Consider the following 72,089-nt stretch of genomic DNA (forward strand, 5'->3'; position numbering starts at 1 on the left):
AAATCACGGATTCCTTTGGTGCAAAGAAGGGGAAGAAGTGGATCTATCACTTGGGTGGACAACTTCTCTCAAATGCTCTCAAATCCCTTAGGGATCTAAGATTTGGTGTTGGAGTGTGTGTGAGAGAGAGTGAAGGTGTGTTCTAGAGGATGTTTGAAGTGAATGGTCAACCCTCTCATGGAATAGGAGAGGGATATTTATAGTGTGCTCCCATAAGTGGCCATTGGTCCTCAAAACAACACAGAAACATCGGACTTCCGATGCACAACAGACGTCCGAGAGCATAACAGACACCGGATGTCCGATGTTTTGCTACGGTCTACTGGTTATCAGATGACCGGAGGTTCCGGGCGTTCGATGTTTAGGTTCTGTGGAGAGGGTACTGGATGTCCGAGGCGTATCGGATGACCGAGGGCTCTTCAGACAACGGACATCCGACAAGGACAGGACGACCGCTGTTTTGGTTCTGTATGGAAGTGGTCGGACGTCCGGTGCACACCGGACGACCAATGTTTTGGTTCTGTATGAGAATGGTCGGACGTCCGGTGCACACCGGACGACCGATGTTTTGGTGCTGTATAGGAATGGTCGGTTGTCCAGTCCACACCGGACGCCCGATGTTTTGGTTCTGGACAAGGATGAAGATCAGATACTGACATTAAAGAAGTTGTTTGAGCAAGACTTTAGTGATACCCCATGTTCCCCTCTTAATAGTGCGGGGTCCTATACTCAAGAGTAAACATAAGATAGTCGTGTTTCTTCGTTCTTGATGAGGTTAAACATTTCCGAAGTCATAATCCACACACACAATTGATTCCGAGGGGATAGAAACCTGAGATATACTTGACAAACTTTGTTAGTCCCCTACGAGTATATTGTCATCAACATCAAAATAATATTTAGGGCATGATTGCACTTTCACCTATAGTGATGGCGGCGACGATACTCGACACCCCACCGTAGCTTATGAGTGGGACGTTGTCAAACTCTACACGGGCCTAAACAAGACTTCATACAAGGCCTACACCAACGAGATCGATGCTTTGATGATTATGCAGGTATATGAACTCGCTCACCATCTTTATCTTTGATTTCACTTTTGATCGAGAGTGGGGACTTACACATGTATATGTAATAGGTAAACTGGTGGCCGTATCATGATCGAGAGTGGGACTTCGATCTGAACGTGATGTGCGATGCGGACCATGCTCTTTGGCGGTGCATCGTGCCCATGATATGTGTGTACACCGTCGAGTGGCACTTGCCACACCGCATGGCCGCGCAGTTTGGGATGTATCAGCATACCCCACCGTGCCAACCGACCGATACTGGCGGCCACGCGCTCCACTTGTGAGTGCCCGCGCTTGTTCTTCGTGCCCATGATTTCATTGTGTTCGACTTTATTATGATGTTTCTTGTTGCTAATGCCTTGCAGGATGAGCCGGCAGAAGAATCAGTTGATCACAGACTGGGGAGAGGAGCATAAATCTCATGTGACGGTGTGGAACCAACGGAACTCCCGTAAAGATGTGGAGAGGAGAGTGATTGACTGGAATGCTTACGAGGACCAACACATGAGGTGGTACGATGATGGTCGTAAGCAACATATTCGTCTTACGCCTCGGTGGACGGCGGAAGACATCGCGGAGCTGGAGAGGGATGACTCGAGGAAGAGGCCTACCAGACCGGCATCAGAGACATGCATAGTGGATTTAGGGCGTTTGCACCCCTCATCAATAGAGTGGTAAGTTTGAACTGGCAGTTGTATTTAAATTATTTTATTCGTCATCGTGACTGACTTATGCCTCTACAGTCCGATGAGATGAATAGATGCATCTTTGACGCCTCTGGTGCACTAGGTGATATCCACGGGAGCGTACAATCTAAGAACAAATTGAGGGGGATGATGAAGGTACAATTTCAGCCTCCTCGGAACAGATGCATCTTGTTCACTTGCAATCATAAATCTGATACTTATTATGCCCTTGTTTCATTGTGAGTGCAGAAGTTTGTGAAGCATTGTCGCAAGCTGGTAGGCCTGCTTGGGTGTGCTGGAGCTGGGTCGGTTGAAGCTTACCATCCCGGAGCCACACAGGGTCACATCGCCTCATCGAGCCATGGTCCCTTGTCGCCTAGCTTGGTTGAGGAGGAGGAGGATGAGGAGGATGAGGATGAGGAGGCCACAAATGAAGGAGAGGAGGAGGAGGCCTATCATGAGGAAGAGGAGAATGAGAGCGATGGTGAGGAGGAGTACGATGAAGATTACAGACCTGCACCAACTCAATCATCTCAACCATCTCAGCTGCCGAGGAGGAATCCGAAGAAGAAGGATTTGCTGAGTCCGGACCCTTTCCAGAGACCGGTTCCTCGATGGTCCAAGAAGAACACTAAAGAGACTCGTTCAAAGAGGAATGAGGACTGTGCCTCCAAGAGCAAGAGGGGAAGGATGTATTAAATTCTGTTATTCGATACTTGGCTGTAGTTGAGAATTCTAGTGGTTGTGAAACTGTGTGTTTGCTATTTGAACTATGTGTTTGATATATGTGAAACTCCGTTTGCTATGTGGAACTAAGTAGTTGAACTTCATTAGCTTATTATGCACAAGTTTATGTGGAACTCCGTATGACATGTGTATGTGATGCCCAAGTTTAATTGTTTGAGATCTGTTATTTTGACTCTATATCATTGCTGTTTTTGACTCTATATCATTGTTTGAGATCTGTTGTTTTTGAAAAAAAGAAAGAAACTGAACTTGGATATAGGCAAGACCCTACCGCCAAGGACCCTGGCGGTAGGATCAAACAGCCTACCGCCAGCCCCCATGGCGGTAGGTTGACCCTATCGCTAGGGCGATAGCAAATTTCGTTATAGAGAATTTTTGAGGCAAAAACCCTGGCACACCCAAGAGCTGGCGGTAGGGTTATACAGCCTACCACCAGGGACCTTGGCAGTAGGGTGTTGCACCCTACCACCAGGGTCCCTGGCGGTAGCGGAAGGGTCAAATCCCAAAAAAAATCGAACCGGGGTCAGATCCTGAAATGTTATGCGAAAAGGGTCAAAACACAAAATTTTGCCAGCAGACGAGGGAGAGGGAGAGGATTGCATCAGGGCTGGGGGTGAGGTGCGGGTTAGGTTGCCCTTCTTACTTTTGGTCAATTTTGCGCACGTACGGTCAATTTTGGCACTACTAAACTAGCATCTACCTAAAAAGAGAAAAAAATCATTGTACGTCACCAAACTTGAGCCGGGTGACAAATTTGTACCACTAATTCAAAATACCCAAACAACGGTCCAAGTACTTGCGCAAGGGGTTCACTTTGGTCCATTTATACGATTTTGTCTATGTATTTGCTGACTTAGCCGAGTCAGCGGCCGCCAGCTCGCTTTGACCGCCACGTAGTCGATCCTAGGGTGAATACTAGTCGATCCCGGGAGGGTTGCAAAAACGCCACGACCATTAAACCAGCCCACCCTGTCAGACCACACCAGCTCTCTATCTCCCTCTCCTCCTGCACCCGCTCGCTATCTCCCTCTTCTCCCGCACCCTCTCTGCTCGTCATCGCTGCCGAGGTCCTCCGAGCTCGTCGGCGTCGACGACGGCTCAATGAGCACGTCGTCGAACGCTGAGCCGCTGCTGTCTGCGCCGTTCGGGAGGGGCCTGCGCGACGTCCCTCTTGCTCCTACGTGTCGTTGTGATGATGCCTTGCCGCCCCTGTACGGTACGTCGCCAGCAGCTCCGGTGCTCGATCTGTATAATTTAGCTTCGGTAAGGAGTTCCTGGTGGGATCAATTGCACGTACGAGCTAGGGTTTGGGCTTTTGTTGTACTTTCTAACGGATTGGGTGTGGGTGGTAGGGTTTTAGAAGTTCTTGATGAACTTAGTGGCAGGCCAAAAATAGGGATGCGTCCTGTGTTAGGATGGGGGGTCCGCAGTTGTGATAGTGTTTGCAGAGACCTGGAGTGGTTAGGGTTCTTTCTCCCCCAAATTTTCATGGGTCCAGGGGCCTAGGGTTTAAGCAGTAAAGGTTGATTTTAGTGTCAGAGTTGACTTGGTGTGTAGAATTATTTTAATTTGTAATTACATTAGCTCTGATTTACCAAAAATGGTTGCTTTATGAACTGTAAGATCATACATTTGTTAATTGGAGGCCAGGAATCTCTGCTTTTCTTTCTGAAAAATTCTGAATTCTGTACTGTCTGAACCTCTCTGTACTTGCCTTTGTCTGAATGTTTGAACTTTTTTCACTTTGATTGTTTTGCAAGACCCTTAAGCAACCACTTCTCTATTGAGGTCATACATGATGGCTATTTCCTTTGTGCTGGCAAGCATAGGGATTATCACAAAGGTCACTCCATTTGGTATGATTACCGTGACATAGATAATTGGACACCTAATGTTGCTGCCAGTCTAGTGGAGGAAATTGGATATGAGTTTGAGGGCAGGATCAGGGCTTATTGGTGTGTTGCTGGGTTGACAGTCTACAAGAATGGATTAAGAGAGATTAAGATAGGGGATAACACTATGACAGAAAACATGAAGGATTGTGCTCTGAATAGCAACCACTTCCAACAGATTTTCCTTGATCATGATGAGAGCATGAGATCATTTATTTCTCCTGTTCCTGTTCACTTTGATGATGAGGATCCTCCAATTGCCAGGTTTAGTGGCATTAGGCCTAAGAAGGAGAAGGCACACCAGCAACAAAAGGATCAAGCACAACAACAACAAGAGGAGCAGGCTGAGCTCACTCTAGTGGAACAGGAGCAGGTTGAGGTCCCTGAAGTGGAACATGAGCTTCCTCAGCATGATCAAGAGCATGAGCAAGATGAAACAAAGTCAGAAATTGGAGCAGAGTCAGAGGAAGATGATTTCATACCAAGTCCACCCCAGCTAGGAACTACTTACCTTTCATCTCAGTTTGGGTTTAGGGCCAGAAAATCCTGTAGCTTTTTGAACATGGATGCAACAGATGCAGTTGGTGATTTAGTAATGCATGGTTGAGATGAAGAATACAATCCTCACCTTGTTGATCTTGAAGATGATGATGAATTATTTGCTAGAAATGTTGATTGTGAGAAAGGTAAAGGTGAAGCAGTGCAAGAAGAACATGATGGTCCTACTGAAGATGTGGATATGTGTCTGCCTTCTTCTGATGAAGATAAGGTGAAGCTAAATTTCAAAAATTTAGAGAGGAAGACCTGACTAAACCACAATTTCAAGTTGTCCAGACCTTTGGATCTGTTGAGTTCCTGAGGAAAGCTATCCAAGAGTACAGTTGTCAGGAGAGAGTTGACATTAAATGCCCCAGAAATGATAGGAAAAGACTCAATGCCATTTGTGAAGATGGGTGCCCTTGGACCTTGTCTGCATCATTTGATGAGAGAATCAACTACTTCATGATCAAGAAATACAACTCAAAGCATACATGCATAAAGAAATGGTGTGTTAAGTCATTCACTGCTCCTTTTATGGCTAGAAAATATGTTGATTCTTTCAGAGCAGATGAAAACATGAATATGAATTTTTTTGCAAGGGTGGTTCAGAAAGATTGGAACATGATAGCAACAAGGAGCAAGCTCAGAAGGCTTAAGAGGCTAGTGAAGAAAGTCATTGAAGGAGATGAGTTGGAGCAGTACAACAACATGTGGGATTATGCATAAGAATTCAGAAGATCAAACCCAGGCAGTTCTTTCTATGTGGGTGTTAGTGATGGCATATTTGTAAGTTGTTATCTCTCTCTAGATGCCTGCAAAAGGGGCGTCAGTGCCAAAACGGGCGGATCTCAGGTAGGGGGTCCCAAGCAGTGCATCTTAGGATCAATGGTAACAGGAGGCAAGGGACACAATGTTTACCCAGGTTCGGGCCCTCTCGATGGAGGTAAAACCCTACTCCTGCTTGATTAATATTGATGATATGGGTAGTACAAGAGTTGATCTACCACGAGATCAGAGAGGCTAAACCCTAGAAGGTAGCCTATGGTATGATTGTTGTATATCTATCGACTAGCCTGGCCCCGGTTTATATAATGCACCAGAGGCCTAGGATAACAAGAGTCCTAGCCGAATACGCCGGTGGGGGAGGAGTCCTTGTCTTGATCGCCAAGTCTTGTGGATTCTTCCTTGTATGCGGCAGCCGTTCGGACTGGCCCATGAGTATACGGCCATGGGGGTCCTCGGCCCAATCTAACAGACCGGGAGATGACGCGTTGAGTACCCCCTAGTCCAGGACACCGTCAGTAGCCCCCTGAATCGGTCTTCAAGTTAGGGATGCTCCTCGATTCTTCCGAACTGTTCTTCATCTTCGGTTGCCGGTCTTGAAAACTGGTTCAACAAATCTTCTCATCTTCTATCTCGAGGATCGCCGAAATGCATTCGACGAGTTTACACGTCGGGTATCCGAGGAGCCCCTTTAAGTTTCCGGCCTTTATCAATGCCTTGTTATGCCACACCTCGGGTTTGAAGTTGTTCCCGGGAGGCAGTGTCCTCTTGCTCCGAGCTCCAACGCCGGACTGCATTTGAGGTATCTTTTGCAGCCGAGCACCAATGCCGGACTGCTTCCCAGCTCTAACGTCGGACTATGTATCCGAGCTCCAACGCCGGACTATGTATCCGAGCTCCAACGCCGGACTATGTATCCGAGCTCCAACGCCGGACTGTATCCGAGGTGTCGTAAATCACCTTGATTCAAAGAAGTTTGAAGGAGTTTAGCCGAGCTTAATGCCGGAAATGCCCTCTATGGAGCCAGCCACTAGCGCCCGAGCTTTATGCCGGACTGCTTCCGAGGTGGTGCACCACCCCGAATGTGGGCCGATTTTTGTCAATATTTTTGATTGGTGCAATTTATTCTCTGCCGAGATACATAGGCAGTAGCCCTCAAGGTGGGTATCGGTCTAAAACCCGAGATGCACATGAAGGATGACATAAGACCGCTAATCCCCGTAGATGCTGAGACTCAGGTTGATTTGCAAAATCGGTCTGAGGATCAAGTCCTAGCTCGGTAGAATACTTCGGGACACAAAAAGCGGCGTGCTCAGTCCTCGAGACTCAGGTTGGGTGCGGCCGACCAACCTGAGGATCAAAATCTCATCGGAAACTGTATTGCACTTAAAGTTTTCTGCATAAAACATGCAATGCAGTAGCCCCCGAGACACTGGTCGGGTGGCAACACCAGATTAGGGGATCGATGTGCCCCTTTAATATTTGTAAATAATAAGCCCGAAGCCTAGTAGCCCCCGAGCCTTAATGCAGGCACGGGAGGCCGAATTAAGGATCGATATCCATAGTAAAATCACAAATTATGTGTAATGACTCTATGTATCCAAGTACTTTACATCATTAATGCTCGGATCCGCATTGTACAAAACTTTGTTGACCGACCATCGGCTTCCACCTCCTCGGCCAATAGCCGAGGAGTGTTTGTCCTACTTTATAAAGCCTTTATGAGGGGAAAGATTTACAACAAACAAGGCAATCTGGCCATATGGTTTTATAAACAAAGGTACACGGAGAGATATGTTATATTACTGTTTAACAGAAGAAATGTCTGCCAAAGAAAATAGTCCCGCTATCGGTTCCTTTCTTTGGGTTGTCATGCTAAGCATGATCATGAAACCTCAGCTCCAATGTAAGAGCAAAATATCGAGGATTTAGTTTGGGAGGCCAGTTAATAGCCCCCGGTAGTGTTCGGTGACAGTCGAGGTCAAGCCATAAACACTTCGGCCATTGTTATGAATGGCCCGTCGTTTAACACCGTCATCGGATCGCTGACCAGTTTACGCTTATTGTGCTAGTCAGTTTTCGGCTTTCGGGCAACCCAACTATTGACCGAAGACACAATTCGAAACCGATGCATATATAGCAATATCCGAGAATGTTTTTGCCGAATCTCTAAAGGTGTCCGGCGTTGCACTGTGAGACTTGTGCTGAAAACACACAAATAGTTTAAAAGTCACATAAGCTTGGAAAACCAAGAAAAACGTCAGTAAAAACTTGACGTCCGAACAAGATCAAGTGTCCGGTGCCAATCCGAAAATTGGCCTTAGCAAAAGAAGTGCTTATGTCGTGCTTTAACATGATACATCTTATCTCAAGACTTCAAGCGGGTCAGCCAACGGCTTCAACCTCCTATCCTGAGGGTGGAGTACTTCTCATTAGGCCAGTTTAGCAAACTAAACTCTAGCGACTTTGAGAGAGAAATTAGGCTCCCCGGCTAGTGACCACACGCTCGTGTCGAAAAAAGGAGTGATAGATAATAATAGTAATAATAAAACTTTGCAACGACTAAGAAGAAGAACACTTATCCTAAAATGGCTCATATAAATTTAAGAGCCCCCAAGTGACTTGGGTAAAAGAATGATTGCATGTACTGAAGTACTTATATCATATCTATGTTCAACCGAACTTTAAACACGTCTTAACCGACCGTCGGCTTCTCCCTCTTCGGTCAAGGACCGAAAAGTGTTATGTACTCCATCTGTCGAGAATATCGACGGTGTTTCCAATAACCAGGCAATCATGCCATAAGGCTGTAACAGACAAAGCGCGCTCAGGGAACTTATGCTATATTACTGCAAAGTGTAAGAAGCATCTTCAAAGAAAATAGTACCCCCACCGATACCTTTCTTCGTTGCTCATTGTTATTATGAGACTTGTGCAATATATTTTTTGTACTCATGAGTTCCGTTGTGTGCCGACCATCATTGAAAACTATAAGAGCGCTAGCTTTCGACTTCACCCAGTCTGAGGTCCGGCTCGGATGACCCGATCGTGACAATCACAGAGGTGCTCCCTTTACTCCCTAGCCGAACAATCGAGAACATAGGGGTAAACACAGGAGCGAGGCAACCCAGCTTGCAAATCGCTTAAGTCAATATGGTGCATATTATGGCGTAATACATGAACAAGGAATGAAGCCGTACAAGTATAATCATATGCAAGAGGAAAAGCTTCATGAAGGAAGCCCCCAAATGAATTGGGTATTTGAATTTATGCGTCACAAACAAAGTTTGGACAAGGAAATTTTTTACAAGCAACATTTTTCCAAAAAAGTATAATGCTTGGTCGAGCCGAACACAAGTTAAAAATTTAAAACTTTGAGCATGAAGGCAACTTAGCTGGTTAATGTGTTCGGTATTGATGACGCGGTCCGAGCTTGATGCGGGACAAGGTTCCATCCCCCAAGCCGGTCACGAGGTGGCGGAGCAAAGAGCTTGGCACTCCGAAGTGGTGACATAGCACGGTCAATGCAGGACGACAGGGTGATGCCGAAGTCCCTGACATGGGGTAATGAAGTGTTGACGAAGCCCGCCGTCCAACCGAGGTGACGCCAAAGTATATAGTCCGGCTGGATCATTTTCCTGTGCACAAAAAATAGTGCAAACCGGAGATAATAGTAAAAAAAAATTCATTGCATAACAAATAATTTATGCAAAGTGAGTAATAAAAGAAATATGGCCTGGCGCTGAAGTCAATGTCGATGCAGGGCGGCGGCGTGATGCGGTAAAGGCATGGGGAGGCCTGAATTCACAGGTCGGTTCGAGTTCCGGATGCGGCGTTCGCCGGACTATGTAGGAAAACTGACCGAACCACCATGCGACCGTCGTTAATGCGGCCACCATTTGATAGACCTGGCTTATTTGTTGTAGCAATCCGAAGAAAGGTGATTCCCAAAATTGGTACTCGATCCTCACACCTATCGCCTGATGGGCGATAAAGTAAGGGCATGGCGATGCTAGCAAAGGTTGGCTCGCCGAGGCAAAGCCCTTTGTCCAGCTAACGTGACGGAGCTGGTCGGCCAGCGATGCCGAAGTCTCTGGAGTAGGTTGATGAAGAGATGATGAAGCCCCGGTCCAGCTAACGTGATGAAGCCTCGGTGTCAGCCGATGAGTCGAATTAGGTCGGCGTGATGGACACCAGCTTGAAAAAACAACAGTGCGGCCCTGCCGATGCAAGTCGTGACGTGGTCGATGTCGGCTTGATGAAGTGACCGTGCGGCGATGCAGGTCTGCCCGCTCCGTGTAATCCATGGGGCGGCGATGTTGGTGATGATTTATCTTTCGCGATGCTGAACTATTGTTCGGCTGGACGAGATGATGATCCAAAGAAATTGAGCTTGGTTCAACAAAGCGGCGACGTGTCTAACGCAGGTCGGCCGCCGTGGAGTGATGTTGTCGGGCTGGTTTGACACCGGCGCGACGGTGAAGTTCGTATTGCAAGAATACTTTTAATACTACTGGAATGTGTTTGAGAATAAAAGACAACACCCCATACGAAAACTTCCTTCAAAAAGGATGTCCGAGATCCCGTTCATAAAGAAGATGAATTCGGGTCGGATTCGTTCTCGCGCAGAAAGTAGATCCAAAAAGTGACGCACTAATCGGAAGTTTCCCGGAGTTTGGACGGTCGGATCTAGCTGAATTTTTGGTAGGTGGTAGATATGGGAATTACGCAGCAAATCAACGGTTGGATCTTCCAAAGGACATCCGAGCTAGATGCTGGATACCACGCCCTAAACTTGTCCGGATTCTTGTCCTGATTCAACAGGGCTCCGGTATATCGGAGATTGCCGGAGATTCCTCCATCGGAACTCGATGAAATTTTTGCAGGGTTGTTGTAGACTTAATTCTGCATAATTCCACAGAAGTAATCCTTTAGGCGACACTCGAGGAGGCGGTGGCGACGGATACAAGTTTGCTGTCCAGAAAAACAGCACAGTCGTCTGAGGGCAATGTTGACGTTGAGCCCCCGAGCTCCATGGAGGACTCCTCCATGATCTTGATAGAGATCGGAGTTGGTGTTGATGAAGGACCTCATCCGAACATGACGATCGGAGGTAGGGCGCAGTCCTCGGTCAAGCCAAGGTGACCAGTCGAGCTGGTGACGAAGAAGCCGACGTCGCATTTGACCTGCAGTCGAGCCATTGATCCTTTCGCCGATCACACAGTGGAACTCTCAATGAAAGCACCAATGTCGATGTCAAAACCGGCGGATCTCGGATAGGGGGTCCCAAGCAGTGCGTCTTAGGATCAATGATAACAGGAGGCAAGGGACACAATGTTTACCCAGGTTCGGGCCCTCTCGATGGAGGTAAAACCCTACTCCTGCTTGATTAATATTGATGATATGGGTAGTACAAGAGTTGATCTACCACGAGATTAGAGAGACTAAACCATAGAAGCTAGCCTATGGTATGATTGTTGTATATCTATCGACTAGCCTGGCCCCGGTTTATATAATGCACCAGAGGCCTAGGATAACAAGAGTCCTAGCCGAATACGCCGGTGGGGAGGAGTCCTTGTCTTGATCGCCAAGTCTTGTGGATTCTTCCTTGTATGCGGCAGCCGTCCGGACTGGCCCATGAGTATACGGCCATGGGGGTCCTCGGTCCAATCTAACAGATCGGGAGATGACGCGTTGAGTACCCCCTAGTCCAGGACACCGTCAAGGGGTTTCATGCAAGCTTGTAGGCCTGTCATTTGTTTGGATGGATGCCACCTGAAGACGAAGTATGGAGGTGTTATGCTGTGTGTTGTTGGCATGGATCCTAATGACTACATTTACCCTCTAGCTTTTGAAGTTGTTGAGGTAGAGAACACTGGCACATGGAAATGGTTTTTGTCAAATTTGAAGAGTGACTTGGGAATTCTAAACACATAGCCATGAACTATAATGTCATACAAGCAAAAGGGGCTGATCAAGTGAGTGAGGCAACACTTTCCTGATGTAAAGCACAGATACCGTGTTATGCATATATGGCAGAATTTTCAGCAAACTCATAGAAGAGATGTTCTTAAGAACCAGTTGTGGAAGTGTGCAAGGAGCACAACACCAGAACTGTGGGCTAAAAGCATGGAGGAAATGAAGGCAATCAGCCTAGAAGCATAAAAATGGCTTGAGCAGCTACCACCCAACACTTGGGTTAGGGGCTTCCAAAGAGAATCGATCAAGTGTGATATCCTTCTGAACAACAACTATGAGGTTTTCAACAAATATATTCTTGAGTCTAGGGAGAGGCATCTCAGATCAATGATTTACAAGATCAAAACACAGCTCATGGTCAGATTCTACAACAAAAGAAAGGAGGCAGAGACATGGCCTGGCTCAATATGCCCAAAAATTAGGAAAAGAATTGAGAAGAATATAGAGCTGTCAGCTACATGCATGGTTTCAGGGGCTGGTGATGGCATCTTTCAGGTTGACAACAGGAACAAGACATACATTGTTGACATTAAGGAAGAAAGCTGTACATGCAAAAGGTGGGATCTTAGTGGAGTTCCATGTCACCATGCAATTGCATGCTGCAGGCATGAGAGGATTGATCCTAAGAGTTTGGTGCACTCCTGTTATAGTATAGAAGCATTCAAGCTAGTAGACAAACCCATTATCAAGCCTTGCATAGATAGGAGTGAGTGACAGAGGATGAATGGTTGTGAAATCAAGCCACCTGTAGGGAGGCCTTCAAACAAGAGTAGGAGAAAGGAGCCTTATGAGATTGAAAAGAAAGATGGAACCAAGGTGATGAGCAGACATGGAATCACGATAACATGTTCATACTGCAATGAATCTGGCCACAACATCAAAGGATGTAATCAAAGAAAGGCTGGCATTTTGCCAAATCTAGCATAGAGAACAACAAGAAGGGGTCCAAGGGCCATTCCTGAAGATGGGTCAGATGATGAACTTGTTCTGCCACAACAAGATGATGGCCAAGGTATGCAGGAGGAGGTTCATGTCACACAAGATGATGGTCAAGTTACATAGGAGGAGGTCCATGTTGATGGCTAATATACACATGAGGAGGTCATTGTCACACAAGATGATGGAGCAGATACACCGATTGTTTTTCAGGCAAATTCTCCACTTTTGTCCCTTCCTTTTTAGTTGTATTTTTCAGGCCCATTCCTTTTTTGTTGTACTGATGCTAGCATGTGATGATTGTTTTTGTACACGTGTAGGACTTTGGATTTACAATGCTTCATAGGATGTAACAATCCAGACCTGTTCCTAGAGAAGATACTAAAAGCATTTTGCTAGATTCATCATTCATCTCACTGGCAGCAAGTTCTCACACTTCAGCATAGACAACAACAACTACAAATGAAGGCAACCAGACCATGAAGTTGATGAAGATGAAAAGAGAGAAAGAAAGACAGATGGCAGCCAGGAGAGATGCAGCACTTGAGGCCATGAATGAGATGGCGAAGAAGAAAGTGGAGTAGGCAACAGCAAAAAGGAAAGAAATTGCAAGGAGGAAAGCAGAGAAGTTGGAAAGAAGAAGAAGAGCAGCACAAGAGAAGAAAGTTGTGGAATCTGCAGAAAGGCTGGAAGCTGTAGCAGCAAGAAAAGCTGCATTGCAAGAAGAGAAGGAGGCCAGAGCCCTTGAAGAAATGGCAGCTAAAGCAGAGGCAACACTGAAGAGAAAAGAAGATCAAGAAGCAAAGAGAACTATGGCAACACTGAAGAGAAAAGAAGATCAAGAAGCAAGGAAGAAACAACAAGAAGACGCCAAGAGAATAAGAGCTGAGCAGAGGAAGCAAGCAGGGCCAAGTGGACATGTGCCCAAGAAGCTGAAGAGAGTGAACATGTTTGATGAGTTCAGATGAATGAAACTGAATTCAGTGTTGTTGCACTTGTAATTTTTTGGCAAAAACTACAATGAGACTCTTTGAAACGGTTAGAGTTCAGATGATTCAGTAATGTTGCCAACATGAAAATTACAATGCACTTGTAATATTTGTATTCATTCAATGGCTTGATTCACTAAATTCAAAATAAAAACTGTTAGAGTTCAGTGCAGAATCAGTGGCTTTATTCACTGAATTCAAAATGAAAGCTGCAATGAATCAGTGGTTCATTTATCTCTTCATTGGTTTTGTACTTAACTGCATAAAATAAAAAAATAAAAACAAAAAAGGGTGGCCTGGGTCTTGAACCCAGGACTTGTGGTATTGAACCTTGGGGGCAGTGCCAGTGGCGTGAGTACTAGTGCTTTGATCAAGGGCAGGTACTAAACTAACTATTTAGTAGTTGCTAGTGGCCCAATGACCCATGCCTTTTCGGTTTCCTTCTCTACTATTTAAGCCCACCCACCCACCGCTCCACTCTCCACTCACCTCTAGTCCACAGTCCACTCACGTCGCCTCGGTTACCCCGCTACCAAACTCCCACTCCACCATCAAGAAACCCCCGCCACCGAGCACCACACCGCCGTCGACACCATGGAGAACAGCCCCGCCGGGCAGAGGCTCATCGATGACCTGGCAGGCAATGACAGGGCCATGCGCGCCGACCTGAGGGAGATCGGGCGGTGGTTCCCGAGCATCGGAATGATGTGTCACCACGCGCGTGGCCTCCTCAAGGTCATGACCGAGGACGAGCTGGACCGCGCCATCACCAACCCCAAAGGTATCTCTCCAGGTGTGGTCCTCCGTTTCGGGATGCAGGAGACGCGCTCTGACGACCCATGGCAGCGCGCGCGGTGGTGTATGTACCGGTCCACCACCACTCCGCGGCAGCTCGATGTACATCGCGTTTCCTCCAGGATGGAGTGCGTCAAGGATGTCGAACTAGTCTTCCCCGCGCCTGTCAACATGGCGTACTGGGACCGCTTCCAGCCTGACCTGCTGCTGCGCGACGATGTCTTCGACACCGGCTCGTCCTAGTTAGAGTACGACTCCGACGACACCTATGGCTACGATGTCGACTCGTCCTGTTCGACTGGCTGGGAGGAGCCGGAGGTGATTGTCCTCTCTGACAATGAGCCGGAGGTCAAGGTGGCGGTGCCTGTCGTCCACGAGCCGGAGGTCTAGATGGTGGCGTGCCTCACCAGGGAGGGTGATAAGCACCGCTCCATTGACGTCGGGCTGCTTCCTTATGTTCCTGACATCGTCAAGCAGGAGGTGGAGGTGGTCTTGGGCCTGGAAGCACAAGTTGACGTCACAGTACAGCCAGAGAGGAAGAAGAAGAGGAAGGTGACAGTTGCCATGGAGGTTCGCTGCTCGGAGCGCCTCTAGAAGATGAAGAACTGAAGATGCAGTAGCCAACATGAAGAAGATGCAGTTAGTTAGGTATGCTAAAATACACAAATTTTCAGCATATAAGTTATAAAAGAGTGTAGTTTGTTAGGTGTGCTTGTATATTAAGCACATAAGTTATTTGTAATTTCTGTTGGCAATGTTGAAGTACTATGTGTTGGCAATGTTGATGCTGTCTTGCTGAACTAAGTAAGCTGAACTAAGTAAGTGGTTGTCCCTTTTTGATGTTGATGTTGATGCTGATGAAGTGCTACAAAATAGTGTAGTTTTTGCTGTTAATGATGTCTTGTCCTCTTTGTCTAGTTGATGCTGCTATCTAGTTGATGCTGTCTTGTTGCTATATAAGGCAACAATCCAAAAGTGTCTTGTTGCTATATAAGGCAACAATCCAAAAGAAGAATCTTTGACTTAACTGAATTTTGTCTTAACTGAACTTTGTCTTAACTGAACTTTTTCAGATAACTAAATTCAATCAACTATTAAAATTCAGTTAACTGTAAAAATTCAGTTATCCTAACTGAACTTTGTCTTAACTTAACTTTGTCAGATAACTACAGTTAATTTTTTTCTTCAATCATAATTTGGTACATATGTTCAGTTTGCAGCAAATTCAGCAATACAATTTAGTTAATTGACAAATAACTTCAATTTGAGTTAACAAAAATGGCAACAACTGCAGCAACTACATTTATCTAATTTTATTAGATATATTTACTTAACTAAATTTGGTAACTAGCCCTTCTTAACAACAAAAATGTCCTGATAGCAAAAATGCCCTAGGTTAACTACACATGTCACGAAAGATAGAAATTGAGTTAACAAAAATGGCTTGATAACAAAAATTCCTTTGGTTAACTACACTGACACAAATTCAATCAAATTAAGTTAAAAATAAGAGGAAAAGAGATACAAATCTAGGAGGAGGTTCATGTTCATTTGACAGACAATACACATTCTAGGAAAGATACAAAGTCATTTTTTACATGACACAAATTCAATCAAATTCATTCAGCATGCCCTTCAACTTCCTTATCTTCTCCTTAGTGGCCTCTTTGTGTTTGAATAGGTCACCAGTCATGTACTCAAGCTTCCTTTTCTCATGCTTCAAATCATCCCTCTCTTGAATCACTTGGCCCCTCTCCTGCACTGCTTGGTCCCTCTGTTTCTCTGCTTTAACCCTGAAGACCTAATGAATGTTGGTTACTGATACGTCTCCAACGTATCTATAATTTTTGATTGTTCCATGCTATTATATTACCCCTTTTAGATGTTTATGGGGTTTATTTTACACATTTATATCTTTTCTGGGACTAACCTACTAGCCGGAGGCCCAGCCCGTATTGCTGTTTTTTTGCCTATTTCAGTATTTCGAAGAAAAGGAATATCAAATGGAGTCCAAACGGAATGAAACCTTCGGGAGCGTGATTTTTGGAACGAACGTGATCCAGAGGACTTGGAGTGTAAGCCAAGAAGCAGCCGAGGTGGCCACGATATAGGAGGGCGCGCCCACCCCCTCTAGGCGCGCCCCCTGTCTTGTGGGCCCCTCGGGCGGCCATCGACGTACTTCTTCCTCCTATATAAGCCTATGTACCCCGAAAACATCCAGGGAGCCAACGAAACACAATTTCCACCACCGTAACCTTATGTATCCACGAGATCCCATCTTGGAGCCTTCGTCGGCGCTCCGTCGGAGGGGGAATCGACCACGGAGGGCTTCTACATCAACACCATAGCCCTTCCGATGGGTTGTGAGTAGTTTACCACAGACCTTCGGGTCCATAGTTATTAGCTAGATGGCTTCTTCTCTCTTTTTGGATCTCAATACAATGTTCTCCCCCTCTCTTGTGGAGATCTATTCGATGTAAACTCTTTTTGCGGTGTGTTTGTCGAGATCCGATGAATTGTGGGTTTAAGATCAAGTTTATCTATGAGAAATATTTGAATCTCCTCTGAATTCTTTTATGTATGATTTTAGTTATCTTTGCAAGTCTCTTCGAATTATCAGTTTGCTTTGGCCTACTAGATTGATCTTTCTTGCCATGGGAGAAGTGCTTAGCTTTGGGTTCAATCTTGCGGTGTCCTTACCCAGTGACAGAAAGGGTTGCAAGGCATGTATTGTATTGTTGCCATCGAGGATAAAAAGATGGGGTTTATATCATATTGCATGAGTTTATCCCTCTACATCATGTCATCTTTCTTAATGCGTCACTCTGTTCTTTATGAACTTAATACTCTAGATGCAGGCAGGAGTCGGTCGATGTGTGGAGTAATAGTAGTAGATGCAGGCAGGAGTCGGTCTACTTGTTGGACGTGATGCCTATATACATGATCATGCCAAGATAATCTCATAACTATTTGCTTTTCTATCAATTTCTCGACAGTAATTTGTTCACCCACCGTAATACTTATGCTATATTGAGAGAAGCCTCTAGTGAAACCTATGGCCCCCGGGTCTATCTTTTATCATATTTGCTTTCAATCTTCTTTTATTTGCATCTTTACTTTTTGCATCTATAATATAAAATACCAAAAATATATTTATCTTCTCATACTATCTCTATGAGATCTCACTTTCGCAAGTGGCCGTGAAGGGATTGACAACCCCTTTATTGCGTTGGTTGCGAGTTCTTTGTTTGTTTGTGTAGGTGCATGGGACTTTTGAGGAGCCTCCTACTGGATTGATACCTTGGTTCTCAAAAACTGAGGGAAATACTTACGCTACTATTGCTGCATCACCCTTTCCTCTTCATGGAAAACCAACGCAACCTCAAGACGAAGCAAAAAGGATTTCTGGCGCCGTTGCCGGGGAGGTCTTCGCTCAAGTCAAGACATACCAAGTACCCATCACAAACCCATCTCCCTTGCATTTACATTATTTGCCATTTGCCTCTCGTTTTCCTCTCCCCCACTTCACCCTTGCCGTTTTATTTGCCCTCTCTTTCCCAACCTCTCTCTCTCTCTCTCTCTTTTCGCTTGCCTTTTTCTGTTTGCTTGTGTGTTAGATTACTTGTTGCCATGGCACAAGATAATACCAAATTGTGTGATTTCTCCAATACCAATAATAATGATTTCCTTAGTACTCCAATTGCTCCTCTTAATGATGTTGAGTCTTGTGAAATCAATACTGCTTTGCTGAATCTTGTTATGAAAGATCAATTCGCCGGCCTTCCTAGTGAAGATGCCGCTACTCATCTAAACAACTTTGTTGATTTGTGTGATATGCAAAAGAAGAAATCTATGGATAATCATATTGTTAAATTGAAGTTATTTCTGTTTTCACTTAGAGATCGTGCTAAAGTTTGGTTCTCGTCTTTGCCTAAAAATAGTATTGATTCTTGGAACAAGTGCAAAGATGCTTTTATCTCTAAGTATTTTCCTCCTGCTAAGATCATCAGTCGTAGGAACGATATTATGAATTTTAAACAACTTGATCATGAGCATGTTGCCCAATCTTGGGAAAGAATGAAATTGATGATTCGCAATTTCCCTACTCATGGTTTGAATTTATGGATGATCATACAAATTTTTTATGCCGGTTTGAATTTTGCTTCTAGAAATCTTTTAGATTCGGCCAAGGGAGGCACGTTTATGGAAATCACGTTAGGAGATGCTACAAAACTTCTTGATAATATTATGGCTAATTATTCTCAATGGCACACCGAAAGATCTTCTAGTAAAAAAGTGCATGCTATAGAAGAAATCAATGTTTTGAGTGGAAAGATGGATGAACTTATGAATTTGTTTGCTACTAGAAATACTCCTCTTGATCCCAATGATATGCCTTTGTATACTTTGATTGAGAATAATAATGAATCTATGGATGTGAATTTTGTTGGTAGGAATATTTTCGGTAACAATGCTTATTGAGGAAACTTTAATTCTAGACCGTTCCCTAGTAATTCGTCTAATAATTATGGAAATTCCTACAATAGTTCTTATGGTAATTTTAATAATATGCCCCCTGATTTTGAGAATAGTGTGAAAGAATTTATGATTTCTCAAAAGATTTTTAATGCCTTGCTTGAAGAAAAATTGCTAAAGTTGATGATTTGGCTAGGAACGTTGATAAACTTTCACTTGATGTTGATTCTCTTAAACTTAGATCTTCTCCTCCTAAGCATGATATCAATGAGTCTCTCAAAGCAATGAGAATTTACATTGATGAGTGCAAGGAAAAAACCGCTAGATTGCGTGCTAAGAAAGATTGCTTTGTAAAGGCGTGTTCTTCTAGTTTCCATGAAAATAATGATGAAGATCTTAAAGTTATTGAAGTGTCTCCTATTAGATCTTTGTGTTGCAATATGAATCTTGATAATAATGGGACTGGATCTGAGTCAACTTTAGTTAGAAGGCATCACAATAATTCAGAGTTTTTAGATCTTGATGCTAAAATTGGTAAAAGTGGGATTGGAGAGGTCATGACTTTAAATAGCATTGAACTCACTATTTCGGATTTCAAGGAATTTGATTATGATAATTGTTCTATAGAAGGTTGTATTTCCTTGTTGCAATCCATTGTTAATTCTCCACATGCTTATAGTCAAAATAAAACTTTTACCAAACATATCGTTGATGCCTTGATGCAATCTTATGATAAAAAACTTAATTTGGAAGTTTCTATACCTAGAAAACTTAATGATGAGTGGGAACCTACTATAAAGATTAGAATTAAAGATCATGAGTGGGAACCTAATATAAAGATTAGAATTAAAGATCATGAGTGTTTTGCTTTGTGTGATTTGGGTGCTAGTGTTTCCACGATTCCGAAAACTTTATGTGATATTCTAGTTTTTCCAAGATCTTGATGATTGCTCTTTAAATTTGCACCTTGCGGATTCCACCATTAAAAAGCCAATGGGAAGGATCAATGATGTTCTCATTGTTGCAAATAGAAATCTGGTGCCCGTAGATTTTATCGTTCTTGATATAGATTGCAATCTTTCTTGCCCTATTATTCTTGGTAGACCTTTCCTTAGAACGATTGATGCGATTATTGATATGAAGGAAGGGAATATTAGATTCCAGTTTCCATTAAATAAAGGCAAGGAGCACTTTCCAAGAAAGAAAGTCAAACTATCTTATGAATCTATCATGCGAGCTACATATGAATTAAGTGCCAAAGATGGCACTAGTTAGATCTATCTTCGCTTTTATGCCTAGCTAGGGGCGTTAAACGATAGCGCTAGTTGGGAGGCAACCCAATTTTCTTTGTGTTTTTTTGTTTTTGTTCCTGTTTAGTAATAATTTTTGCATCTACTTTCTGTTTAGATGTGTTTTTATCTTTTATTTAGTGTTTGTGCCAAGTAGAACCTATAGGATAACCTATGATGATAGTTGATTTGATTCTGCTGAAAAACAGAAACTTTGCGCTCATTAGAAAAAATTCAATAAATCACAGAAACGTGATTTTGCATTGATTCTTTTTTGTGCTGATCAATATACAAATTTTCCAGTACGTCTTATTTTGGTGGGAGTTTTAGAGTTCCAGAAGTTTGCGTTAGTTACAGATTACTACAGACTGTTCTGTTTTTGACAGATTCTGTTTTTCGTGTGTTGTTTGCTTATTTTGATGCATCTATGGCTAGTACGTAAGGGTATGAACCATAGAGAACTTGGAATACAGTAGGTTTAACACCAAAATAAATAAAGAATGAGTTCATTACAATACCTTATGTGGTGGTTTTGTTTTCTTTCACTAACAGAGCTTGTAAGATTTCCTGTTGAGTTTTGTGTTCTGAAGTTTTCAAGTTTTGGGTAAAGCTTTGATGGACTATGGAATAAAGAGTGGCAAGAGCCTAAGCTTGGGGATGCCCATTGAGGGAGTCCTGGATTAGGGGGTGTCCGGATGACCGGACTATAACCTTTGGCCGGACTCCTGGACTATGTAGATACAAGATTGAAGACTTCGTCCCGTGTCCGGATGGGACTTTCCTTGGCGTGGAAGGCAAGCTTGGCAATACGGATATGTAGATCTCCTCCCATTGTAACCGACTCTGTGTAACCCTAGCCCTCTCCGGTGTCTATATAAACCGGAGGGTTTTAGTCCGTAGGACGAACAACAATCATACCATAGGCTAGCTTCTAGGGTTTAGCCTCTCTGATCTCGTGGTAGATCTACTCTTGTACCACCCATATCATCAATATTAATCAAGCAGGAGTAGGGTTTTACCTCCATCGAGAGGGCCCGAACCTGGGTAAAAACATCGTGTCCCTTGTCTCCTGTTACCATCCGCCTAGACACACAGTTCGGGACCCCCTACCCGAGATCCGCCGGTTTTGACACCGACATTGGTGCTTTCATTGAGAGTTCCTCTGTGTCGTCATCTTTAGGCCCGATGGCTCCTCCGATCATCAACAACAATGCGGTCTAGGGTGAGACTTTTCTCCCCGGACAGATCTTCGTATTCGGCGGCTTTGCACTGCGGGCCAATTCGCTTGGCCATCTAGAGCAGATCAAAAGCTACGCCCCTGGCCATTAGGTCAGATTTGGAAGTTTGAACTACACGGCTGATGTCCGCGGAGACTTGATCTTCGACGGGTTCGAGCCACAGCCGAGCGTGCCGCATTGTCACGATGGGCATGATCTAGCACTGCCGCCGAACAGTGCCCAGGAGGCCGCACCAGTGTCCGCTCCGACCCCTAGCTCAGAGCCGACTGCGCCAATCGAGGATGGGTGGTTGGACACCGCCTCGGGGGCTGCGATCTCTACGGCGATCGAGCTGAACACCAGCCTTGTCCTCTGCGAAGCCCGTGACTCCAAGGTGCCGGACTCCTCCCCAGACTCCGAACCTTCTGCGCCCCTGCCGATCGAATCCGATTGGGCGCTGATCATGGAGTTCGCCGCCGCGGACATCTCTCAACACTCGCCCTTCGGCGACATTCTGAATTCACTAAAGTCTCTCTCTTTATCAGGAGAGCCCTGGCCAGACTATGGTCAGCAAGGATGGGATGCGGATGACGAAGAAATTCAAAGCCCACCCACCACCCACTTTGTAGCCACTGTTGATGATTTAACCGACATGCTCGACTTAGACCCCGAAGACATCGACGGTATGGACGACGATGTAGGAGGTGAACAGGAACCAGCACCTATAGGGAACTGGACAACCACCTCATCTCACGATGTATACATGGTGGACACACCTAAAAGAAACGATGACGAGTAACAAAGGGACGCAATGAGGGATTGTTCCCTCGAAAAGCAGTCAAAGCAGTGGCGTAAGCGCCGCTCCAAACCCCACCTCGACAGAGACAAGAGCCATACAGACCCAGCCACAGAGCAGGGCGAACCGGCGGACGACGAACATGCCATCGAGCAACCGTCCGAACAGGGCAACTTGGGTAAACAAACCGAACAACCCGTCCCAGACGAAGATAATAGTACGGACGACCTCACGCCGGACAAGTTGATGGAGCAGAAGAACCTCCACAAAAGGCTCATCGCCACTGCGCGTAGCCTGAAAAAGCAGAAGCGGAAGCTCAAAACAGCGGAAGATGCACTCAGAATTAGATGGGGAAAAGTACTCAACACCGCAGACAAATAGGGTGACAGTCGCCACACAAAGAGCTATCCGAAGCGAAAATTACTGCTGGAATTTGATGAGGAGGCCTTAGAGCCCCCGCAATCAAAAAATAAGGAAGCCACCCGGTCGGATAAACAAACCCATGGCCAACATAGAGCGGCAAATGGCGCCGCACACAAGCCGGCACGCGATTCGCACAAGGATTTGCATCAAAAAAACGGCCCAGCCAGATCTATCTACGGGCCAAGAAAGCAAGCTCTAGTAAGCAATGCAACACAACAAGTATCCGAACATCATGACACACCCAAATATAGGGGTGCCGCACACCCCCTATGTTTCACCGATGAGGTGCTAGACCATGAATTTCCAGCGGGATTCAAGCCCATAATCATAAAGGCATACGACGGAACAACAAACCCTGGAGTCTGGATTGAGGATTATATCCTCCACATACACATGGCTAGAGGAGATGACCTCCACGCCATAAAATACTTACCCCTCAAGCTCAAAGGGCCAGCCCGGCATTGGCTTAAAAGCCTTCCCGAAAACACCATCGGAAGTTGGGAAGAGCTCGAGGATGCTTTTCGGGCAAATTTTCAAGGGACCTATGTCCGACCTCCGGATGCAGACGATCTAAGTCATATAACTCAACAACCCATAGAGTCAGCCCGGAAACTCTGGAACAGATTTCTTACTAAAAAGAACCAGATAGTCGACTGTCCAGACGCCGAAGCCTTAGCAGCTTTCAAACACAGCGTTCGAGACGAATGGCTCGCCAGACACCTCGGCCAAGAAAAGCCAAGAACAATGGGCGCATTAACAAGCCTCATGACCTGCTTTTGCGCAGGAAAGGATAGCTTGTTGGCAAGAAGCAGTACCAGCGACCCAAGTACATCCGAAGTTAGGGATGGAAACGGGAAACCACGACATAGCAAGGACCGGCACCGGACCAAGGGAAACAGCCCGAAGAGCATAGCAGTCAACGCCGGATTCAAAAGCTCTCAGCAGAATCCGAAAAAGCTGCCCCTCAAGGATAACAGGGACGAGCTATCTAACCTAAACAAAATCTTGGACAAAATATGCCAAATCCATAGTACTCCCGGGAAGCCTGCAAACCATACTCACAGAGATTGTTGGGTCTTCAAGCAATCCAGCAAACTCAACGCCGAACACAAGGGGCTCGACATACCAAGCGAGGACGATGACGAACCCCACAAGCAGAGCACCGGAGAACAAAAGAAGTTCCCACAAGAAGTCAAAATAGTAAACTCACTTCAGTGACAAATGGGAAAAACAGAGTGGTGCCTATAGAGATACGCGCCATACGGCCTGTCCCAGAGGAGTCCCGCCACTGGTTGTTAAAACCAATCACCTTCGACCATCAGGATTACTCTAGAAGTATTCGGAACGCAGGCTGGACTGCCTTGATATTAGATCCGATAATTGACGGACTCCACTTTACACAAGTCCTAATGGACGGCGGCAGTGGTCTAAACCTGCTATATCAGGACACAATCCGCAAAATGGGGATAAACTCAACAAAAATTCTCCATGGCAACACTTCCTTTCAAGGGGTAACGCCAGGCCCAGATACCCATTGTACGGGTTCTCTCCTATTAGAAGTTATGTTTGGCTCCCCCGACAACTTCCGCCACGAAAAGCTAACCTTCCACATCGCCCCATTTACAAGTAGCTATCAAGCACTACTGGGACGCGAAGCTTTCGCCCGCTTTAACGCAATACCGCATTATGCATCCCTTACACTTAAAATGCCGAGTCCGCGAGGCATCATCTCATTAAAGGGAAATATCGAGTGTTCCTCGAGCGCGGAAGACTGTGCGGCTGCCTTGACAGCCACACACTAAACCGGCTTCACTAATCAAAGCACCTAAACAGGTCGTTTAGACCCCGGACATGGCTAGACGAGTCCGGCGTAAACATACAAGGTCTTACTAGCCGCATACCCCCGTACAAGGGGCTTCGCGCGTGTACAACAAGAGACAATAAAGCTCAATTCTACCCATTTTTTGAATTATACTTTGTTTACTTAATATAACATAGATTTTCGCACGATCTTTTTCAACTAAGTTCCTCTCTTTTACAGATGAACACCGTGCTACACCCGTCCAGGATACGGCACAACGGAGACACAGGCGCAGACGTGCAGTAGGGACCCGTACCAAGGATTCTTTTCAGATTAATACCCTGCGTAAACCTTTTTCATTGTCTCTTGTTGATACACATCCCCCGGTTTCTTGTTATAACCGAGGAGGAGGCTGGCGTCTTGGCATGTGGCCACGTCAGAATTTTGCACGTACCTAGACACCAGGGGCTTCTTACCAAGGGCGTTGTTCAGCCCGTTTTCATAAAGACCGAATACCTTAGGGAGTGTTCGGCGTCGCGAGTTTGGCCTTATATGCATCAGCTCCGAATCATGTCTTTGGTCAAATGTTGGGTTTGCCCGGCTCCTGTGTTTTGCTGCCTTACGTTCCGCTCTATCGGCTAAGGCGGCACCAGGAGAACTACTGTGATTGCACCCCGGTTCGGCCAGGCGAGCACCTCGGTAGAGAAAGCCGAAAACTGACTGTCATGATATAGCGTGAGACTGGTCAACCACTCAATGACCCGTCGGAATCTTTAGGATTCCTCCGCATTAACAAAGGGCCGTTTCCCGGCCAGGCACACACGCGCCCCGAATTCGGGTGAGCGCAGTGCCCCTAGGGGGCTATATAGTAGCCCCACTGTCAAACTCCTATGGCTAAGTGAAAGTGATAAAGCATTATGGTCTGGTTGCCTAGTTCACTGCGCTATCACCTCCTTAATAGGACCAAGACGTTGGATCAAGTGTGAAAATGCGCCTTTTGCGAACACCCCCACATTATATGCGTGGGGGCTGAAGCCGAAGACTGCCATCTTTCAGGTTATATACACATATACATTAATGGCCGCACATGAGGTATTCTAATTCTTGAAGGCACAAGTATAAAAAGCTTTTATATTCCATCGAAACATTGTTTTACAATAATACATGTTATTCGAACATAACATCCTTCGGCACTGCGTCTCTATTAAACGAGCGCCATGCAGAACTTCCTGAAAATAGTGCTCGGCAGGTACTCGGCTCTCGTCCGAATCTTGGGATGCAACATCAATGGCCTTCATCTCCGCCCAGTATGTCTTGACACGGGCAAGAGCCATCTGCACCCTCTATGCACGCTGACCTCTTCATTGCATTAATATGCGGCACCGCACGGAGGAACTGCTGCACCAAGCTAAAATAACTCTTCGACTCGGGCCTTTTCGGCCACAGATGACTCACGACATACTTCATGGCGAGTCCGCATAACCTATTCAGCTCCGCCCATGCGGCCAAACGATCGGTTAATGGAAGTGGGCGCTCTGGATTGTGAAACTGCGACCAAAAAAGCTTTTCCACTTTGTGGTCCTTTTGATCGCGGAAGTGTTCGGCCGCGTCCGCGGCACTCGCCGCCAAGTCCAGATAAGTGTTCGCCGCACTCCACTGCCGGTCCAATGGAGCATATTTAGGATCCCCGAACTTCATCCGCAGCATAAAGGGCTTTCCAGCCGTGATATCTCCGGCCTGACGTAGCTCCTCCTTCATAGCTCTCATCGTAGAGCGAGTATCCTTGGCCTCGGTAGTGATCTTCTCTAGGTCCTTCTGTGCCACCCGATCTTCTTTTTCAAGAAGCTTGCAGCGGTCGGCAGCATTCTTCAACTTTACAGCCATCTCGGCCATTTCCTTCTTGCTTTGGCAGTGAGCAGCTTGTTCGGCTTTCAGCTCTCCAGCCGCCTTTAAGGCAGCCGCATCGCTTTTCCTGGCCTGCTCCTTGGCTCGCGCAAGTTCCGCCCGAAGGTTCTCCATGGCAGCGGCACCATCTGCATCAAGCACACATGTTGTAAGGTACGAGCATCAAGCTATTCTTACCAGGTGTCTTCGGAGAAATTACATACCTTGTGCCTCGTCCAACCGCTTGTTGACAAGCGCGATGTCGGCATCTGCCACGTCAAGTTGCCGCTTTAGCTCGGCAAATTCATCAGTTCGGCTAGCCACCGGACACTTCGCCACCTACATAGGAAAGGCGACATATTATACCTGGGATTATGATCCTCGGCGCAACGTCATTTTTGACAACGTACAGAGTCTCAGGGGCTACTATCTATACAGGGCGCATCTTATATATGCGGATCTGTCACAAGGTACATCATTTTGCGTACCTCAAAACCTGTTAGTAAACTCCTGACGGCCTCATACAACCCGCTCTCCACGGATGAAATCCTTCCAATCACCGTATCCATCAACACACGGTGTTCTTCTAAGATAGACGCTCACCCGAGCAGATCCTTCAGCTCCTCCGACCGTGCACCGGACGGTGCTGGACTCGTCCAATGGCCTTTTTCGAAGGCCGGACATGGAGGGCCTTGGGGGGCCATACGACTGCCTTCCGGCCCTGCCGAATTCGGAGAAACCCTCCGTGACGACACTTCAGGGTCGCCCGCCTCGCAAGGCCGTACGGCAGGGGGAGGCGTTCCGCTCTCCATCATCTCCAGACGAAGATCCCCTGAAGATGAGCTCTGCTGAGAAGGGCTGAGATCCGAACTACATGGTAAAATTTCGGTTATCTTCCTCAGAAATAGAACATGGATGTCTCTCATTTAAAAATCCCCCTCTTTACTTACGGCTCGGTGGAGAGCTGTTCCCCTTGGGGGCGCAATGCGACCGAGGCACCCCCCAGTGCCGGACCCTCTGACAAAGATTTCTTCCCCCGCTTTGAGACCATGGCCTCCGGGTCTTCATAGGCGGTCCTCTTCTTCCCCTGGTTAGAGGAATTCTCGATTCCTCTTTTCCTGACAGCCTCCTTCGGGGAGGCGGTAGCTTCCTTGTTCCCCTCTTCGCCTTCTTCCAAAGGCGCAACCTCCAGCATCCTGGTTAACACGGGATCCGGCGTAGTCTCAGGAAGGGGGGCCGGACACCTGATTAGCTTTGCTTTCGCTATCCACTCCTGTTTAAGGGACAACTCTTTTAAGGGCAATTTTATGATAAATATAGGGATAGCGTGTCCAGGTACGGGGCTACTTACTTGAGTATCCAGGCGATTGTAGCTCAGACCTGCGTCCTCGTACGAGTCCGGACACATTGCTTGTGATCCGAAGAACAATTTGTACATCTCCATGGGCGTCACGCCCACAAAATGTTGGAGGGCTCGTGGTACTTCCGGATTAAACTCCCACAGGCGGAGGGGGAGACGTTTGCAGGGCAGGATGCGGTGAATCAACATAACCTGCATCACTACAGCCAGACTGATATCTCTTTCTAGGAGATCTCGAACGCGGCCCTGCAACAAAGGCACGTTCTTGGACGGCCCCCAGTTAAGCCCTTTATTGACCCATGACGCTAGCTGTGGTGGGGGACCCGAGCGAAAGGCAGGTGGAGCCACCCATTTGGTGCCCCTGGGAGCTGTGATATAAAACCACTCTCGTTGCCATAAGCTGAACTCCTCTTGAAAAGAGCCCTCGGGCCATGGAGCGTCGGCATTCTTGCTTATAACAGCGCCTCCGCACTCTGCGTGCTACCCCTCGACCATCTTCGACTCTACTTTGAAGGTCTTAAGCCACAATCCAAAGTGAGGAGTAATATGGAGGAAGGCCTCGAACACGACAATGAATGATGAGATATGGAGGATGGACTCCGGAGCTAAGTCGTGAAATTCCAGCCCGTAATAAAACATGAGCCCCCTCATGAAGGGGTCCGTCGGGAAGCCTAGCCCCCGAAGGAAGTGAGACGCGAACACCATGCTCTCACTAGGCTTGGGAGTGGGAATAATCTGCCCTTGAGCAGGCAGCCTATGTGAGATTTCGCCGGTTAGATACCTGGCATCTCTTAGCTTTAGCACGTCTTCTTCCGTAACGGAGGAAGGCATCCACCGGCCTTGAAGGTCGGAGCCGGACATCATTGGAGGTCCGAAGTGCCTGAATCTGGAGCTTTGGGTGGTGGAACTCAAGGTGAGAGGCGGATTTTATTGAGATTGAAAGAAAGGAGTCGAGCCTTGGTCTCTTTATAAAGAGGTTGAATACCAAGAGCCCTCCCCGTGACCGTTTGGGACTCGCCTTCGATTGAGGAGACATACCAACAGGCACGATTGGGTTACCCACGCCCGTATTGGTGAGAATCCCGGAATAAGGGGACACGATCTCTGCTTTGACAAGATGTACCAAGGAAACCGCCTCGCTAAACGCGCTGAGGTGGGACAGTAAAACGAATAAAGGCTTGGCCGTGGCGTGATGTCACGCTGCGGAATACGTCAGCAGATTAGATTTGTGCAAATATTATTCTCTCTACGGTGGTATGTGGAACTTGTTTTGCAGAGCCGAACACTATCCTTGTGTTCAAAATCTTCTATGAAGTATTCGGAGGAGGAACCTGCCTTGCAATGCCGAAGACAATCTGCGCGCCGGACTCGTCGTCATTGAAGCCTGGTTCAGGGGCTACTGAGGGAGTCCAGGATTAGGGGGTGAGGGAGTCCTGGATTAGGGAGTGTCCGGATGGCCGGACTATGACCTTTGGTCGGACTCCCGGACTATGAAGATACAAGATTGAAGACTTCGTCCCGTGTCCGGATGGGACTTTCCTTGGCGTGGAAGGCAAGCTTGGCGATACGGATATGTAGATCTCCTCCCATTGTAACCGACTCTGTGTAACCCTAGCCCTCTCCGGTGTCTATATAAACCGGAGGGTTTTAGTCCGTCGGACGAACAACAATCATACCATAGGCTAGCTTCTAGGGTTTAGCCTCTCTAATCTCGTGGTAGATCTACTCTTGTACTACCCATATCATCAATATTAATCAAGCAGGAGTAGGGTTTTACCTCCATCGGGAGGGCCCGAACCTAAGTAAAAACATCGTGTCCCTTGTCTCCTGTTACCATCCACCTAGACGCGCAGTTCGGGACCACCTACCCGAGATCCGCCGGTTTTGACACCGACATTGGTGCTTTCATTGAGAGTTCCTCCGTGTCATCACCTTTAGGCCCGATGGCTTCTTCGATCATCAACAACGGCACGGTCCAGGGTGAGACTTTTCTCCCCGGACAGATCTTCGTATTCGGTGGCTTTGCACTGCGGGCCAATTCACTTGGCCATCTGGAGCAGATCGAAAGCTATGCCCCTGGCCATCAGGTCAGATTTGGAAGTTTGAACTACACGACTGACATCCGTGGAGACTTGATCTTCGACGGATTCGAGCCGCGACTGAGCGTGCCGCACTATCATGAGGGGCATGATCTAGCTCTACCGCCGGACAGTGTCCAGAAGGCCGCTCAGGTGTCTGCTCTGACCCTTAGCTCGGAGCTGACTGCACCAATCGAGGACGGATGGTTGGACACCGCCTCGGGGGCTGCAATCTCTACGGTGATTGAGCCGAACACCAATCTTGTCCTTCACGAAGCTCATGACTCCAAGGTGCCGGACTCCTTTCCGGACTCCGAATCTTCCACACCCCTTCCAATCGAACCCAATTGGGCTCCGATCATGGAGTTCACCGCCGCGGACATATTTCAGCACTCGCCCTTTGGCGACATCCTAAATTCACTAAAGTCTCTCTCTTTATCAGGAGAGCCCTGGACGGACTATGGTCAGCAAGGTTGGGATGCGGACGACGAAGAAATTCGAAGCCCACCCACCACCCACTTTGTAGCCACTGTCGATGATTTAACCGACATGCTCGACTTTGACTTCGAAGACATCGACGGTATGGACGCCGATGAAGGAGACGACCAAGAACCAGCGCCTATAGGGCACTGGAAAGCCACCTCGTCATATGACATATACATGGTGGACACCCCAAAACAAGGGGATGGCGATGGAACAACGGAGGATGACCCCTCCAAGAAACAGCCTAAGCGCCGGCGTCAGCGGCGCCGCTCTAAATCCCGCCAAAGCAAAAACGGCGATTCCGGCACCGGAGACAATAACACCCCGGACAGTGCCAAAGACAACCCCCTCCAGCAGGATTCAGCGCAGGAGGATGGAGAAGCCAACCCTCATGAGAGAGCGGCAGACAGAGAGGTCGAGGATGATAATTACATGCCTCCCTCCGAAGACGAAGCAAGCCTCGACAACGACGAATTTGTCGTGCCTGAGGACCCCGTCGAACAAGAGCGTTTCAAACGCAGGCTTATGGCCACGGCAAGCAGCCTCAAGAAAAAACAGCAGCAACTTAGAGCTGACCAAGACTTGCTAGCCGACAGATGGACTGAAGTCCTCGCTGCCGAAGAGTACAAACTCGAACGCCCCTCCAAGAGCTACACAAAGCGCAGGCTGCTACCCCAATTAGAGGAGGAAGCAACTAAACCTACATCACCAGCGTATGATGCGGCCGACCGGCCACCATGTGGCCGCGACAAAGACGCCTTTCGGCCATCGACTCAAGCCGCACCCCGACGCCACTCAAAAAGTACCAAGGCACGGGGAAACGTGCCAGACCTGCGAGACATATTGGAGGACAAGGCAAGGCAAACAAGATCGATCTACGGATCATGTGGGCGCCCCACGACACGTGACGATAACCGTCACGCCGGATATGGCAAATATGGCCAAGCCAAACACAACAGACAAAGCTCATCTGAGCTACGTCGTGATATAGCCTAGTACAGAGGCGCCGCACACCCACTATGCTTCACAGACGAAGTAATGGATCATCAAATCCCCGAGGGTTTTAAACCCGTAAACATCGAATCATACGATGGCACAACAGATCCTGCGGTATGGATCGAGGATTATCTCCTTCACATCCACATGGCCCGCAGTGATGATCTACACGCTATCAAATACCTCCCACTCAAGCTTAAAGGACCAGCTCGACATTGGATTAACATCTTGCCAGCAGAGTCAATTGGTTGCTGGGAGGACCTGGAATCCGCATTCCTTGACAATTTCCAGGGCACCTATGTGCAACCACCAGACGCCGATGACCTAAGCCACATAATTCAGTAGCCAGAGGAATCGGCCAGACAATTCTGGACATGGTTCCTAACCAAGAAAAATCAAATAGTTGACTGCCGGACGCAGAGGCCCTCACAGCCTTCAAGCATAACATCCGAGACAAATGGCTTGCCCGGCACCTAGGACAGGAAAAGCCGAAATCCACGACAGCCCTCACGACACTCATGACCCGCTTTTACGCGGGAGAAGACAGCCGACTAGCTCGTAGCAATAACATGACCAAGAGCCCTGGTAATTCGGATACCAAGGACAACAATGGCAGGTCGCGTCACAACAAGCACAAGCGCCGCATTAACAGTGACAATACTGAGGATACGTCAGTTAATGCCGGATTCAGAGGCTCTAAATCCGGTCAGCGGAAAAAACCATTCAAAAGAAATACTCCGGGCCCGTCCAGTTTAGACCGGATACTTGATCGCTCGTGCCAGATACACGGCACCCCTGAACAACCAGCCAATCACACCAACAGGGATTGTTGGGTGTTCAAGCAGGCAGGCAAGTTAAGTGCCGAAAACAGAGACAAGGGGCTACATAGCAATGACGAGGAGGAGCCCCGGCCGCCGAACAACAGAGGACAGAAGGGCTTCCCCCACAAGTGCGGACGGTGAACATGATATACGCAACCCACATCCCCTAAAGGGAATGGAAGCGTGCGCTCAGGGACGTATATGCGTTGGAACCAGTCGCCCCAAAGTTCAACCCATGGTCCTCCTGCCCGATCACTTTTGATCGAAGGGACCACTCCACTAGCATTCGTCACGGCGGATTCGTCGCATTGGTCCTAGACCCAATAATTGACGGATTTCACCTCACTAGAGTCCTCATGGACGGCGGCAGCAGCCTGAACCTGCTTTATCAGGATACAGTGCAGAAAATGGGCATAGATCCCTCAAGGATTAAACCCACAAAGACGACCTTTAAAGGCGTCATACTAGGTGTAGAGGCCAGCTATACAGGCTCAGTTACACTCGAAGTGGTCTTCGGATCCCCGGATAATTTCCGAAGCGAGGAGGTAATCTTCGACATAGTCCCGTTCCGCAGTGGCTATCACGCCCTGCTCGGACGAACTGCATTTGCAAAGTTCAATGCGGTGCCGCACTACGCATATCTCAAGCTCAAGATGCCATGCCCTCGAGGAGTCATTACGGTCAATGGAAACACCGAACGCTCTCTCCCAACAGAGGAGGACACGGCGTCCCTCACGGCGGAAGTACAAAGTAGCCTCTCAAGGCAATTCTCCAGTCCGGCTGTTAAGCATCCGAACACCGTCAAGCGCGCCCAGAGTAACCTACAATAAGACCGTCTGGCATGTTCCGAGCTAGCATAGCAGTGCGGCCCCAACCCCAGCCCTCGCAAACTCGCGAAACTAGTACCACGCGTACATAATTACACTCTGGAAATACCATGGGCATAAGGGGAGGGGCACAACCACGGCATGCTCAGAATGCGGCTCAACCGACTAGGGGCTCCCGATTTTGTAATTTCTCTTTTCTTACTTTCAGGACTCCACTTTCAGGAAGGCCTGTCCGGCAGTACAATCGCCGAACACATGATGCAACAGCCAGAGAGACAGCAAGCCACGTCGAATGTCCAGGTGTCCTCTATAACGAGCTAAAATACTTGTCTTACTTAAAGTCTCGCAGCTTGCCCCTGGAGGGGGACATGTCAAATAATCCCATCTCTTGCTTATCGCACTATTTGTATCATTCTGCTTTCATAGCATCCCTTTAATAAACAATACATAGCTCTTGTCTATTATTGCATTCATTTTTTATGTACATATGTTCAGTTATGACATTATGCAACCGTACACTTTGGTATGGCCAATACACCAGGGGCTTAAGTTCCCCAGAATACGATGTGAGAAGACCGAACACTCTCATGAGTGCGGCACCCCGAACTTATAGCATTATATGCATCGGCTCCGAATCATGTCTTGGGTCAATAGTTGGGTTTGCCCGGCTCCCATGTTTTGGTACCTTATGTTCCGCTATATCGGCTAAGGTAGCGCTGGGAGAACTACTGCGATTGTGCCCCAGTTGAGCTGGGTTAATACCTCAGTAGAGAAAGCTAAAACTGACTGTCATGATAGGGCGAGAGCCGGTCGCTGTTCGAGAGGTTTTTTGAGTCCTTAAAGACTTATGCCGCTTAGAGCGAGGAGCTGGCTTTGTCCGGCCTAGGCGTGGATAGCGCCCCGAACTCGATCTTCCGAATACTAGGGGCTTCGCCGAAATTTAAAATTATAGAATTCTATGGCTAAGTGAGAGTGATAAAGCATTATAAGTCTGATTGCCTTGTTCGTTGTGCTGAGCGCCTCCCTCGAAGGACCCAAGAATGGGAACAAGAGCGCTCAGGTTTATCCCGAACACCCCAGCACTCGTGGCATGGGGGTAGAAGCCAACGACTTGCACCTCTCAGATTCAATAAATGGCCGCACAGAAGGTAATATGTTAAATTCAAAAAGCGTTGCTTCACGCATATGAACAAGTTTTCAGCGCACAGGATAAAAACACGAGCGAGTTTACTCAAAAATTAAATCCTTGGAACATTTGTTCGCCACAAGGCGGGCACCCTTCAGGACGCCCTCATAGTACATCTCGGGCCTACGATGCTCCTTCCCCTCCGGTGGTCCTTCCGTCACCAGCTTCTCAGCATTCAGCTTGCCCCAATGCTCCTTGGCACGGGCAAGGGCCCTACGGGCGCCTTCGATGCATACGGAGCGCTTGATGACTTCAAGCCACGGACAGGCATCCACCAGCTGCCTCACCAGCCCAAAGTAGATCTCAGGCATGACCTCCCCAGGACACAGCCGGCCTATAAGGCCCTTCATGGCCTGTTCGGCTACCTTATGGAGCTCGACCAGCTGCTTCAGCTAGTCGCTCAAGGGCATCGGGTGTCCGGCCTCAGCATACTGGGACCAGAACACCTTCTCCGTCGAGCTCCCTTCTTCGGCTCGGTAGAATGCGGTGGCGTCGGACACACTGCAGGGCAGATCTGCGAATGCTCCTAGAGAGCTCCGGATTCAGGTAAGTAACACGTAATTCACTTTCACATGCTTGCTTTGCATAAAGAATGCCTTACCCGCCGCTATATTTTTCATCGCCTCAATCTCCTGGAGGGCTTTTTGGGCTTCGGCCTTGGCAGATTTGGCGCTTTCAAGTGCCGAGGCAAGCTCGGACTCTCCCGTCTTTGAGTCAAGCTCTAAACTCTCGTGTTTCTTCACGAGAGCATTGAGCTCTTGCCGCACCTCCGCCACCCGCGCCTCTTGTTTCTCTCACTCGGTGCACTCCACGGCTGCATTATCTTCGGCCTTGGACAACGCTTCCTTCAGGGTCGCCACCTCGGTTGTGGCCCCTGTAACATTCACGTTGGTCCTGTCACTATTTGCAACAAGGTATTTTTATATATACTTACATAAGGCACTACCTACCTTCCTTGTCATCGAGTTGCTTCTTGGCAAGGCCGAGCTCGTTCTCGGACCGCTCGAGGCTCTGCTTCAATGCATCGACCTCTACAATCAGTGCGGCAGAGGTCAGCAGCGCAGCCTGCATTCCCATATTGACATATTTATGTTAGACTCTTGCGTATATCTTTTTAGATCCTCAGTCCGGCTTTTCTTTCCGAACACCAAACTGAGCATCAGGGGCTACTGTCTATGCGGTAACATTTTTTCATGTTTTAAATACATACCTCAAAGCCTGTTAGAAAGCTGGCATAGGGTTCTGTCAGCCCGCTTTTGGCAGACTGAACCTTCTGGATCACCGCACTCATAACAGTGCGGTGCCCCTCGTCGATGGAGGCGCCGTTAAGCACCTCCAGCAAATTGTCCAGCGCCTCCGGTTGTACGGAGGCCGCCGGTGTCGTAGGCTTGCCCTTCTTACGAAGGGGCTTAGATCCCTCCAGGGTTTTATCTCCTTTGGGCCTGGAGTCCGGGAGGTCGCCTTGCTGTGCCTCCAGGACCACCTCCTCCTGGCTTAGCCCCTTTTGGGACTCCACCTCGGTTTCGTCCGTAGGGAGGGGGAGGTAGCCATCGGGAGTGAAAGACTATTCACATCCGACGAATCCAGGGAGCTGCTCGACGATTCGTCGAGCTGAGCCTTGGGCGGACTGCATGATTATATTCGGCGTCAGAAGGTACTGTGCAAATAAAGGAACACCATGAATTATTCTGGTATACGGATACTTACGAATTGGCCAGGGGCTTGGCCCTGGACGGCCACTCCTCTCCGCCGTCTTCGGTGTCGGAGGCGTAGTCCGGAAGAAGGGTCTTCCCCTTCTTGGACCCTTTGGCCTCCCAAGTTGGGGCGGCCTTCCTTTTCTTTCCTCCCCCCGTTGGAGGGGGAGAGGCTTCTTCTTCCTCCTCCTCGTCTTCAGAGGAGGAGTGCGCTTCGGGATCGTCGGGCGATGAGTCCGACACCACCAGGCGCCGGGAGCTACTTCGAGTTCCCGTGGCCTTCTTCTTGGCCTTCTTCTCCTGCACCACGTGAGGTGGCGGGACCAGCAGCTTCGTCAAGCGTGCGTCTGCTGGGCCTTCAGGCAAAGGAGCCGGACAGTCGACCTGTCCGGCCTTCTTCTGCCAGTCCTGTTAAAGGAATGGGAGTTTAGATCCCGCATAGAGTCAAACTATGAAAAACAAGTACCCTGTAACGGGTAAACTAAGCTTACCGCGCTGGCTTGGCGCTTTGCGCAGAATCCGCGATCCTCGGTAGTGGGAGGGTGAACCTCGGAGCTTTTGAAAAGCACCTTCCAAGCATCTTCATGCATTGTGTCGAAGAGCCTGGATAGAGTTTGGTGCTGGGCCGGGTCGTATTCCCACAGATTAAAAGCCCGCCGTTGACACGGGAGGATTCGGCGGAAGAGCATGACCTGGACTACATTGACGAGTTTAACCTTCTTGTCCATCAGGTTCTGGACGCAGGTTTGGAGTCCAGTCACCTCTTCCAGATTGCCCCACGACAGGCCCGTCTCTTTCCATGTGGTGAGCCATGTGGGGATGCCAGATCAGAACTCAGGGGCCGCTGCCCATTCAGGGTCACGCGGCTCGGTGATGTAGAACCACCCCGATTGCCACCCTTTGATGGTTTCCACGAAGGAGCCCTCGAGCCATGTGACGTTGGCCATCTTGCCCACCATGGCACCTTCGCACTCCGTTTGTCAGCCGCCCACAACCTTCGGCTTGACATTGAAGGTCTTCAGCCATAAGACGAAGTGGGGCTGGATGCGGAGGAAGACCTCGCACATGACGATAAATGCCGAGATGTTGAGGATGAAGTTCAGGGCCAGATCATGGAAATACAGGCCGTAGTAGAACACGAGCCCCCGGACAAATGGGTGAAGAGGAAAACCAGTCCGCGGAGGAAATGGGGGAGAAACACGACCCTCTCATGGGGCCTGGGGGTGGGGATGAGCTGCCCCTCATCTGGGAGCTGGTGCGTGATGTCGTTGGACAAGTATCCGGCTTTCCTCAGCTTTTTGATTTGCCCCTCCGTGACAGAGGAGGCCATCCACCTGCCTCCCACTCCGGACATGGTTGGAGAAGGTCGAGGTGGGGAGTGCGGACTTGGGCGCTGGAGCTCGAGTGCGCAGGAATGGATAAGCGAAGGAGGAGGAAGGCGTAGATGGAAAGGGTGGATCCTTATCCCCTTATATGGGTGGCCGAAACTATGTGCCCCCACCAGCCTAGTAAAACTCGCTTATCTCCCAAGCGCCGTGATTAATGGCGCGGTTAGATTACCCACGCCCGTATTGATGAGAATCCCGGAATAAGGGGACACGATCTCTGCTTTGACAAGACGTGCCAAGGAAACCGCCTCGCTAAACGTGCTGAGGTGGGACAGTAAAATGATTTGAATAAAGGCTTGGTTGTGGCATGATGTCACGCTACGGAATACGTCAGCAGATTAGAATTGCGAATATTATTCTCTCTACGGTGGTATGTGGAAATTATTTTCAGAGCCGGACACTATCCTTGTGTTCAACATCTTCTATGAAGTATTCGGAGGAGGAACCCGCCTTGCAATGCATAAGACAATTTGCGCGCCGGACTCGTCGTCATTGAAGCCTGGTTCAGGGGCTACTGAGGGAGTCCTGGATTAGGGGGTGTCCGGATGGCCGTACTATGACCTTTGGCCGGACTCCCGGACTATGAAGATATAAGATTGAAGACTTCGTCCGTGTCCGGATGGGACTTTCCTTGGCGTGGAAGGCAAGCTTGGCGATACGGATATGTAGATCTCCTCCCATTGTAACCGACTCTGTGTAACCCTAGCCCTCTCCGGTGTCTATATAAACCGGAGGGTTTTAGTCCGTAGGACGAATAACAATCATACCATAGGCTTGCTTCTAGGGTTTAGCCTCTCTGATCTCGTGGTAGATCTACTCTTGTACTACCCATATCATCAATATTAATCAAGCAGGAGTAGGGTTTTACCTCCATCGAGAGGGCCCAAACCTGGGTAAAAACATCGTGTCCCTTGTCTCCTATTACCATCCGCCTAGACGCACAGTTCGGGACCCCCTACCCGAGATCCGCCTGTTTTGACACCGACAGGGGGTGTCCGAAGGACCGGACTATAACCTTTGGCCGGACTCCTCGACTATGAAGATACAAGATTGAAGACTTCGTCCCGTGTCCAGATGGGACTTTCCTTGGCGTGGAAGGCAAGCTTGGCGATACGGATATGTAGATCTCCTCCCATTGTAACCGACTCTGTGTAACCCTAGCCCTCTCCGGTGTCTATATAAACCGGAGGGTTTTAGTCCGTAGGACGAACAACAATCATACCATAGGCTAGCTTCTAGGGTTTAGCCTCTCTGATCTCGTGGTAGATCTACTCTTCTACCACCCATATCATCAATATTAATCAAGCAGGATTAGGGTTTTACCTCCATCGAGAGGGCCCGAACCTGGGTAAAAACATCGTGTCCCTTGTCTCCTGTTACCATCCGCCAAGACGCACAGTTCGGGACCCCCTACCCGAGATCTGCCGGTTTTGACACCGACACCCACGGCACCCCAAGATATTCAAGAATAGCCAAAAGCCTAAGCTTGGGGATGCCTTGGGAAGGCATCCCCTCTTTCGTCTTTGTTCATTGGTAACTTTACTTGGAGCTATATTTTTATTCGCCACATGATATGTGTTTTGCTTGGAGCGTCATGTATTATAGTAGTCTTTGCTTTTTAGTTTACCACAATCATCCTTGCTGTACACACCTTTTGGGAGAAGCCTATTTTATTAAATTTATTAGAATTTGCTATGTGCTTCACTTATATCTTTTGAGCTAGATAGTTTTTGCTCTAGTGCTTCACTTATATCTTTTGGAGTGCGGTGGTGGCTTGATTTTATAGAAATTGCTAGTCTCTCATGCTTCACTTATATTATTTTGAGAGTCTTTTAGAACAGCATGGTATTTGCTATGGTTATAAATTGGTCCTAGAATGGTAGGCATCCAAGTTGGGTATAATAAAAACTATCATAGGAAGTGAATTGGATGCTATGATCAATTTGATACTTGATAATTGTTTTGAGATATGGAGGTAGTGATATTGAAGTCATGCTAGTTGGGTGATTATGAATTTAAAGAATGCTTGTGTTGAAGTTAGCAAGTCCAGTAGCATGCACGTATGGTTAAAGTTGTGTAACAAATTTGAAACATGGAGTGTACCTGGCTTGTGCATCCTTATGAGTGGCGTTCAGGGACGAGCGATGGTCTTTTCCTACCAATCTATCCCTCTAGGAGCATGCGCGTAGTGCTTGATTTTTGTTGACTTCTAAATTTTTGCAATAAGTATATGAGTTCTTTTGACTAATGTTGAGTCCATGGATTATACGCACTTTTACCTTTCCACCATTGCTAGCCTCTTCGATACCGTGCATTGCCCTTTCTCACCTTGAGAGTTGGTGCAAACTTCGCCGGTGGATCCAAACTCCGTGATATGATACGCTCTATCACACATAAACCTCCTTATATCTTCCTCAAAACAGCCACCATACCTACCTATTATGTCATTTCCATAGCCATTCCGAGATATATTGCCATGCAACTTTCCACCATTCCGTTCATCATTATCATGACGTACTTTACTTTTGTCATATTGCCATTGCATGATCATGTAGTTGACATCGTATTTGTGGCAAAGCCACCATGCATAATTTTTCATACATGTCACTGTTGATTCATTGCATCATCCCGGTACACCGCCGGAGGCATTCATATAGAATCATATCTTGTTCTAATTTCAAGTTGTAATTCATATGTTGTAATCAATGAAAGTGTGATGATCATCATTATTAGAGCATTGCCCAAAAAGAAAAAAAAGAAAAAAAGAAAGGCCAAAAGAAAAGAAAAAAGTCCAAAGAAAAAAAAGAAAAAAAGAAAAAAAGAAAAAAAAAGAAAAAAAAAAAGGGGCAATGCTACTATCTCTTTTTCCACACTTGTGCTTCAAAGTAGCACCATGTTCTTCATGTAGTGAGTCTCATATCTTGTGCTTCAAAGTAGCACCATGTTTTCCATATAGTGAGTCTCATATGTTGTCACTTTCATATACTAGTGGGAATTTTTCATTATAGAACTTGGCTTGTATATTCCTACAATGGGCTTCCTCAAATGCCCTAGGTCTTCGTGAGCAAGCAAGTTGGATGCACACCCACTAGTTTTCTTTTGTTGAGCATTCATTTATAGCTCTAGTGCATCCGTTGCATGGCAAACCCTACTCCTCATGTTGACATCAATTGATGGGCATCTCCATAGCCCGTTGATTATCCTCGTCAATGTGAGACTTTCTCTTTTTTTGTCTTCTCCACACAATCCCCATCATCATATTCTATTCCACCCATAGTGCTATATCCATGGCTCACGCTCATGTATTGCGTGAAGGTTGACAAAGTTTGAGATTATTTAAGTACGAAACAATTGCTTGGCTTGTCATCGGGGGTGTAGAATTTTGGAACATCTTTGTGTGATGAAAATGAAGCATAGCCTAACTATATGATTTTGTAGGGATGAACTTTCTTTAGCCATGTTATTTTGAGAAGACATGATTGCTTTGATTAGTATGCTTGAAGTGTTACTATTTCTTTTATCAATATGAACTTTTATTTTGAATCATTTGGATCTGAACATTCATGCCACAATAAACAAAATTACAATGAGAATTATGTTAGGTAGCATTCCACATCAAAAATTCTGTTTTTATCATTTACCTACTCGAGGACGAGCAGGAATTAAGCTTGGGGATGCTTGATACGTCTCCAACGTATCTATAATTTTTGATTGTTCCATGCTATTATATTACCCCTTTTGGATGTTTATGGGCTTTATTTTACACATTTATATCATTTTTGGGACTAACCTACTAACCGGAGGCCCAGCCCGTGTTGCTGTTTTTTTTGCCTATTTCATTATTTCGAAGAAAAGGAATATCAAACAGAGTCCAAACGGAATGAAACCTTCGGGAGCGTGATTTTTGGAACGAATGTGATCCAGAGGACTTGGAGTGCAAGCCAAGAAGAAGCCGAGGAGGCCACGAGATAGGAGGGCGCGTCCACCCCTCTAGGCGCGCCCCCGTGTCTTGTGGGCCCCTCGGGCGGCCACCGACGTACTTCTCCCTCCTATATAAGCCTACGTACCCCGAAACATCCAGGGAGCCAACGAAACACAATTTCCACCACCGTAACCTTCTGTATCTGCGAGATTCCATCTTGGAGCCTTCGCCGGTGCTCCGCCGGAGGGGGAATCGACCATGGAGGGCTTCTACATCAACACCATAGCCCTTCCGATGAGTTGTGAGTAGTTTACCACAGACCTTCGGGTCCATAGTTATTAGCTAGATGGATTCTTCTCTCTTTTTGGATCTCAATACAATTTTCTCCCCCTCCCTTGTGGAGATCTGTTCGATGTAAACTCTTTTTGTGGTGTGTTTGTCGAGATCCGTCGAATTGTGGGTTTATGATCAAGTTTATCTATGATAAATATTTGAATCTCCTCTGAATTATTTTATGTATGATTGAGTTATCTTTGCAAGTCTCTTCGAATTATTAGTTTGGTTTGGCCTACTAGATTGATCTTTCTTGCCATGGGAGAAGTGCTTAGCGTTGGGTTCAATCTTGCGGTGTCCTTACCCAGTGACAGAAAGGGTTGCAAGGCACGTATTGTATTGTTGCCATCGAGGATAAAAATATGGGGTTTATATCATATTGCATGAGTTTATCCCTCTACATCATGTCATCTTGCTTAATGCATTACTCTGTTCTTTATGAACTTAATACTCTAGATGCAGGCAGGAGTCGGTCGATGTGTGGAGTAATAGTAGTAGATGCAGGAAGGAGTCGGTCTACTTGTTGCGTACGTGATGCCTATATACATGATCATGCCTAGATAATCTCATAACTATTCGCTTTTCTATCAATTGCTCGACAGTAATTTGTTCACCCACCGTAATACTTATGCTATCTTGAGAGAAGCCTCTAGTGAAACCTATGGCCCCCGGGTCTATCTTTTATCATATTTGCTTTCAATCTTCTTTTATTTGCATCTTTACTTTTTGCATCTATAATATAAAATACCAAAAATATATTTATCTTATCATACTATCTCTATGAGATCTCACTTTCGCAAGTGGCCGTGAAGGGATTGACAACCCCTTTATTGCGTTGGTTGCGAGTTCTTTGTTTGTTTGTGTAGGTGCGTGGGACTTTTGAGGAGCCTCCTACTAGATTGATACCTTGGTTCTCAAAAACTGAGGGAAATACTTACGCTACTATTGCTGCATCACCCTTTCCTCTTCAAGGAAAACCAACGCAAGCTCAAGACGTAGCAGTTACTGACTTGTCTGTCATCTTCTTCTTCTCAAGTTCTTCCTTTAGATCAGCCAGAGCAAGTTGTGTGCTGCCTAATTGACTCATTGTCTGCTCCTTCCCAGCCACCATCTTAGCAAAATCAAGCTTGAAATGCCTCAACTCATTCTCCATCTTCTTCTTCTCTTCAAGAACCTTCAAATTTTCTTCAGCACTCACAACATTCTGTCTGAGCCTCTGTTTTTTCTCCTTTTCATACATGGTCCATAAACTATCTAGGCTCATCTTCAGAGCATCAGACCACTCAGGGTCAACCCACTCAACATATCTGCATTTAGGTACTTCCCAACAATTTAGACCAAACAAAAAATTCAATTAACTGGGAATATTCAGTTGTGTGCATGATGATGAAACTTAAAACATACTTCAAATGACTTCCTATTTAACAGTGCCAAATGCAAAAAAATACTAACCTTCCGTGCACAAGCTAGAAACCTTCTGCCACTATCAACAGATTCAAATGCCACATGCTTCTCACACAAAGATCCATGCCCACATCTAAAGCTAGGCAGGTCTGTAGCCAAGCCAATCCATTCCTCACAGGAAATTGTGGTAGGTGGCTAAACAAAAGAGAGACATTTGGAATCAATTGATAGAGAAACCCTAGCTGGGAAACTCTAGGCTGGGTGGGGAGCACACTAACCTTGCTGGTCACATAGTCATCTTCAGAAGAACTAGGAAGATCATCCCAGGACACCATGGTTACTGCTGGATGAAGATGAGAAGGGGATCTAGTGGTGCTATTGGACAGAGGAGAGAAGGGATCTGGTGGTGCATGAAATTGAAGATGAAATATGAGGAAGAAGAAGGGGATCTGGTGGTGGTGGTGGTGGTTGTGGTGGTGTACCAAAGCTACATGTAGAGTGCAAGTTGCTGGGTGGGTGTTTGCAGCAGGTGCAAGTACATGCTTGCTTTTGAGTTCAGTTGTGTTGAGAAAGGGGACCTGGGCTGACATGAGTTACAGTTATGACAACAATTAGTTAACATAAGTTAGTTCAGTTATGCCAGCAATTAGGTTAAGTGCATTTCTGTCAGCAATTAGTTATGACAACAGTTCTGTCAGTACTTTCAAAGCAATGCGGATAAGTACAATTCTAACAGAATTAGGAGAAAGTACACTTCTGTCAGAATTAGTTTAACTACACTTCTGACATCAAATACAGTTCAAACATTAGGACAAAGTCTTCAGATTATTGATATATTATCCATTACAGCAAGCATTACAACCAAGACTTCATACTGAGCAAACAACCACAATGGCTTTTAGTATGCTCAATTTAGAACAAGAGATCTCTTAGAACACCTACACCTACTCATTTAACAACACTTCACTTCTTCATAATTAAGGTGCAGCATATCACACAAAGCACTATAACAACAGCCATCAGCAGCTTTAGCAGCAGCAAAATCTCTCTGCCTAATCCAAACAGCATAGCAACTTGCCGCTTGGTAGCATACTTATTCTTAGTGGAGCTGGCATAATTAGTTCTGCCTAGAGTGCCCCTTCCAGCCATGCCTCTTCTAGCCATGCCCCTTACAACAGTGCTTCTGCCTGCCATTGATTCAGTCCTCTGCCTCTCAAGCTCTTCCCTCCTGTCCTCAGCTGCACCAATTGCATCTACAGCAGCATCACCAACCAGATGCCTTGTTTCAACCAGATGCACCACATATTCAAGCTCCCAGCGCCAAAAATCACAAGTGACCTGAGAAAAAAATAACAGAGTGACAGTAAAGTTCATAGTGCATGAATCAATGGCAGACTAGTTAACCAACTAGTTCTGTGAGTAATTTTGCAACCAAGGACAGTCTAAACTACTGTATTAATCAGAGCAATGACTAGTTAACCAACTAATGTGCCTAATTTAATCAGTGCTCTACTTCAGTACTACTGTTGCTAAGAATGGACATGGCATGAATCAACAAGTATATAGGAACGGGCACTTACAGTATGGTTGACACACTTGTAGAAGGTCCATCCATCGTGCTCATCGGTGCTAGACCGGTAGAACCTCACCTGCTCGCCGTAATCCGGGCACCCGATCAATGGTACAACAACGGAGCGGCCACGCAATGCATTGCAAACGAAGCTGGAAGATGACATGACAATGGGGACGGAGGCGATGGAGGAGGGCATCGGCAATGGCTGCAGCGGCGGAGGGCGTCGATGTCGGCAATGGTTGCCGTGGTGGGGACAAGAGTTGGGCTAGGGTTGGGAGGAGAAGAAGAGGATAAGCGAGCGGCCGACCAGGTGCGCGGTCGCTCCGACCAGGTGCGAGTGTGACCAAGCGTGATAGCCTGAATTTGCCTTCTCTCCTTTTCCGGACTTTCTTTTGCATTTGCTTTGGATTTGGAGTTTTGAATCAATTCAAATGGACTTGAACACTTGGGCCTACCCTTGATTTTCACCCAAGTGACCCATCCACCTCTAACTCACCTTTCCTTCTCTGAAAAACTCCCACAAAAGCCCAAGGAATATTTTTCATAAAAGAAAAATATTCATTTTCTCCCTGAAAATCACTTCAGAGAAGTATGCTCCAAAGCAACCCCTAGATTTCTTGCTCCAAAAATCCTGAATAAATTCACAAATATTCTTTGAACCCTAGGGCACCTTCTTGAGCAAAAATATTGCATAACTTTTTGGAATATTTTTGCTACAGAAAATCGTTTATGTTCTGGACAGAATGATCACTTTGCACAACAAGTATATTTTTGCTTGATCTTTTAGGGCTGATCTTTTCTGAGCTTGATTACCCTCGTAAGAGATTGCTAAACCCCAAAGGACAGCCTTTTAGTTCTTACTAAATTTTTCTCACCGGAGCTCACAATTTTCTGTCGAGAAACTTTCTAGGAAGAAAGCCACTCCCACAGTTCACCTATGACCCAGCCAACCATGCAAAACAACCAAAACCATTAAGAACTACCTGCCAGACATGGTGTTTGCGGTTAGCTCAGCTTGATGCCAAAGTTCACGTGGTGACCACGTTCATCCAAGTGGGTTGGCATGCGACCGACGCGCTCTGCGGTGCGCCAACTCCTCTGTTTCACGCGTGCTCGTTGCGCATGCTTCCACACCTTGCCAAATCGTGCCCCCATCTTCGTTTGCACCTCATTAACTCCACCCTGGCACTCGCTGATGCCGGAGCTCGCCGTAGCGAGCACGGCATGACGCGGCCAAGGAAATAGTGCGCACGTGCCCCCATGCTCATCACGTACCGCCCTCATGTGCTTGTCGCAGCTCGTCTACAGCCCTCGCGTGATCTCCGGCGTCTTCTCCCCCTCTAACTGACGCCATTCGTCGCTGATGACACTCTAGAGAGCTCCGGTGAGCTCTCGATCCCGCCTCGGCCTCGCCTATAAATAGAGCTCCCCCGAGCTCGTTTCTCTCCGCACACACACTCAGCACACCTCCACACCACCATAGGAAGCCGCAGCCCGGCCGGGCAGGCCTCTGGCCGCCGTCCCCGTCCCAAGCTCGCCGAAGATCCCCGTCCTCTGCCCCCTCCCTCTCCAGAGCCACTTGAGCTCCACTGACCACTCTGGCGTGTTCGTGGTGGTCCACTGGTGCATGCTGGTGCCGTTGGAGCTGCTGGACTGGCCCTGCTTCACTGGAACCACCATCTCCGACGAGCTCTACCCGTCGCCGCTGCTGGAGAGCTTCGTTCCGACCCTGTTCGGACGCCCCTAGCCATGCTACGGGTACGCGCACGTGCGCCTCGATCTCCTCTACAACCCTATCCTCCTAGATCTCGTCGCCGGGCACTCCTCGCCGGAGGAAGCGCTGTCGCTGTGCTGCCCGACTCTGCTTCTCTCCCCCTCCCCCTCTGACCTGACCGTTGGGGCCCGCTATCAGTCACTCAGGCCACGGCCGAAGCGGTATGAGTGGTGGCACTCAGCTTATTTACACCTTCGACGTCACCCCTCTGGGTTTTCTTTTAATTCAAATTTAGTTCAAATTTGACCAAAACTTTGACTAGCTGTAACTTTTATTCTACAAGTCCAAATGAGTTGATTCTTATTGCATTCTGTTCTTACTGGAAAATCCTAGCAGCACACCCAAGATGGGATTTTTCTTTGCTGCCTAGAATTTCTAGTAATTTTTAGAAGTGTTCTTGATATTTTCTCTTTGTCATTTGATTTATTTTTAGAAGGTGAAGCTTGTCTTGAAGGCATCCAGGAGGAGTGTGAAGCTCCTCTGCACTAAGGCAAGCCCAACAACATTGTCATGGTGTCTCTGCAATATCCATGATTTTCTACTTAAATTTATATGATATTCACTGCATATAGTATTAAAATAAATAATGCTTGTGTTATTTAGTTTGTCATGATCAAAATGCTTAGTTAACATAAATGAATGCTTGAACTAGTGAGATATCGCTTGAGTAGTTGAACTAAGTAAGTTTGTCATGGCTATAATAATATGATCATCGGTATTATTTTTCCTATATGCATAATGAGTTTTATTTGTTAAATGCCAACTAAAGTGATGAGTATAAATAAACAGTAAGAAAGAACCAGAAATGTTTAAAGTTGAGTTTGTGCAAGTAGACCTTTGAATAAAGTTGATCTGTTATTTCTTAGTGATATATGATGTATGATATATGGTTGCATATGCATGGCATATAGTGACTCGAGCATTTTTATTTTCAAGTTAAACCTGATGATAATTGAACTTGAACATAAAGTTGGTCGGGTCATGGTACCACTGAATCAGGCTGACAAGTGCAACCACAATTGCCTTAGTATGGGGAGGCTGTTAGTCATGCAATTGTCATGCATTTTGTCGGTACCTCAAACGAGGGAAGGTTATGGGTGTGCGTTACTCTGGCCCGGTAAGCAGACATAACCTTGTGGACCTATTGTTGTCACGGTACCTTGTCCCTATTTGGGACTGTTTATTTGCCACAGCGGTGGTTGTTTTGCCTTTGGTAGGCTCGGTCACCCATGACTAATCCCAGTGGGGAGTTGGTCGGAGTGGCCGTAAGAGTGTCATGGCAATGGGAGAGTTCTGTCGGAATGCCATTGGTCCACCCAAAAGAGAGTGCGAGGCCATGGGTTCTGTGGTGTGGGTAAAGTGCGCTACCTCTATAGAGTGTATTAATTTATCGATAGCCGTGCCCACGAATAAGCACCTAGTTCGTAAGAAAGTCACACCATGGATCAACTTTTATAAATAAATCTTGGACACTAAGTTATTTGCATTGCACTGGTTGAATCATGATGATGTCAGTGGGACTGACTGTTGTGGTATCACTTGTGATCTGGGAGTGATCACTGTTTGGTTACGAGGTAACCCGTTGAACAAAGTATGGTTCCGTTCGTGACCCATTGTGATCATTGTTCGGTTGCGAGGCAGCCTGTTGGTAAGAGAGAGTCCGAGTGACTCAATGCACAAGTATGGTTTCATTGCATGAGCAGCACGTTGATGTTTGCATTTAACTTGATTAAATGCATCATATTTTTGTCATTATGGTTCTGTTTGTTGTGAGCTTGCAAGTACATTCAATGTACTGACCTAGCGTGTTATGCTAGATTTCAGGAAAGTCTAACTGGATCAGAGTGCTGCCGTGTCTAGACCATGTCCACATCGGTGTCCCTGTGCTACGGAGTCCCGCTACATTGTTGTTTCGCTGCCGTGTAGATCAGTGGCGGTGCCAGGAATTCATTCATGTGTAGTCAATTCAAACTTGTGTAGTCATATGTATGTATTTATGACTTTTTATTCTTAATCTATACTTACTGTATGATGTTATTGCCAAAAAACTGTGTAGTCATTTGACTACACAGCTCATGCATGGCTTCGCCACTGGTGTAGATGTCATGCTCGAGGCCCCTTTATGTTCACTAAATGATGTACATATTGTTCAGCCGCACTGAGTGTGCCGCTTGGCCTCACTATTTGATGTAATGTCACACTATGCTTCCACGAGTTTCAATAAAGCAGTGATTTCTGTACCAAGATGTTGTGTATTTCCAGAAGACATGATCTCTGGGTTGGCAATGCAAGGTAAACTGGTCGCTCTCAGCCGGGGTGCCACAACGCTTGGTATCATGGCCGCGCTGACTGTAGGACACGCTAGACCCTAATATGTGAAGTAAACATTAGTTAGTTTGCTAATTGAGTGTCATTAGTATTTGCATCTGGATGCTGCATTGCATGCATTAGACTTATTGTTATTTCTAACCGGTTAATGGTTGTGAGTGTAGATGGCTCCAGTGCTGTATCCATGTCAGTTGCAGCTGATGCCCTACACTTATCCCCATCTCCTTCGTAGCGTGTGGCGTCGACTGTACCCTCACGGTGAGGACCCAACATATCGGGTGTACTGGGAGCGTCTAGCCGACTCCGTGTATGAGTATCACGTCGTGGTTACTCTGTGCACCAGTTCTTCATTGGGTTCTTACACTCGTTCCTCTCGGAGTGGTTATGCATCCACAGCCGCTCAAGTCGTCCAGTATGCTGCATTCGAGATTCTTTTTGAGTTATGCTATGCTGAGGCTCGGATGCAGAACCACCCAGGTTTTCGTTTCTACCCATCTCTGCACGATGATGGTCATGTTCGTTTTCATTCCGTTGATCCGGCGTCTGATAGTGACACTAACCACCTTTCTTAATATGTCACTGCCAGTTATCTTCTGATTCACGAGTTGGCTCGAGAGAGGAATCGTGCTCGTTCTGCTTTAGCCGCCGCTAGATCCTACCCTTCTCCACCTCCCATGGGATTTACTCCTTATATTGTGCCCAGTTCTAGCTCACCTATTTCTCCGGTTACTCCCCCGAGTAGCTCGGGCACCTCAATTGTGAACCCACACAGTGCTCCTGCTGAGTGGGCGTCTCTTCTTGCTACCCCCGCAGCTCCCATGATCCCTTCTCATCCCGTGCCTACCCCCGAGGGAGAGCCCTCAAGGCAGCGTCATCACATTACCTCTAACCCGGAGGTTTTGATTGGTGCTGTCGGTTCAGGATCTGGGTCTGACTTAGGAGAGGATCCGGCAGCACCGGCAGAGTCCTAGAGTGTCTGAGCGTCAGCAGTGATCATGTGTATGTATGTAGTTGTATGAGCCATTATGCATGAATGGGAGTAGTCGCACCCGTCATGATGTCTACCTTTCATGTATGAGTCTATGTATAATTATGTTGGAACTTTTTATTTGAGCGCTGTGTTTCTCGGTTCGTTCGTTTGCTTTTTCGGGTTTGCCACTGGCTTTTCTTCCCATGATTGGATGTTTCTCATCACGATTGCTCTTATTGGAAAAAATAAACAGTAGGATGATGCGGGGAGGCAGCAGTACGCATGCTTGTGAGGATGTCCCTGTTCGTCGCTCAGCAAGACAGGCAGGACATTCCCCCGAGCCATATCCACAACCACCACCAAATCCACCCTCCACTGAGCAAATTATGCGCATGTTTGAGGAAAGAAGGAACAATGATCCGATTGAGCTATTAAAAAGTGTGCAAGCTATGGTTGGGCAGAATGGAAATCAAAATGGTCATCACTCCAAGCTATCAGATTTTCAAAGGACCAAGCCTCCCAGTTTCAGTCAAGTGGTTGACCCGTTGGAAGCAGATGATTGGTTGCGAACTATCAAGAAGAAACTTGAGATTGCTCGCACCGACGAAGCTGACAAGGTTCCGTTTCCTACCCACTATCTTGAAGGAGTCACTGCTATATGGTGGGATAATGCTAAAGCTCCGTGGCCTGCGGGAGAAGTAATTACGTGGACTAATTTCAAGGACCAATTTCTCAAGTATCATATTCCAGCTGGTATCATGAAGGTCAAGCAACGCGAATTACTTGGTCTCACTCAAGGAAGTCTGTCAGTAAGCGAATATTTGCACAAGTTCAACCATCTGGCCCGTTATTCCCTCTATGATGTGGCCACGGAAGAAAGGAAGATCGACAGGTTCCTTGGAGGATTAAATCAACACCTCAGGAGTGCTCTCTGTATGCTCGACATTCCAGATTTTCAATCTCTGGTGAACAAGGCCCTCATTGCAGAAAGAGAGTGCAAGCCTATGAAAGACAGCCGACCCACAAATAATGAGCACAAGTGTAAATTTGAGCCGAAGAAGGACGGACAACCCATAGAGAAGGCCCGTACCTGGCAACAGACTCAAGTGGAGTATAAACCAAATTGACAGTAGAATGTGAACAAGACCACTACTCAAGTCAAGAATGTTGTGACCAGCCCAGTGCACGAGGAGCGTCAGCGCAAAAACACCTGCTTTAATTGTGGCCTGACCGGACATTAAGCCAGGAAGTGTCCCAAGAAGTCAAATACTCCATTCTGGCCGCAAGTCAATCACATGGGGCCATATCATACCCAGAAGATCGTCCAAGGGCAAGTTCATAACCTCTACGCACATGAAGCCCTGGAAAACCCCGAAGTCGTCATTGGTATGTTTCTCGTTAATAACATATCTGCAATAATTTTATTTGACTCTGGGGCTTCCCATTCTTTTATTTCTCGGAGTTGCCCAAAACAAATTTCCTTGCTCGCTTTTGGGAAAAAGTATGCTGGTTAAATCCCCGGGATCCATGATCAAAAGCCATCTGGTCTGCAAAAATTTGGAAATTGAAATCAAGGGAGTCCGTTTTCCAACCACTTTGATAGTCATCGAGTCTGCCAAGCTGGATGTTATTTTGGGAATGAACTGGTTGACTCAATATCAAGTATGCATAAATTGTGTGACCCGAGAAGTCACCCTGACAAATCAGGAAGGGCGAGCCATAAAAATTTATGCCCACAAAAGCATACCCAAAAGGGAGATGGTCTTCACTGCAGTAGCGGAAGAATTGGATCTGATTCCTGTGGTCAGTGAATTTCCCGATGTATTCCCTGCGGAATTACCCGGAATGCCCCTGATAGAGAGCTTGAGTTTGCAATTGATCTTGTACCTGGGACTGCACCGCTGTACAAAAAGTATTATCGGATGCCTTCCTCCAAACTCATGGAATTAAAGAAGCAGTTGGATGAGATGTTGCAGAAAGGATATATCCGCCCAAGCTCATGACCATGGGGATCACCTCCAATATATGTAGGCAAGAAATACGGTGGTCTCAAAATGTGCAGGGGCTATCGTCAGTTGAACAATGTCACCATCAAGAACAAAAACCCGCTACCAAGGATTGATGATTTGTTCGATCAGCTGAGTGGTGCAAAAGTATTTTCCAAGATTGATTTAAGGACCGGATATCATCAACTGAAGATCAAGAAGGAAGATATTCCTAAGACCGCGTTCACTACCCGTTACGGTCTCTATGAATATACAGTGATGTCCTTCGGTCTGACAAATGCCCCCGCCTTTTTCATGCATATGATGAATAAGGTGTTCATGGAATTCTTGGATAAGTTTGTGGTGGTTTTCATCGATGATATTCTCATGTACTCTAAAGGTGACGAAGAACACAAGGAAAACCTCCGAGCAGTCTTATAGAGACTCTGTGACCATCAGCTGTATGCAAAATTTAGCAAGTGTGAGTTTTGGCTCAAATAGGTCGGATTTCTGGGGCATGTTCTATCAACAGAAGGTATCACAGTAGATCCCAGCAAAGTGAAAGATGTGCTTGATTGGGCGGCACCCACAATGGTACCGAAGTCCAGAGTTTTCTTGGATTAGCCGGATACTACCGTCGGTTCATCGAAGGATTCTCCGAAATTGCCAAGCCAATGATAGAACTCCTCAAGAAAGACAAGAAGTTTGAATGGACCAAGGATTGCGAGCAGAGCTTTAACGAGCTAAAAACCATATTGACATTAGCATCAGTACTAACTCTCCCAGACATTTTCCACAGCTTTGATGTGTATTGTGACGCATCTACAAAGGGTATTGGGTGCATACTTATGCAAGATGACAAGGTGGTAGCTTATGCATCTTGCCAGCTATGACCTCATGAAGGAAATTATCCTACACATGGTTTGGAACTGGACGCTGTTGTGCACTCTCTAAAGATTTGGAGACATTATCTCCTTGGAAAGAGATGCCAAATATTTACCGACCACAAGAGTCTCAAATATATATTTACCCAGCCAGACTTAAACCTTCGACAGTGAAGATGGCTCGAGTTGGTCAAGGACTATGATCTGGGAATAAATTACCATCTGGGAAAAGCCAACGTGGTTGCTGATGCCCTCAGTTGCAAGCCTGCCAGTTTAAACGCCATGCTGGAATCTTTGCCTCTAGAACTCTAGCAAGAGATCGCTCAGCTCAACTTGGTAATTATAAATGCCGGTCTTGCGAATATTTTGGATGTAACTCCTACTCTAGAAGTGGAGATTCGCATGGCACAGGCTGACGACAAGATTCTGCAAGGATATCTCAAATGTCTGCACGAAGGCAAGACTTAGGATTTCTCAAAGGACGCACTGGGTACACTCAGGTTCCGAGGAAGGATATGCGTACCTGAGCAAGTAGATTTGAGGAAGAAAATTTTGGCAGAAGGCCAGAAACACACGAATCCTCATATTCGATACACCCAGGCGGCACTAAAATGTACGAAGACCTTCGACAAATATTTTGGTGGGATGGGATGAAAAGGGACATCGCATATTTTGTCGCTTGTTGTGACATCTGCAACAAAGTAAAGGCAGAACACCAGAAACCCGCCGGACTTCTCCAACCTCTACCTGTCTCGCAATGGAAATGGGATGATGTCTGCATGGACTTTATCACCGGTCTACCCAGGACTCACCGAGGCAATGATGCTATATGGGTCATAGTGGACACTTTGACTAAAGTGGCTCACTTTATTCCCATCTGCACCACCTTTCGTGCTGATCAACTTGCACAGTTATACGTATCTCAGATTGTCAGTCCACATGGAGTGTCAAAAACAATCACTTTGGGCCAAGGTTCATTGTTTACCTCCGCATTTTGGTCCCGACTCCATCAAGCTTTGGGGACCGCTCTCAAATATAGCTCTGCCTATCATCCACAGACAGATGGTCAGACCGAGTGGGTAAATCAAATCCTTGAAGATATGCTTCGAGCATGTGTCTTAGCCCATGTACCCAAATGGGAAGATTGTCTGCCATATGCGGAATTCTCATACAACAACAGTTTTCAAACCAGTCTGAAAATGTCACCCTTTGAAGCTTTGTACGGCCGTAAGTGCCGCACTCCATTAAATTGGTCTCAAACCAAAGACAACCGTATTTTCGGTACTGATCTGATATTAGAGGCAGAGAAACAAGTCAAGGAAATTTGAGATAGACTACAACTGGCTAAGTCACGACAGAAAAGTTATTATGATGCCAAACTTCGGCAAGTCAGTTTTGAACCTGGTGAACACGTGTATCTCCGAGTCACACCCATGAAGGGAGTCAAGAGATTTCAGACCCGAGGCAAATTGGCACCAAGTTATTTTGGTCCGTTCCCGGTCATGACACGAGTTGGCACAATTGCTTATCAGTTGGAATTGCCACCAGAATTGTCGGAAGTACACAACGTGTTCCACGTATCACAGCTGAGAAGGTGTATTTCACCACCCGAGAAGAGGACTGATATGTCAGAAATTGAGCTTGCCAAAGATTTAACTTATGAGGAGAGACCGTTCAGAATTTTGGATGAGGCAGAAAGGGTCACACGCAGCAAAGCAATAAAATTTTACAAGGTCCAGTGGGAGCATCGCACCAAATAAGAAGCAACCTGGGAAAGAGAGGAATTTTCAAGGACAACCTACCCACAATTGTTTTCCCAAGTAACCGAATCTCAAGGACGAGATTCATCTTAAGTGGTGGAGGTTTGTGACAGCCTGGATTTGCCTTCTCTCTTTTTCCGGACTTTCTTTTGCATTTCCTTTGGATTTGGAGTTTTGAATCAACTCAAATGGACTTGAACACTTGGGCCTACCCTTTATTTTCACCCAAGTGACACATACACCTCTAAATCACCTTTCCTTCTCTGAAAAACTCCCACAAAAGCCCAAGGAATATTTTTCATAAAAGAAAAATATTCATTTTCTTCCTTGAAAATCACTTCAGAGAAGTATGCTCCAAAGCAACCCCTAGATTTCTTGCTCCAAAAATCTTGAATAAATTCACAAATATTCTTTGAACCCTAGGGCACCTTTCTAAGAAAAAATATTGCATAACTTTTGGGAATATTTTTGCTACAGAAAATCATTTCTGTTTTGGACAGAATGATCACTTTGCACAGCAATTATATTTTTGCTTGATCTTTTGGGGCTGATCTTTTTTGAGCTTGATTACCCTCCTAAGAGATTGCTAAACCCCAAAGCACAGCCTTTAGTTCTCACTACATTTTTCTTAGTGAAGCTCACAAGTTTCTGTCCAAGAACTTGCCAGGAAGAAAGCTACTCCCACAGTTCACCTGTGACCCAGCCAACCGTGCAAAACAACGAAAACCACTAAGGACTACCTGGCAGACATGGTGTTTGCGCTTAGCTCAGCCTGATGCCAAAGTTCACGCGGTAACCACGTTCGTCCTAGGGGGTTGGCATGCGGCCGACACACTCTACAGTGCGCCAGCTCCTCTGTTTCGCACGTGCTCGCTGCCCAGGCTGCCACACCTTGCCAAACCACACCCCCATCCTTGTTTGCACCTCATTAACTCCACCCTGGCGCTCGCCGACGCCGGACCTTGCCGCAACGAACACGGGCACGACGCGGACAAGGCAACAATGCGCCCGTGCCCCTGTGCTCACCGCATATCGTGCTCCTGTGCTCGTCGCAGCTCGTCTACAGCCCCCACGTGATCTCCGGCGTCTTATCCCCCTGTCACTGACGCCATTCATCGCCGAGCGACACTCTAGAGAGCTCTGGCGAGCTCTCGATCCCCGCCTCGGCTTCTCCTATAAATATAGCTCCCCGAGCTCGTTTATCTCCGCACACACACACTAAACACACCTCCACACCACCGTAGGAAGCTGCAGCCCGACCGGGTAGGCCTCTGGCCGCTGTCCCTATCCCGAGCTCACCGGTGATCCCTGTCCTCGGCCCCCTCCCTTTCCAGAGCCACTCGAGCTCCACTGACCACTCCGGCGTGTTTGTGGTGGCCCACTGGTGCGTGCTGGTGCCGTTGGAGCTGCTGGAGTGGCCATGCTTCACCGGAACCACCATCTCCGATGAGCTCCGCCCGCCGCCGCCTCTAGAGAGCTCCGTTCTGACCCCGTTGAGGGAGTCCTTGATTAGAGGGTCCTCGGACAGTCGGACTATATGCTTATGCCGGACTGTTGGACTATGAAGATACAATATTGAAGACTTCATCCCGTGTCATGGTGGGACTCTCCTTTGCATGGAAGGCAAGCTTGGCGATTCGGATATGTAGATTTCCTTCTCTGTAACCAACTCTGTGTAACCCTAGCCCCCTCCGGTGTCTATATAAATCGGAGGGTTTAGTCCGTAGGACAAGAACAATCATAATCATAGGCTAGCTTCTAGGGTTTAGCCTCTATGATCTCGTGGTAGATCAACTCTTGTAATACTCATATCATCAAGATCAATCAAGCAGGAAGTAGGGTATCGCCTCCATAGAGAGGGCCAGAACCTAGGTAAACATTGTTTCCCCCGCCTCCTGTTACCATTAGTCTTAGACGCATAGTTCGGGACCCCCTACCCGAGATCCGCCGGTTTTGACACTGACATTGGTGCTTTCATTAAGAGTTCCACTGTGTCATCACGGTAAGGCTCGATGGCTCCTTCAATCATCTACAACGATGCGATTCAGGGTGAGGTTTTCCTCCCCGGACAGATCTTCGTATTCGGCGGCTTTGCACTGCGGGCCAATTTGCCTAGCCATCTGGAGCAGATCGATAGCTACGCCCCTGGCCATCAGGTCAGGTTTGGAAGCTTGAACTACACCACCGACATCCGCGGAGACTTGATCTTCGATGGATTCGAGCCCATGATAGGTGCGCCATATAGTCACGGTGAGCATGACCTAGATCTGCCATCGGACTGTGTCCAGGAGATCGCACCTGCAGCTGCTCTGGCTCTAAATCCGGAGCAGATCGTGCCATCCGGGGACAAGTGGATAGACCCCTCCACAGAGGCCGCATACTCATCGGCGATAGAGCCGAACACAGACTTCGCCTCCAGCGAGGTCTGTGTCATCGGACCCTCGGACTCGTCTACGGCCACAGGCTCCAAACCGTGCGCATCCGTGCCCATCGAATCTGACTTGGCAGTGATCATGGAATTTACCTCCGCGGATATTTTTCAGCACTCGCCCTTGGGCGACGTGCTAACCTCGTTAAAGTCTCTCTCCCTATCAGGAGACTCCTGGCCGAACTATGTCCGACTTGAGTGGGAAGCGGACGATGAAGTAATTTGTGACCCACCCACCACCCACTTAGTAGCCGCTGTCGATGATCTAACCGACATGCTAGATTTCGACTCTGAAGACATCGACGGTATAGACGACGATGCCGGAGAAGAACAGGAACCACCGCCCACAGGGCGCTGGACAACCACCTCATCATATGATATATATATATATATATATATATATATATATATATATATATATATATATATATATATATTGTGGACACACCCAAAGAAAGCAATGGCGATGATGCAATGGAGGATAATCCCCTTAAAAGGCAAACAAAGCGCCAACGTCAGCGGCACCGCTCCAAAGCCCGCCACAGCAAAAACAGCAATGACGGCACAAGAAAGAATAATACCCCAGATGACTCTAAGGATAACGATGACCCCGTAGACCCAGCAATAGAGCAGGATGAGCTACGGACAGCGAACACAGTCCGGGGCCACAGTCCGATCACGGCAATGCCGAAGAAAAAACCTATAAACCTATCTCCGGAGAGGAGAACAGTCTGGATGACGATGCACGCACCAGCCCAGAAAAGCATTGGGAACAAGAGAACCTCCACAGAAGGCTTATCGCCACCGCGAGGAGCTTGAAGAAGCAGAAGCAAAGGCTCAAGGCCACGCAGGATACACTCAACCACAGATGGAACAAAGTCCTTGACACTAACGAAGAACACGGTGGCGATTGCCACACAAAGAGCTACCCAAAGCGCAAGCTGCTGCCCGAATTCGATGACGAGGCTGTAGAGCCCATCCCGCCGAAAAACAATACGGCCGATCGGCCAGACCGACCACCCCTAGGCCGAGATAGAGCGGTTGATGACGCCGCAGACAAGTCAGCACACGATCTACGTGAGCACATTGACAAGAGAGATGGTATGGCTAGGTCCATCTATGGGCCTAGGAAACGTGTACCTACGCAAGATCACGACAACCAAACTGTCTATACTGATCAACCACCAGCTCGGAATCAACATCGAACACTACATCTGTCGGACCCACGCCACGACTCATCCAGATACAGGAGCGCCGCACACCCCCTGTGCTTCACTGATGAGGTACTGGACCATGAATTTCCAGAGGGGTTCAAACCCGTGAACATCGAGGCATACGACAGAACAACAGACCCAGTAGTCTGGATTGAGGACTTTATTCTTCATATCCATATGGCTCGCGGAGACGATCTCCACGCCATCAAATACCTACCCCTCAAGTTGAAAGGATCAGCTCGGCACTGGTTGAAAAGCCTCCCCGAAAATTCCATTGGAAGTTGGGAGGAACTCGAGGACGCTTTCAGGGCTAATTTTCAAGGGACATATGTCCGACCTCCGGATGCAAACGATTTAAGTCACATAGTCCAACAGCCCGGGGAGTCAGCCCGTAAACTTTGGAATAGATTTCTCACCAAGAAGAACCAAATCGTCGACTGCCCGGATGCCAAAGCCTTAGCGGCTTTCAAACACAGTATCCGGGATGAATGGCTCGCCAGACACCTTGGCTAGGAAAAGCCGAGGACAATGGTGGCCCTAACAAGCCTTATGACCTGCTTTTGCACGGGCGAGGACAGTTGGTTGGCCCGTAGCGGCACCAGTGACCCAAGCACGTCCGAAATCAGGGACGGTAATGGGAAACCACGACGCAATAAAAACAAGTGTCAAAATAATGAAGACAACCCAGACAACACGGCGATAAACGCCAGATTCAGGGGTTGTCGACCCGGTCAACGGAAAAAGCCATTTAAAGGCAGAAGAGATGGACCATCCAGCCTAAACAAAATTTTAGACAAATCATGTCAGATCCACGGCACGCCCGAGAAACCTGCGAACCACACTAACAGAGAATGCTGGGTTTTCAAGTAGGCCGGCAAGCTAAATGCCAAACACAAGGGGGGAGAGCCGCCAAGTGAAGATGAGGACGGACCTTGCCAGCCAAACACTGGGGGACAGAAAAAATTTCCACCAGAGGTCAAAACAGTGAACATGATTTACGATGTATACGCTGTAGAACCCGTCGCCCCCAAATTCAACCCATGGTTGGCCTGTCCGATCACTTTCGGTCGCAGGGATCATCTTACTAGTATCTGGCATGGAGGTTCGGCTGCCTTGGTGCTCGATCCAATAATCAACGGATACCATCTCACCCGAGTCCTCATGGACGGCGCCAGTAGTCTCAATCTGATATATTAGGACACTGTCCACAAGATGGGGATAGACCCGTCAAGAATCAGCCAAAACAATACTACCTTTAAAGGAGTAATACCAGGCATACATGCCCGCTGTACGGGCTCTCTAATTTTAGAGGTTGTATTCGGTTCTCCCGACAACTTCCGAAGCAAAGAACTAATCTTCGACATCGCTCCATTCCGAAGCGGCTACCATGCACTACTCGGAAGAACGGCATTCGCTCGTTTCAATGAAATTCGGTATTACGCTTATCTTAAACTCAAGATGCCTGCTCCACGTGGCGTCATTACAATTAGCGGATACATAGAGCGTTCCCTGCGTGTGGAAGAATACATGGCGGCTCTAGCAGCCGAACCACTGACCGGCCTCTCCAACTCAAGTATCTGATCGGCCGTCGAGATCACGGACACGGCTAGACGTGTTCGGCGCACCACTATTTGTAGCAGCTCAGATAAACCTGAGCTTGACTAACGGCTATGCCTGCATATGTGGTGCCAGGGGCTACCCGTGCAGAAAGAATTCATAGTTCGGATGGATCCCACTTACACTTAAGAAATTGAATTTTCACGGTTCATTAAGTTTAACCAACGTTATACACGGTCACAGAAGATTATTTCATCTGAGTTTTTCGTTCTTTTTACAAATGACTACTGTGCTACACCCTTCCAGGATGCGGCACAACGGAGACAAACGTGCAGACATGCAGCAGGGGCCCGTTCCAAGGTTTCTTTTTAGATTAAGACCCTGTGTAAACCTTTTTTACTATCTCTTGTTGGCTCACACCCTCCTGGTACTTAAAACAACCAAGAGGGATACCGACGTTATTGGCAAAATTATTATTCACTGATTTAAAATAGACGTCACAAGGGCAGCACCCAATGTGTTTTTGGGATTTATGCCCTCACTACAGCTGCTCTTTCGTCACGCCAATTTTCTGCACGTATCCGGAAATTCAGGGATCATTATCGAGGGCGGTACTCAGCCCAGTATATGTTGTAAAGTTCGAATATCTTCGGGAGTGTTTGGCGTCGCGAGTTTGGCCTTATATGCATCAGCTCCGAATCATGTCTTGGGTCAATAGTTGGGTTTGCCTGGCTCCCTTATTTTGCTACCTTACGTTCCGCTATATCGGCTAAGGCGGCACCAGGAGAACTACTGCGATTGTGCCCTGGTTCACCTAGATGAGCACCTCAGCAGAGAAAGCCGAAAACTGACTGTCATGATAAAGCGAGAGATTGGTCAACCACTCGATGACCCAGCGGAACCTTCGCGATTCCTACGCATTAACGAAGGACCGGTGTCACGTATGTACAGACACCATATTTGGATGAGTGCGGACATACCCGTGGGTTTAATAGTAGCCCCACCATCAAACTCCTATGGCTAAGTGAAAGTGTTAAAGCTATATAGTCCGATTGCCTGGTTCGCCGCGCCATCACCTCCTTAACAGACCAAGACGTTGGAACAAGTGTGATTATGCGCTTTCCTGAACACCCCCGCATTATATGCGTGGGGGCTGAAGCCGACGACTGCAAACTTTCAGGTTATATACATACATACATAAACGGCCGCACAGGAGGCACTGCAATACTTTACAGGCAAAAGTATAAATATAGCCTTTACTATCAAAAGCATTGTTTCTACAATCATGATACATGTCACTAGAACATGGTATTCTTTGAGCACTGAGCCTCTATTAAACGGGCACCTTCTAGGACTTCTTCAAAATAGTGCTTGGGCGAGTCCTGACCCCCGAGCGGACCGCTGGTTGCAATATCGGTGGCCTCCATCTTCGCCCAGTATGTATTAACATGGGCAAGAGCCATCTGCGCACCCTCTATGCACGCCGACCTCTTGACAGCATCGATATGTGGCACAACACGAAGAAATCGTTGCACCAAACCAAAATAACTATCCGGGCTTGGTTCCTTCGGCCACAAATGATCAACGACAACCTTCATGGCAAGACCGGATAACCTATGGAGCTCGGCCCACTCGGCCATTCGCTCATTCAACAGCAGCGAACGCTTTGCAACACTGAACTGCGACCAGAACAATCTTTCCACCTCATGATCTTCCTGATCTTTGAAATACTCTGCCGCATTAGCAGCACTCTTTGCTAAATCCAAGTATGCGTCTGTAGAACTCCATAGTTGATCAAGAGGGGCATACGTCGGATCGCCGAACTTCGTTCGTAGTAAAAAGGGCTTTCCAGCCGCGATATCACCGGCTTGCCGAAGCTCCTCCCATGCCGCTCTGATTTCAGAGCGAGTTTCCTTTACTACTTGCAAGGCCTTCTCCAGGTCAGCCATTTTCGTATTGTTTTCCCTTTCGAGAAGCTCATAGCGGCCGGCGGCATTTTGTAGCTCAATTGCCATATCGGCTATTATACCCTCACTTTGGCGACGAGCAGCCTGTTCAACTTTTAACTCAAGGCAGCCGCATCATATCTCCTGGCTTGCTCCTTGGCCCGGGCAAGCTCTGCCCGCAGGGTCTCCATGGCGGCAGCTCCATCTGCAATCACAGCATACTATTAATACTAGCATCATGCTCTTCTAAATATTTGCTGACCACCATAATATACATACCCCGTGCCTCGTCAAGCCACTTGTTTACAAGCATGATGTCCGCATCCTCCAAGTCTAGTTGCCGCCTCAATTCGGCAAATTCAGCAGTCCGGTCAATAGCCGGATCTGCAACCAGATCTGCAGCCGCCTACGCACAAAAGCAGCGCTATCATTACCCGATACTGTGATCCTTTGTTCGCCTCTTCTAGACGACAACCAGAGTCTTAGGGGCTACTATTTATACAAAGTACACCTTGTGCATGCGGTACAGCCAAAAATATATATCATTACTTCGCGTACCTCAAAGCCTCTTTAGCAGGCTCGTGAAGGCTTCATTCAACCCGCTTTTTGTGGATGAAATCCTCTCAACCACCGTACCCATTAAGGTACGATGTGCCTCTGTGATAGCCGCTTGCTCCAGAAGACCCATCATTGTGTGCGGTGGTGCACCGTACAATCCCGAGCTTTCTTGTCGGTCTCCTTAGGAGCCGAGAACTCCGTACTTTGGGTGGCTGAAGAGTTACCTTCTGGCCTTTGCGGATCAGGAGAAATCCTCCGGGACGACACCTCCGGGTCGTCCGCCTCATGAGGCGAGAAAGCAGGAGGGGGCGTTTCGCTCTCCATCATCTCCGGAAGAAGATCCCCCGAGGACGAGCATTGTTGCGAAGGGCTGCGAGCCGGACTGCAAAACACATGTCTCGGTTGTTATTCTCAGGAAAGGAGCAGGGCATATGTACTAAAGTACCTTTGTTCACTTATGGCTCGGTTGACGGCTGGCCCCCTTGTGGGCGTTGTACGGTATGGATGCCCTCCGAGGCAGGGCTCCCTGGTGAAGGTTTCTTCCTTTTCGGAAACCTCCGTTTCCAAATCTTCAGGGGCAGTCCTTTTCTTCCCGTGGGGAGAGGAGATTCTAGATTCACCTCCCCAATCATCCTCCAACATGGAGGCACTAATTCCCCCGGTTAGGATGCATAATGTGTGAAGCCCGCTATCGGCTTCTCTACTCCTCCCCTCGTCTTCTCCTGATGGCACTTGATAAGGTGCGCGAGCCAGCATCCTGGTTAGTACAGGATCTGGCGAGCCTTCAGGAAGAGGGGCCGAACACCTGATCCTCTCCGCCTTTCTTATCCAGTCCTGGCCAAGGGAGGTTTTTCAGAATAATGTTGTGACAAATATAATGATAGCATGTTCAGTCACGGAGTTACTTATTTGGGTATCTGGATGGTTGCAGTTGAGACCCGCATCCTTAGTGGTGTCCGGACACTTTATTCGTGATCCGAAGAATAATCGATACATCCCTTCGAGCATCATGCCGAAGAAGTATTGAATGGTTCATGGTCCTTCTGGGTTGAATTCCCACATACGGAGAGATCGACGTTGGCATGGCAGGACCCGACGAACCAATATTACTTGAATTACTTTGACGAGACTAATATCCCTCTTGAGGAGATCTTGGATGCGACTTTGCAATGTCAGCACGTCATTAGCTGGTCCCCAGTCCAGCCCCTTGTTGACCCATGATGCTAGTTGTGGCGGAGAGGCAGAGCGGAAGGTTGGGGCAGCTGCCCACTTTGTACCTCGGGGTGCTGTGATATAAAACCACTCTTGTTGCCATAGGTCAGATACCTCCGGGAAGGAACCCTTTGGCCATAAGGCGTTGGCACCTTTGCTTATTATAGCGCCTCCGCACTCCGTGTATCGCCCGTCAATTATCTTTGGCTTCATGTCGAAGGTTTTGAGCCATAAGCCGAAGTGGGGGGGGGTAATGCGGAGGAAGGCCTCACACACGACGATAAATGAAGAGATGTGGAGGAAGGAATCTGGAGCTAGATCGTGAAAATCTAGCCCATAGTAGAACATGAGCCCTCTAACAAAGGGATCAAGACTAAAGCCTAGCCCTCGGAGGAAGGGGGAGATGAATATGACACTCTTGCTGGGTTTGGGAGTGGGGATAACCTGCCCTGGAGCGGATAGCCTGTGAAGAATCTCGGCGGTCAGATACCTAGCCTCCCTAAGCTTTTTGATGTCCTCCTCTGTGATGGACGAGGCCATCCACTGGCCTTGAAGGTTGGGTCCAGACATAGTTGAAGGTCCGGAGCACTTGGACTAAACCTTGGTTGTTGGAACTTGAGGTAGGAGAAGGGAAGGATCTAGCGTGGAAAGAAAAGGACAGGTCTTGGCCTCCTTATAAAGGGGGTGAATATCAAGCGTCCTCCACATGGCCGTTTGGAGCTTGCCTAAAACCGAGGAGTCATACTAATGACACGGTTGGGTTACCCACACCCGTATTGATGAGAATCCCGTGATAAGGGGACACGATCTCTGCTTCGACAAGACGTGCCAATAAAACTGCCTCGTAGGACATGTAGTAGAAGGTTGAGAAAAACGGTTCACATAATAACCGGGCTGCCGCGTGATGTTATGCTATGAGAAATTGTCAGCAGATTAGATTTGTGAAAGATTGTGCTCTCTACGGTGGTGTGTGGAATTTTTTTTTGCAGAGCCGGACATGATTCATGTGTTCAAAATCTACCTTGGAGTATTCGGAGATGGAACCCGCCTTGCAATGCCGAAGACAATCTGCACGCTGGACTCATCGTCATTGAAGCCTGGTTCAGGGGCTACTAAGGGAGTCCTGGATTAGGGGGTCCTCGGACAGCCGGACTATATGCTTATGCTAGACTGTTGGACTATGAAGATACAAGATTGAAGACTTCGTCCCGTGTCCGGGTGGGACTCTCGTTTGCGTGGAAGGCAAGCTTGGCGATTCGGATATGTAGATTTCCTTCTCTATAATCGACTCTATGTAAACCTAGCCCTCTACGGTGTCTATATAAACCGGAGGGTTTAGTCCGTAGGACAAGAACAACCATAATCATAGGCTAGGCCCTACGGGTTAGCCTCTATGATCTCATGGTAGATCAACTCTTGTAATACTCATATCATCAAGATCAATCAAGCAGGAAGTAGAGTATTACCTCCCCAGAGAGGGCCCGAACCCGGGTAAACATTGTGTCCCCCGCCTCCTATTACCATTAGCCTTAGACGCACAGTTCAGGACCCCCTACCCGAGATCCGCCGGTTTTGACACTGACACTCGTCCGGCCACCCCTAGCCATGCTACGGGTACGGGCAGGTGCGCCTCGATCTCCTCTACAACCCTATCCTCCTAGATCTCGTCGTCAGGCACTCCTCGCCGGAGAAAGCACCATCGCTGCACCGCTCGACTCTACTTCTCTCCCCCTCCCCCTCCAGCCTGACTACTGGGGCCACTGTCATCCACTCAGGCCGCGGCCGAAGTGGTATGAGTGGTGGCGCCCAGCCGGTTTACGCCTTCGACGTCACCCCCACCCTCTGGTTTTTCTTTTAATTCAAATTTAGTTCAAATTTGACCAGAACTTTGACTAGCTATAACTTTTATTCTACAAGTCCAAATAAGTTGATTCTTTTTGCATTCTGTTATTACTGGAAAATCCTAGCAGCACACCCAAGATGGGATTTTTCTTTGCTGCCTAGAATTTCTGGTAATTTTCGGAATTGTTCTTGATATTTTGTTTTTGTCATTTGATTTATTTTCAGAATGTGAAGCTTGTCTTGAAGGCATCCAGGAGGAGTGTGAAGCTCCTCTGCACTAAGGCAAGCAACAACAACATTGTCATGGTGTCTCTGCAATATCCATGATTCTCTACTTAAATTTATATGATATTCATTGCATATAGTATTAAAATAAATAATGCTTGTGTTATTTAGTTTGTCATGATCAAAATGCTTAGTTAACAGAAATGAATGCTTGAACTAGTGAGATATAGCTTGAGTAGTTGAACTAAGTAAGTTTGTCATGGCTATAATGATATGATCATCGGTATTATTTTCCTATATGCACAATAAATTTTATTTGATAAATGCCAACTAAAGTGATGAGTATAGATAACCAGTAATAAAGAACCAGAAATGTTTAAAGTTGAGTTTGTGCAAGTAGACCTTTGAATAAAGTTGATCTGTTATTTCTTAGTGATATATGATGCATGATATATGGTTGCATATGCATGGAATATAGTGACTCGAGCATTTTTATTTTCAAGTTAAACCTGATGATAATTGAACTTGAACATAAAGTTGGTCGGGTCATGGTGCCACTGAATCGGGCTGACAAGTGCAACCACATTTGCCTTAGTATGGGGAGACCATTAGTCGTCCCGTTGTCATGCCTTTTGTCGGTACCTCCAACGAGGGAAGGTTATGGGCGTGTGTTACCCTAGCCCATTAAGCAGACATAACCTTGTGGACCTGTTGTTGTTATGGTACCTTGTCCTTGTTTGGAACTGTTTATTTGCCATGATGGTGGTTGTTTTGCCTTTGGTAGGCTCGGTCACCCATGACTAATCCCAGTGGGGAGTTGGTCGGAGTGGCCGTAAGAGTGTCATGGCAATGGGAGAGTTCTGTCGGAATGTCGTTGGTCCACCCGAATGGGAGTGCAAGGCCATGGGTTCCATGGTGTGGGTAAAGTGTGCTACCTCTGCAGAGTGTATTAATCTATTGATAGCCGCGCCCGTGGATAAGGGCCCAGTTCGTAAGTAAGTCACACCATGGATCAACTTTCATAAATAAATCTTGCACACTAAGTTTTTTGCATTGCACTGGTTGAATCATGATGATGTCAGTGAGACTGACTGTTGTGGTATCACTTGTGATCTGGGAGTGATCACTGTTTGGTTACGAGGTAACCCGTTGAACCAAGTATGGTTCCGTTCGTGATCCGTCGTGATCATTGTTCGGTTGCGAGGCAACCTGTTGGTAAGAGAGAGTCCGAGTGACTCAATGCACAAGTTTAGTTTCAGTGCATGAGTAGCAGGTTGATGTTTGCATTTAACTTGATTAAATGTCATGATATTGTTTGTCATTATGGTTCTGTTTGTTGTGAGCTAGCAAGTACATTCAATGTACTGACCTAGCGTGTTATGCCAGATTTCAGGAAAGTCTAACTGGATCGGAGTGCTGCCGTGTCTAGACCGTGTCCACATCGGTGTCCCTATTCTATGGAGTCCCGCTACATTGTTGTTCCGCTGTCGTGTAGATGTCGTGCTCGAGGCCCCTTTATGTTCACTAAATAGTGTACATATTGTTCAGCTGCACCGAGTGTGCCGCTTGGCCTCGCTACTTGATGTAATGTCACACTATGCTTCCACTAGTTTCAATAAAGCGGTGGTTTCTGTACCAAGATGTTGTGTATTGCCAGAAGACATGATCTCTGGGTTGGCAATGCAAGGTAAACCGGTCGCTCTGAGCCGGGGTGCCACACCAGGTGCGACTAGGTCATGGCGTTTTTGCAAACCCCTCGGGGATCGACTAGTATTCACTCTAGGATCGACTACGTGGCGGTTAAAGCGAGCTGGCGGCCGCTGACTCGGCCAAGTCAGCAAATACGTACACGAAATCATATAAATGGACCAAAGTGAACCCCTTACGCAAGCACGTGGACAATAGTTAGGGTATTTTGTAGTGGTGGTACCAATCTGTCACCCAACTCAAGTTTGGGGATGTACAGTTAATTTTTCTCGCCTAAAAATATACCCAAATGATAAGTGTCACACGTGACACAAAACAACATGGTCCAAACGTCCTCATTATCATCTATTTTGTCATGTCAAACAGATGCCATTAGTGTAATTTTCTGGTTTTTCAAACTTCAAAATGTTTTATCTTTTAAATAAAAAATCCAATTAAAAATCTGTTTTCATCATTAAATTCATCTCGACGAGATATTCAAAACTAGATCCATATTAATAGGTTTCAACAACTTTTTTTGGCGGGCAAAAGTTGTCATGGTGTTACACTGAACTTGTCATAGTGTTTACACTAAATTTGCCATTATATGTTTCATCTATTTTTTCTTCTAGATTTAAAACTATTATTGTATTTCAACTACTTTTCACGGTAAATTTTATTAATTGACCATGGCAATTATTAGTAATTAACCATGGTAAATTTAATTCATGTATCATGGCAATTTTTAGTAATTCATGATGGCAATTTCAGTTTATAGATCATGACAATTTTAGCATTTTGACCAAGGCAATTCTAATATTTGTCCATGAATATTATTTTTTGTACGAACCATGGCAATTTTTTGTGCATGTACATGGAAAATTTAAGTAATTCACCAGGGAAATTCTAATTTCTGGTTCGTTGAAAATTTGAGTCATTGACCATGCATTTTTAAAGTAATTGATGACGGGATTTCTTTTTAATTATGAACCATGTCAAAATATTTCATGGAACATGGCAAATTTTATTAATTCATCATGGCAAGCTTAGTTTCTTAATTTAAATTTTTATAACATGTCAAAATTTACTTTAAACATAGAATAAAAAGTATTTGGAATGTATCATGACAACTTCCGTGTAAACACAATGGCAATTTATGTGTAATAGACATGGCAACTTTTGGCCGCCAAAAAATATCGTCAAAACATATCGATATATGATCTAATTTTGAAGTTCTCGTCGTGACGGATTTAATGATGAAAACGGATTTTCAATCAGATTTGTCATTTAAAAGATAAAACATTTTAAAGTTTGAAAAACTCAAAAGATTCTCGCTGACATCATCAATTTTATTTTCTGTTTGCGTGCATGAAACAAAAAAACTGACATGTCACAATAGGTGGCCAGAAGGCGTGTGACTCGACCTCCTTTTTTGCATGGTAATACGTGTCTCATTCATATCACAAAGAACAAAGTACAAGTTACATAAAGACCGACATGACAAAACTGAAAAGATAGTAGAACATCTCTCAGCTTGACACCAACGCCCATCACCTGCCTCCGGGACCCCCACAGCAGCCACTGAAGAAAAGAATGACGAATCACCACCTCACCCGAGGTCGACGCAGCTCCATCGCTGATAGTGCCACGCGTGTGTCCCGACCTCCTTCAGCCCACACGTGTGGCACTATCAGGGTCAAAAATATATAGTACTACCACTTTTTAACACAATATAGTACTGCTACTTAACTAGTATGATTATATATTTTTATATCCATCACATGGCACAACTAGCTAGCTGCTCCAACTATATTCAAAATAAAAAATATATTTTGTATATCTTTTTTCACCTATTTCAGTAAGGGAAACGTTTACAGCTCGCAGATTGGCCAAGTTTTCGGCCGGGCGAGCGCGCTGTGTTGGATCGCGGGTGATCTTGCGACCATGCATACACCGCGAAGGCGCCCCATGGTTATCCATGCAAGTATGGGGCCGACACGAACGCTTTCCTCTCTTTTGTTCTCTTCTCCGACGCAGCCCAGCAAAATTCCCACTCCATGCTCCGTCGACTCAGGCGCGATGGCCATCAATCCGGCGAGCCACGCCGCTGCACCCACAACTCTCGACGAGATCCACCCCACATGCCCTCTCCACCTCTCTTTGTTTCTCCAGCACACCTCTTCTCCTCATGGAGCACCGCACACGCCTTCCCCACCTCTCTTCGTTTCTTCAGTACACCTCCTTCTCCTCCTCATGGAGCACCTCGCCGCTGCTCACACGCAGCGCTACGGCGCCCCCGAGGTGCTAGAACAACTAGGGGGGATGCGCTGCAACTAGTGATGATGGGTAGAAGGAGACAGCAGCGTGACCGGAGATAGAACCGTGGGGTGGCGCAACGGCGATGCAAAACCAGCGGATGTTTTTTTTGCTGAACTGACCGGGTGAGAGCTGGAACCAGCGGCCTTTTTCGCTGCAACCGACTATCACCGGAGCTAGAACCATCACTGTTTTGCAGGAACCAGTAGTTATTTTTGCTGCATCCAGCGACAATTTTTTTTCCGGCAAGGAGCTGCAACCCATGACAGCAGTTATGATGATGCTACAACCACAGATAGTGAAGGCTACAAATAGCGACTAGATGCTACAACCATGGGGACCGAGAGCTGCAGCCTACAGCTGGCGAGGCTGCATCCGACAGGCGGCGGTGACCGCGGTGAGTTGCGATGGTGCTTGCGATTTTGCTGGAACCATCACCATGGTGAGCTGGGATGGTCCCCATGGGGTGCTACAACCACAAGTGACCGAGCTGCAACCCGGTGGGTGATGGTGGAGTTGCAACTAGCCACCGTGGATGCTCGGCGGGGCAACCCGACATGGAATTGCTGGAACCAGCACTTTCTTTGTTGGAACCAGTGATGGAAAAAGCTAGCAAGGGCGGAACCAAAAAATGCGAGATGGCACAAAGCTGCAACCATCGTGGGCCGGAGCTGCAACCCAGACTGACGAAAGCTGCATCTATTTTGTCGGGCGGTGCTGGGAGAGTGAACAGAAGGAACTGCATCCGTTTCACAATGGTGCTCCCCCGGCAAAGAGTAGCACTGCCACGGATGAACAAGACTAGATCGGCAACGCGCCTTGGCGCGAGGGTGCCGGTCCAACCGATATGGCCAAGCAATGGAAGATCAAACCACATGATGCCTTAGTAGGCCAGATTTACACGTAACAGAACAATAGTTTATGGAGAAGAATAAACATTCCAGAAATGTAACATCATCAAGTTCAACAGAGTCATAAGATTATAAAAACTAACCTGCCCCAGAAGTAAGGCAACATCAAATTGTCATGAGATTACAAAAGCTAATTAGCTGACATTAAGTTCAGTAATATGAGCAGGAACATAAGCAAGCAAAAGCCAACACAGTGGAAGTGGACGCGATAATACAAAGCCAATTAGATATTTCCAACAGCGTAGGATCCTGAATGTGAGAATTCCCAAATGTGAAATCGATGCAGCATAGTACGGCAAAAGGTTCAGACGCATGGTTTATATGAATGGTGGTGTGTGGAACTGAATAGAACATTTCATCAAGCAAATTATTTTGGGGAACGATAGGCGCCGGTGCACCGGCCGAAATTTCGGCCGAATTTCGGCCAGCGCACCCGGTACGTTGGATTAGCCCATAATTAACCGTTCATATCTTATCCTTATCCCATACGCAAGCCCATCTTCCTCGTTTGCCTGTTTCCTACATGCTCGCCGCACAACATGCCGCCCCTGCAGCACTGCCTTCCCCCGCTTGCCCGCGCTCAACGCCTCGCCGTCGCTCGTGGAAACAGCAGCCGCCCCGCTTATAGCTTCCCAAATGTCGTATGTAGCCCCCTATTGACGGGTTCAAGCTCCACACGCCGGTTGCAGCTCACCTTTTGAGGGGTCAAAGCTCGCTGACTACCGGTTGTACCCCCGCCTGTGCCAGTTGCAGCTCCCGGCCTTGCTGGCTGTAGCACTTTCCTTCGCCGGTTGTAGCAAAATTCAGTGACGGTTGCAACAAAAATGTCGCCACCACCGTCATGGGTCGCGTTGTGAAGATGAACTGTTGTAGCAATTCTCATCGCTGGTCGTAGCAAAAGTCGATGAAGGTTGAAGCAAAATCATTGTTGCCGCCGTCGTGGGTCACATCATGAACATGAAATACTTGTAGCAATTCCCACCATCGCTCGTAACAAAAACTGACAAAGGTTGAAGCAAAATCGTCGTCGTCGTTATCGCGGGTTGCAGGTCGCGACATCGACATGAATCGTTGTAGCAATTCCAATCACCGGTCATAGCAAATACCGATGACGGTTGAAGCAAAAATTGTCATTGTCGCTATCAACATGAATGATTGCAACAATTCCCGTCCCCGGTCGTAGCAAAAGGCGACGAAGGTTGCAGCACCGGGACTCATCGGTTGTATCTTTGTCCGTGAATGATGAAAGGAGCAAGGGATGGCTGGGTTGTGTAAGGAGGCAAAGAAGCAAAAGGCAAGAGGAAGAAGAAAAAAGCAGAGACAAAAAAGTTGTATAGGGGAGATAAGAAAAGGGATGTCTCACTTGAGGCCCACGAGTCGCTTCTGCGTAAAAAGGCTAGCGAGGAAGGGGCGACCGGCCGAGCGCTCGGCCGGTCGTCCGTCGGAAAAAGTTTCCCAATTATTTTTACCTGCTATTCCATGCATATAAAAACAAACATCAATGACATCACACTACAATTGAGAAGTGCAGATAATCACTACATCAGAGAACTAACATAACAAACATATCTGAATGTGCCAACCAAAACAAGTAGCCCAGATGGACATAGCAAGCATGAATTGCATTCAGGAGCACCTGGCCAACATTCAGAAGCACATAATGAAGCCCTAAAGCATGGGCACAAGAACCACAGAATCCCATACCAAAAAGCTAACAACAAACACAACCCATCAGAGGGCACTTTGATTAACAGAACTGTAATAGTAATACATTAGGCATAGAATCTCAATTCTTTTCCTAACCAACCATGTGAACCATCCAATCCCTAAGACAGACGAACAAGCAAGGATCAATCAAAATAAACCAAAAGTTTCACAACAAAAATACTGTGAACTCGATATAAATATATATAATGCTCCCAGGCCCCATAAACATCCCCATATGTAGAAATCAAGTGAAAACAAGTCAGAAACAACAAATGAGCAAACGTGTGGCACAATTATTGCAATTTGCAGGCCAAGGTAAACAACTTATATGGATAGATAGTTTCTGAATCTTGGAGACGGCCTACCAATTTATTAAAAGGGGTGAAAATTTACAGTGTTCACAAAAATAAGTAGTTGT

The 72,089-nt window shown here is 47.0% G+C and overlaps 1 protein-coding gene across 1 annotated transcript; it reads right to left on the reverse strand.

The window, feature by feature from the left end:
- Nucleotides 1–16,026: 16,026 nt before the first annotated feature.
- On the reverse strand, nt 16,027–44,564 carry LOC119292848. Its single transcript, XM_037571537.1, has 7 exons — nt 44,376–44,564; nt 43,840–44,133; nt 43,074–43,265; nt 42,844–42,990; nt 42,446–42,565; nt 36,529–36,539; nt 16,027–16,210 (listed from the first exon to the last, which is right to left on the reverse strand). Exons 1-7 carry the CDS (start codon nt 44,562–44,564, stop codon nt 16,027–16,029), a joined length of 1,137 nt encoding a protein of 378 aa, XP_037427434.1.
- Between the last annotated feature and the right edge of the window lie 27,525 nt (nt 44,565–72,089).

The sequence above is a fragment of the Triticum dicoccoides genome, chromosome 4B, assembly GCF_002162155.2.
Source record: "Triticum dicoccoides isolate Atlit2015 ecotype Zavitan chromosome 4B, WEW_v2.0, whole genome shotgun sequence".
Classification (NCBI taxonomy): Eukaryota; Viridiplantae; Streptophyta; class Magnoliopsida; order Poales; family Poaceae; genus Triticum; species Triticum dicoccoides.

Coding starts and splice junctions, on each gene's coding strand:
- LOC119292848 (XM_037571537.1), bottom strand. CDS start 44,564: ATGCCCTCCTCCATCGCCTCCGTCCCCATTGTCATGTCATCTTCCAGC. Junction 44,134..44,375: donor ACAAGTGTGTCAACCATACT/GTAAGTGCCCGT, acceptor TTTTTTTCTCAG/GTCACTTGTGATTTTTGGCG. Junction 42,991..43,073: donor ATGACTATGTGACCAGCAAG/GTTAGTGTGCTC, acceptor TCTTTTGTTTAG/CCACCTACCACAATTTCCTG.